We start from the raw sequence: 72089 nt of genomic DNA, 5'->3' as shown, positions 1-72089 counted from the left end.
CTCTTGTCCCATGAAAACATAGCCAGCTTAGATTTTACAATATTTTTCAATAGGTTCAAGGGGCAAATGTGTTCTGGGTAACACATTGCCAAGTGAGAGTGGCCATTCGTCAAACGATTGCTGACAGAGAAACTCAGTTTAAGGTAAAGTGGCCCCATGGTATATCATCATTCAGGCCGAGGTCATCTGATCGCAGTTTAAACACCCAACGTTGTTCTTTCTCATGTAGATTTTTTTCGCTGTTGGGATAGTTGTTGACATGTTCAAGAATGACCCAACTGAAGTCATTTGGTGTATGTTGTTGTTCCAAAAAATGCGTCGTCATTTTGGTATTATTATGTTTGCATCTGAAGTTACTGCGGTGTTCAACCATTCTCGTGCTCACTTTCCTTGTGGTCATTCCCACATAATGGAGATTACACACGCAAGTAATGAGGTATACTACCCCGGTAGTGTTGCAATTCGTGAAAGATCGCAGATTCCACGTCACGCCATTGTTGCAGGTAACAATTTTAGTTGCAGTGGTTAGGTGACATACGCTGCAGTTGCCACACGGGTAGTGTCCCTCTGGGAGTGGGTGTAGTAGGCGTACTGGACCAACCGTCTTTTTTAGATTAGGTCTGGTATGTACCAAATAGTTCTTTAGATTTTTCGCTTTTTTATGACTAAACATCGGTAGTTGCAAATTTAAACCTCCACTATTCAGGATTCGCCAATGTTTTTTAATGATCTTGGTCACCTGATCTGATGCGGTATTGAAAGTTGTGATGCAGATTTGTCGTTTATCTTTCTTGTCCGATATTTTTTCAGGTTTTATGTTCTAGCAGAGCATCACGGTTGTTGTTGGATGCTCGTTTTTGTGCTTTGGACACAAGATGTAGTGGGTAATGTCGTTGCACCAATTTTTTGGATAGATCTTGGGCTTGCCTTTTGTAATCTTCTCTCGTGGTGCAGTTGCGCCTTAGACGCAAGAATTGCCCGAAGGGTAGATTGTCTTTGAGGCTCCTCGGGTGGAAACTTTCATACACCAAGAGGCAGTTTCTTGCCGTGGGTTTGAAATGTGTAGTCGTGATCAGGCGGCCGTCGTGTGCTGATATGTTAAGATCAAGAAAAACCAACTTTGATCTACTCATGGTGAAGGTGAACTTTAAAAATGGATCTTGTTGGTTAAGCCAAAGGAAAAAACATTCAAAACCAGTCTCGTCGCCTTCCCAAATGAGGAGCACATCGTCGATGTATCTCTTCCATAACTTGATATTATTGATGTGTGGGTTGTTGTTATGGAGGATCTTGTGTCGTTCCAAATGATGTACATAGAGCCCTGCCAGGCTCGGCGCAAAGGTGCTTCCCATGCTCGTACCGTGGGTCTGTTTGAACAATGAGTCATTAAATTGGAAGAAATTTTCGGTTAGAGCTAGGCGACAGCATTCCAAAACCACGTATCTGGGTGTGTGGTACGCCCAATTGTTTTCAAAGAGTACTTCCTCAAGAATATCCAGTGTGTCCTTGTGTGGTAAACTGGTGTACAAGCTTTCCACATCAAGGCTGATTAAGATGCTGGTTGTGGGGTTGAAATCTAGATTTTGAATCAGACACAGAACAGCTTTAGTGTCTTGTAAATACGTGTCAGTCGCTTGGACTAAGGGTCTCAGAAAGGCGTCGGCAAATTTTGACAGAGGTTCCAAAATAGAACCAATCCCTGAAACTATGGGTCTGCCAGGTGGTTTGACCATAGACTTATGTATCTTAGGGATAGCGTAGAAATAGGGGGTGACTGGTTGCTTGTTTTCTAGAAAGTCTGCTTCTTTCTTACTTATCCAGTCATTGATAAGAGATTCTTCGACCAAGTTCGCAATCTCTATCCTCAGCCGTTCAGTTGGGTTAGTTGGTATAGCTAGATAGTTCCTTCTGTCGTCCAACAATCTGAGACACTCAGTTTGGTAATCCGATGTGTTTCGTAGGACTATAGCTCCCCCCTTATCGGCTGGTTTGATCGTGATAGTTTTGTCTTTGGAGAGTTGGTGAATCGCCTCTTGTTCAATTCTACTCGTATTATGAAAAACTCTTATAGATTTTGGGTCCAATTCCCTAATCTCCTTCATTACCGCTTTTTCAAATGCTAGTAACTCAATAGGGAGGGTATTAGGTGGTGGTGTGAAGTTTGATTTCTTGTGCAATCCTGTGTCCGTCTTAGATGTGAGGTCTTGTTCCTTGTCTTTGAAAAATACTTCCAACTTGATTCTGCGTATGAATTCTTTCAATTCGCAGATCAGTTTGAATTTATCCAACGTCGCTGTGGGTACAAACCCTAAGCCTTTCTCCAACACATTTTTCTGAATTGGTGTCAAGGATTGGTTGGATAGGTTGACTATCAGGCTGGGTTGTTGCTCGTTGAGGGCAAATTCGGTGGGCCCATGCTCCGTGTGTGACTCCTCACTGATTCCAGTGGCTGAGCCCATTGCACTTGCTGACCGCGTCTGTTTTTTCCTCTTGGGGGATTTTTTCCTCTTCCTAAAAAAGACTGATTAAGTTCTTGGTTCTGAGGTTCCCAATAGGGGTAGGGTTGTGGAGGATATGGTTGCTGAAAAGGTGGCGGTCCATAGAAAAATTGCGGGGGTGGAGGCCCATACGGTGGGGCGTTTTGGAACGGGGACCAGCCAAACCTTGCTCCACCTCTGTTCCTAGGACGCCCTCCTCTTGGTCGTCTGTTTCGGCTTGTGGAGATGTAATTACCACCAGGGTCTGAAAAATCAGAGCCTGTATCAGAGCCATCGCTATCCGTGTTGTAACCCGGGTTGCGGTTGGATGGAGTGTAGTCATCTCTGGTATAGGGGTACATTTTCTCTTGAGAAAAATTCTTTTGGTCTTTTTTTAGTTTGATATACTTGGCATCTTTCAATCCTATTTCAAATTCAGCCATGCTTTTGTTAAGTTCTTCCAATCGTTTTTTTAACTCAGCTGTAGTTTGATAGGTTTTTAGACGAATCTCAAGATCATGGATTCCAATTTTCATTTCTTCAGACAAACGAGTAGCTGTTTTGATAATTAGCACTAACCAATCCCTGGTGCAGTGCCATGATATTAGAGACCAGTCTTTCTTGAATAGTTTATCATTTTGAAAAATGAAAGGTTCATTTCTGACTATTAATCCACGCGGTGCGATGTTGGCTCTCACATACTCTGTCATCATGATCCCATGTATTAGTGTTTTTATCTGTTCACGTTTCAATTCTGTTAGTTCGTCCCAGCATTGGCTTGCTTCAGTGGTATCTCTGGTGTTAGTTCCTGCTAGAGGTAGCATAGACGCTATGATTCTGTCTACCTCTTCTTGTGAGTAAGTAAGGCCCGTAACTTTAGCCATGGTTGTGAAAAGTGTAAGTTTGGTGTGTAATGTTGGATGCCAGATTAAGATTCTGTAATAAAGGAACAGATTCCATCAGCTGCGTGCTGTAATTAACGTATATCAAAAAGAAGGGGGAAAGAGAGGTTTTATGACGGTTAGGTTCACCCTCCCATTGTATACATAACTAAATAAATAACCTGAATCTTCTGGTTATGGGAACCTAACCTAGGGGTGTCAGGAAAGCACTTGTTTCCCGAAAGAACACCCAAGTGAAAGAAAGGGACAGGGCAATTCCTTTCTTGAGTCCCCTCACTCACCAGGGTTTCCCCACGGTGACATGCTTCATCATTGGGGTCCTCTCAGTCCTCTACGGGCTGAGGCGTGCTGCGACTTGCGGATTTACGTAGGAGCACTGAACAAGACTATGTGTTGTGCAAGTGTTGGGGTGTGGAGTGGTTTAGAGTGAATTAAAATAATCAACTAGTGGGCCAAATAAATTTTATTCTTGCTCCTAGCTAATTGGTTAAAAAAGTGGGTGATATGCTAGAATAAACTACTTTAATGGGTAAGTGTACCTAGCATATGGTCGACTAGTTTCGAGCTTCCCTAGCTCTTCATCAGGACTACACTGGGACCAGCCCAGTGCAAGTACCACTCCTAGAAGACCTGATTTGGTGCAAAAATAAGTGAAAAAACATACAAACGCTGCGCATAATTAGCATGCGTTAATCAAAATACATACGTAATGTACGTCTAATGAAAATCTGTAGGATGAAAAACAGACGTTAAAGGAGAAGAGGCAGATTATGCTTATTGTCATAGGATAAAATGGTGGTTACACTATACACCAGTGTCGCAATGCTCAATATTCACGTATTCTTATTGTGCCACTGTGTAGCTCTCCAGACAGTACATCTTTCATGCTGGCGTCTAGCTATATCGTGAATAAAAGTGATCGTGAATGCACGAAGTGCACATTTAATAACACACACAAAAAACAAAAAACATGCGTCTGACAAAACAAATTACACACAAGACTAACAATAGTACGATAATACATACATTTTAAAAGGCAAAACTGTGCCTCATGATCGACTGAGGGGGGGTTGGACACTCGTACACCTAAAATAAAGGTACAAGCGATATAGTAAAAACTGGAGCGCCGTCCTGTTTGGAGACCTAGCGCGAGTAAAGAGAAATGCGATGGAAACCCATCTGAGTTAATGATGGACAAAGGGCTTCCCGCCGCTACGTGATTACTCACTTGTACTCTTCAAGCCACCCACCGGAAACACCTACTGGAGACCTGCCTCGCCGACCGCATACTGAGTGGTTGCGAGCCGGGTGCCGAGATATCTACCTGGTTGGGGATGTGAAAAGCAAGGAAGGACTCGCCGGTTGCGGTCCTCCTCCATAGCCGCCATCTTGGAGCAGGCACAAGTCTTTAATGCAAACGAAAAAATGGAGAGAGAGAACTCCATTGTTAGCAGTGAATTGAGAGTTAATATTCATCCGCTCCGTTTTGCACACAATAACGGACCAGGCTAAGGAGCCATTGAGCGTTGTGTCTCTTAATTCAGAGTGAAGAGAACGAAATAGTTCGGCCATCTTAGGTAGGGGAAAGAGTGACTGACAATCCCATACCTACTTTAAAATGAGTGTCAGTCCTAAATATTGCATTTAGAACGGGGAGAGAGTATCAGACAGTACCAAACTTACTTTTTAGTGGGTTTTCGTCCCAAAAGTTGTGTTTAGGTGAAAAACACCAAATGACCCATTGGTACTTCCATCAGTGGTTCTTATAAACCCAAATTATACGTGTAATTTGGATAAATGAAAGAGACTGTTGTCTACGTTACAGTAGTGATTGTAATGACATATGAAGAGGGCCCCAAATACTGGAGGGTAATTGCATTTCTCTTGTCCCATGAAAACATAGCCAGCTTAGATTTTACAATATTTTTCAATAGGTTCAAGGGGCAAATGTGTTCTGGGTAACACATTGCCAAGTGAGAGTGGCCATTCGTCAAACGATTGCTGACAGAGAAACTCAGTTTAAGGTAAAGTGGCCCCATGGTATATCATCATTCAGGCCGAGGTCATCTGATCGCAGTTTAAACACCCAACGTTGTTCTTTCTCATGTAGATTTTTTTTGCTGTTGGGATAGTTGTTGACATGTTCAAGAATGACCCAACTGAAGTCATTTGGTGTATGTTGTTGTTCCAAAAAATGCGTCGTCATTTTGGTATTATTATGTTTGCATCTGAAGTTACTGCGGTGTTCAACCATTCTCGTGCTCACTTTCCTTGTGGTCATTCCCACATAATGGAGATTACACACGCAAGTAATGAGGTATACTACCCCGGTAGTGTTGCAATTCGTGAAAGATCGCAGATTCCACGTCACGCCATTGTTGCAGGTAACAATTTTAGTTGCAGTGGTTAGGTGAAATACGCTGCAGTTGCCACACGGGTAGTGTCCCTCTGGGAGTGGGTGTAGTAGGCGTACTGGACCAACCGTCTTTGTTAGATTAGGTCTGGTATGTACCAAATAGTTCTTTAGATTTTTCGCTTTTTTATGACTAAACATCGGTAGTTGCAAATTTAAACCTCCACTATTCAGGATTCGCCAATGTTTTTTAATGATCTTGGTCACCTGATCTGATGCGGTATTGAAAGTTGTGATGCAGATTTGTCGTTTATCTTTCTTGTCCGATATTTTTTCAGGTTTAGGTTCTAGCAGAGCATCACGGTTGTTGTTGGATGCTCGTTTTTGTGCTTTGGACACAAGATGTAGTGGGTAATGTCGTTGCACCAATTTTTTGGATAGATCTTGGGCTTGCCTTTTGTAATCTTCTCTCGTGGTGCAGTTGCGCCTTAGACGCAAGAATTGCCCGAAGGGTAGATTGTCTTTGAGGCTCCTCGGGTGGAAACTTTCATACACCAAGAGGCAGTTTCTTGCCGTGGGTTTGAAATGTGTAGTTGTGATCAGGCGGCCGTCGTGTGCTGATATGTTAAGGTCAAGAAAAACCAACTTTGATCCACTCATGGTGAAGGTGAACTTTAAAAATGGATCTTGTTGGAACCTAACCGTTATAAAACCTCTCTTTCCCCCTTCTTTTTGATATACGTTAATTACAGCACGCAGCTGAGGGAATCTGTACCTTTATTACAGAATCTTAATCTGGCATCCAACATTACACACCAAACTTACACTTTTCACAACCATGGCTGAAGTTACGGGCCTTACTTACTCACAAGAAGAGGTAGACGGAATCATAGCGTCTATGCTACCTCTAGCAGGAACTAACACCAGAGATACCACCGAAGCAAGCCAATGCTGGGACGAACTAACAGAATTGAAATGTGAACAGATAAAAACACTAATACATGGGATCATGATGACAGAGTATGTGAGAGCCAACATCGCACCGCGTGGATTAATAGTCAGAAATGAACCTTTCATTTTTCAAAATGATAAACTATTCAAGAAAGACTGGTCTCTAATATCATGGCACTGCACCAGGGATTGGTTAGTGCTAATTATCAAAACAGCTACTCGTTTGTCTGAAGAAATGAAAATTGGAATCCATGATCTTGAGATTCGTCTAAAAACCTATCAAACTACAGCTGAGTTAAAAAAACGATTGGAAGAACTTAACAAAAGCATGGCTGAATTTGAAATTGGATTGAAAGATGCCAAGTATATCAAACTAAAAAAAGACCAAAAGAATTTTTCTCAAGAGAAAATGTACCCCTATACCAGAGATGACTACACTCCATCCAACCGCAACCCGGGTTACAACATGGATAGCGATGGCTCTGATACAGGCTCTGATTTTTCAGACCCTGGTGGTAATTACATCTCCACAAGCCGAAACAGACGACCAAGAGGAGGGCGTCCTAGGAACAGAGGTGGAGCAAGGTTTGGCTGGTCCCCGTTCCAAAACGCCCCACCGTATGGGCCTCCACCCCCGCAATTTTTCTATGGACCGCCACCTTTTCAGCAACCATATCCTCCACAACCCTACCCCTATTGGGAACCTCAGAACCAAGAACTTAATCAGTCTTTTTTAGGAAGAGGAAAAAATCCCCCAAGAGGAAAAAACAGACGCGGTCAGCAAGTGCAATGGGCTCAGCCACTGGAATCAGTGAGGAGTCACACACAGAGCATGGGCCCACCGAATTTGCCCTCAACGAGCAACAACCCAGCCTGATAGTCAACCTATCCAACCAATCCTTGACACCAATTCAGAAAAATGTGTTGGAGAAAGGCTTAGGGTTTGTACCCACAGCGACGTTGGATAAATTCAAACTGATCTGCGAATTGAAAGAATTCATACGCAGAATCAAGTTGGAAGTATTTTTCAAAGACAAGGAACAAGACCTCACATCTAAGACGGACACAGGATTGCACAAGAAATCAAACTTCACACCACCACCTAATACCCTCCCTATTGAGTTACTAGCATTTGAAAAAGCGGTAATGAAGGAGATTAGGGAATTGGACCCAAAATCTATAAGAGTTTTTCATAATACGAGTAGAATTGAACAAGAGGCGATTCACCAACTCTCCAAAGACAAAACTATCACGATCAAACCAGCCGATAAGGGGGGAGCTATAGTCCTACAAAACACATCGGATTACCAAACTGAGTGTCTCAGATTGTTGGACGACAGAAGGAACTATCTAGCTATACCAACTAACCCAACTGAACGGCTGAGGATAGAGATTGCGAACTTGGTCGAAGAATCTCTTATCAATGACTGGATAAGTAAGAAAGAAGCAGACTTTCTAGAAAACAAGCAACCAGTCATCCCCTATTTCTACACTATCCCTAAGATACATAAGTCTATGGTCAAACCACCTGGCAGACCCATAGTTTCAGGGATTGGTTCTATTTTGGAACCTCTGTCAAAATTTGCCGACGCCTTTCTGAGACCCTTAGTCCAAGCGACTGACACGTATTTACAAGACACTAAAGCTGTTCTGTGTCTGATTCAAAATCTAGATTTCAACCCCACAACCAGCATCTTAATCAGCCTTGATGTGGAAAGCTTGTACACCAGTTTACCACACAAGGACACACTGGATATTCTTGAGGAGGTACTCTTTGAAAACAATTGGGCTTACCACACACCCAGACACGTGGTTTTGGAATGCTGTCGCCTAGCTCTAACCGAAAATTTCTTCCAATTTAATGACTCATTGTTCAAACAGACCCACGGTACGATTATGGGAAGCACCTTTGCGCCGAGCCTGGCAGGGCTCTATGTACATCATTTGGAACGACACAAGATCCTCCATAACAACAACCCACACATCAATAATATCAAGTTATGGAAGAGATACATCGACAATGTGCTCCTTATTTGGGAAGGCGACGAGACTGGTTTTGAATGTTTTTTCCTTTGGCTTAACCAACAAGATCCATTTTTAAAGTTCACCTTCACCATGAGTAGATCAAAGTTGGTTTTTCTTGACCTTAATATATCAGCACACGACGGCCGCCTGATCATGACTACTTATTTCAAACCCACGGCAAGAAACTGCATCTTGGTGTATGAAAGTTTCCACCCGAGGAGCCTCAAAGACAATCTACCCTTCGGGCAATTCTTGCGTCTAAGGCGCAACTGCACCACGAGAGAAGATTACAAAAGGCAAGCCCAAGATCTATCAAAAAAATTGGTGCAACGACATTACCCACTACATCTTGTGTCCAAAGCACAAAAACGAGCATCCAACAACAACCGTGATGCTCTGCTAGAACATAAACCTGAAAAAATATCGGACAAGAAAGATAAACGACAAATCTGCATCACAACTTTCAATACCGCATCAGATCAGGTGACCAAGATCATTAAAAAACATTGGCGAATCCTGAATAGTGGAGGTTTAAATTTGCAACTACCGATGTTTAGTCATAAAAAAGCGAAAAATCTAAAGAACTATTTGGTACATACCAGACCTAATCTAACAAAGACGGTTGGTCCAGTACGCCTACTACACCCACTCCCAGAGGGACACTACCCGTGTGGCAACTGCAGCGTATGTCACCTAACCACTGCAACTAAAATTGTTACCTGCAACAATGGCGTGACGTGGAATCTGCGATCTTTCACGAATTGCAACACTACCGGGGTAGTATACCTCATTACTTGCGTGTGTAATCTCCATTATGTGGGAATGACCACAAGGAAAGTGAGCACGAGAATGGTTGAACACCGCAGTAACTTCAGATGCAAACATAATAATACCAAAATGACGACGCATTTTTTGGAACAACAACATACACCAAATGACTTCAGTTGGGTCATTCTTGAACATGTCAACAACTATCCCAACAGCGAAAAAAATCTACATGAGAAAGAACAACGTTGGGTGTTTAAACTGCGATCAGATGACCTCGGCCTGAATGATGATATACCATGGGGCCACTTTACCTTAAACTGAGTTTCTCTGTCATCAATCGTTTGACGAATGGCCACTCTCACTTGGCAATGTGTTACCCAGAACACATTCGCCCCTTGAACCTATTGAAAAATATTGTAAAATCTAAGCTGGCTATGTTTTCATGGGACAAGAGATATGCAATTACCCTCCAGTATTTGGGGCCCTCTTCATATGTCATTACAATCACTACTGTAACGTAGACAATAGTCTCTTTCATTTATCCAAATTACACGTATAATTTGGGTTTATAAGAACCACTGATGGAAGTACCAATGGGTCATTTGGTGTTTTTCACCTAAACACAACTTTTGGGACGAAAACCCACTAAAAAGTAAGTTTGGTACTGTCTGATACTCTCTCCCCGTTCTAAATGCAATATTTAGGACTGACACTCATTTTAAAGTAGGTATGGGATTGTCAGTCACTCTTTCCCCTACCTAAGATGGCCGAACTATTTCGTTCTCTTCACTCTGAATTAAGAGACACAACGCTCAATGGCTCCTTAGCCTGGTCCGTTATTGTGTGCAAAACGGAGCGGATGAATATTAACTCTCAATTCACTGCTAACAATGGAGTTCTCTCTCTCCATTTTTTCGTTTGCATTAAAGACTTGTGCCTGCTCCACGGCTGCGGGCGGCGGCCCTGCGACGTGTCAGCTGGGGGCTCGCTGGGACCCGCGTTAGATCCCCCCGGCCGGGGGCAAGAGGACGGACTGGACTACGGCGTGATGCACAACAGGCGCGGGCGTTGGTGAGTGGCGCGCCCGGCTGAATCCCCGGCTGGGGTCGCCGCCCTCCCTGCCCGCGCCGGATCCTTACTGCGGCGCGGTGCCGTCCCGCTCGTACCGGCCTGCGCGGACCCCCCCCCCGGCTGCTGCCCTACTGCTAGCCCACTGGGGGCGATTACACGACCGCCGGAGGGACAGATCGGAAGAGGTGCGAGGCCCGGAGAGACTGTTACCTGCTGCGCTGACCGCTGACCCTCCTGCGCTGGGGCCTTCGAGGTGGTGCCTACGCTGGGGCCCCGACTTGGATCCTCTTTGCCCCCATATACCGGACTCTCTTCTGCTGACGCTCCGCGCGGAGCTCATCCCATTCACTCACGGAGAGTCGCTATTGGCCGTGGAGGTGAGCGGTGTGCTTGTGGGGTCGCGGTTGGCCCCGGGGAGGGCGGCCGGTCCCCAGCGAGATCCTGCGTGGCAGGTGGAGGGGGTTGCACGAGGTGCTGGTGGTTGAGCCAGTGACCTGCTACACGATCTGGCCGATCTCCCTCTTCCCTAGGCTGCCGCTCCCCCCCTCCTTGGCCGCTTGCCCCCGGGGCCCACCCGGGCGTCCCCCCTGATCCCGCCGCGGGTGGCCTGGTGGCGCCGCCATGGGGAAGCCGGACAGCCGACAGCCTCGCCTTACTTTTGAGTCCAAAAAGCAGACCAGGCCGCAGACGGAGGCTACTGCGGCGGGGTCGGAGCCGGTGGAGGCCCCGCCGGGGGATGATGTCAAGTCCATCTTGCTGGACATGCGACAAAGTCTTGCGACCATAGTCGACAAAATGGATTCCATGCAATCCCGCATGGACTCGATCGTACATAAGGTGGACAGCCATGGCGAGCGCATCACGGAAACGGAGAGACGTATCTCAGACACCGAGGATCGCACAACGGAACTGTCCGCCGCTATGGCGCGCATGGACAAAATCCTCCATGTAATAGCAGCCAAAAACGAAGACTTGGAAGCGCGTAGTCGGAGGAACAATATCCGTATAATTGGCATACCAGAATCGACCCACACGGGCAAGATGGAGGACTATGTGGAGGGTCTCCTGCGCGAGGTGGTGGGCACGGACTCCCTATCCCCCCAGTTCATAGTGGAAAGGGCGCACAGATCTCTGGCCCTGAGGCCACCGCCGGGGGCTCCCCCTCGCCCTATTATAGCACGCCTGTTGAACTTCCGTGACCGAGATGTCGCGCTTCGGACGGCGAGGGAGAAGAAGAGCCTATCCTATGGCGGCAACGCCTTCACCATTTTTCCGGACTTCACCCCGGTGGTTCAGGAGGAGCGAAAGAAATTCGTCCAGGTCAAGCATAAACTACGCGCTGCACAAGTTGACTATGCGCTTCTTTACCCTGCCCGCCTGCGCATCACGCATCAAGGAAAACAAATCTTTTGCACTAAACCCCAACAGGTGGAGGAGTTTTTGAAACGACTCAAGAAACGTGACCAGGACTGCTCCTCACCGCTGGCATCAGACTGATGGGCCTGGAGTGTTGACCTGTCGATTTTGAGACTGAGGCCTGTCGGCTGGTAAGGCGGTGCGAATATCTACTATCAAGGGACTTGATATAGTGACCCATGGGCCCGGCTTTACTCACTGTGAGGGGCTGATAGCGGGGTGTAGAAACTCTTTTTCTTGCACTAGACTCTCAGGAAATTATCGCCTCGCTGGGCACCCTCTTTGATCATGGGGTGAGCCCGGCCCAAGGGCGGGAAACTCTCTCCTGGATCGAGGGGTTTATTGTGTATTCACCTAGACTGTCCTCCCAAGGGTATTACCCAATTGACTTTAAGTTTTCATGTTGCTCCACTGTGGCCTTTGCTATGGACGGAGTTCGTTAGGGGGGGGGGGGGGGGAGGGGGGCCGTCCAGATAGCATGTTTGGGATGCTGCTGTGGGAGGGGGGAGGGGGGGGGGGGCGTTGGGGATTTGTACTGTTTGTTAAGTTTGTATGGGATGTGGCGCTGTTGGCATGGTCTACTACATACGGGTCGGGGGGTGGCGTTTGTACTATATTGCTGGGTGTGAGTCTTTTGGTCTTCCATGAGTGATCCGCAAACACACAGGGTCTCTACTGGGCAGCTTAACTTTTTATCCTGGAATGTGAGGGGCTTGGGGGACCACAGGAAACGCAGGCACGTCCTAGCATACCTGGACAGGCATCACGTGGGTGTGGCCTTTCTTCAGGAGACGCACTTAGATCCCTCCAGGCCGGTGCTATTTGCCTCGCGCTGGGCGGTGCACCGTACCTTCTCCTCCTACTCCACCTACTCACGTGGGGTGGCCATCCTCATTAGGAAACATACCCCGTTTGTGCACATGGGCGAGCGTATAGACCGGGAGGGCAGGTATTGTATTGTTTGGGGGCGCATGGGCACGGATACGCTCACTTTAGCGTGCTATTATGGTCCTAACACTGATGATCCGTCTTGTCTTCAGGCGCTGTGGGGAGAGATTCTGCGTATCGGTTCCACCCACCTAGTGTGGGGGGGTGATTTTAACATAGCTGTTGACCCCGGGAGTGATAGGTCGAAACCGAACCCACACCACTACTCCCGCTCGCAAGCATATGTGCATGACCTTCTTACTGAGCGTCATCTATTAGACACGTGGCGCTCTAGGCACCCGGTGACAAGGGAGGGCACGCACTGGACTGCCGCGCACTCCACGTGGGCGAGACTGGACTATATCCTGGTTTCACCGGGGCTTGCCCCCGCGATAGGCTGGGTAAAACATCTCGCTCGCACGTACTCCGATCACGCCCCGGTCCTGCTGAACTTTGTCATGACTGACCTCGCCGGGTCTCCAATGGCGTGGAGATTGCAGCCCACTGCCCTGCTGGATGACGTCTTCAGATCAGAAATAGCGCAGGAAATTGAGAGCTTCTTCCAACGCAACGGTGGCACGGTGGATAGTGTTGCCGTGGTGTGGGAGGCCTTTAAAGTCACGATTAGAGGACTGTGCATCTCTAAGGGGGTGGGGGTCCTCAAGGTCTTACGTAGCACCCTTTGTAAACTTGAAACTGACTTGAAAGACTTGGAGAGTGCCCCCACGTTTCATACTGATGCTGGGGCTCAAGCCCGCTTTCGGGAACTGCTGCCAGAATATAAAGACACAGCGGACAGAGAGGTCCGATTCAGGGGGAAACACTTTCAAGCTCGTAGATACGGGGAGGGGGAGCGCCCGGGTAAATACCTCGCTTGGGCAATCCGACCGCCCCGCTTTAACAACCAAATCCTCGAGATTCAGGATGGATCGGGAGAGCTCCACAGAGACACCCGGTCTATTATGCAAACATTCGTCACTCATTATACTGACCTGTACTCCTCCGCTCACACGGCACCGCCGGAGCTGGCTCCCTATTTAGGGGAGACCACATTGGGATGGCTATCTGATAAGCAGAGGAAGTTCCTCATGGCACCGCTCGGGATTGACGAAATTCGTGAGGCCATCATGCAAATGGCCTCGGGGAAAGCCCCTGGCCTCGACGGGCTCCCGATCGAGTTTTATAAGTCATACATAGATATCCTTGCCCCGATCTTGAAAGAGGTGTTTGAGGAGGCCCACACGCTGGGAAAGCTCCCCCCTACCATGAGAGAGGCATTGATTACTTCCCTTCTGAAGCCGGGTAAACCGGCGGCCTCCCCTGACTCCTACCGGCCTCTGTCCCTCCTTAACTGTGACGTAAAGATCCTCTCTAAAACTCTGGCTAACCGGCTGTCGCTCCTTATGCAGGGGCTAGTACTCCCGGATCAGTCGGGTTTCATACCGGGCAGGGCGACGTCGCACAACCTGCGCACGCTATTCGCCACTCTGCAGAACGTTGACCCCAGCCTCCAGATGGTGGCCGTCTTTTTGGACGCGACGAAAGCGTTCGACTCCCTGGAGTGGGATTACCTTGTGGCGGTGCTGACTAGTATGGGTTTCCCCCTAGTTTTCCTGGGCTGGATAGCTATCCTTTACGGTGGCCCCCGTGCCAGGGTATTGATCAACGGTAGGACGTCGGAGCCCTTTGGAATCGCCCGGGGGACCAGGCAGGGGTGCCCCTTATCCCCTCTCTTGTTCGCACTGGCGGTGGAGCCCCTTGCTTCGCGGTTGCGACAGCGTCATCAACATAGGGCGCTGATCTGCGAGCAGAGGCAGCTTCTGCTGTCGCTCTATGCAGATGACATAACTTTGTATGTGCGAAACCCCCAAAACAACCTGAACCCGCTACTCAGGGAATTCATCACGTATGGGGAAATGTCAGGCGTGCGAATCAATTGGGCTAAGTCTCAGATCCTCCATTTGACGGATGGGTGTCGGAGGTTCTCACTTGACTATCCCATAGAATGGTGTGAGTCTGACGTAAAATATCTAGGCGTCAGGATATCTCGCGACAGGGACGAACTGATGCGCTCTAACTATGGTACGGCACTGACACAGGTCTCCTCCTGCGTAGACCGCTGGATAGCGCTCCCCCTCTCGATGGCTGGACGTGCTGCCTTGATTAAGATGGTGGTGCTCCCCCGACTTTTGTATCTGTTCATGAACATTCCCTTCCCTCCGGGTCGGCACTTTTTCAATCGACTGCGCTCGGAATTGATTCGGCTAGTTTGGGGCGGGAAGAGACCTCGGCTGAAGTGGGAGGTGATGACCTCCCCCTACTCCCAGGGGGGTTTGGACATACCGGACCTGGAGTTGTACTACTATTGTGCTCAAGCACACTATGCATATTACTGGTTCCACCCCATTGCATTTATGCCCCAACTCGCTGCGGAGGACTGGCTGGCGGCTCCCCTGCCTCTGCACGGTCTGCTGCATAGTACTCTCCCTTATAATACCTCGGACTATAATGCGTTGCAGGGAACGGTAAGGGCATGGCTGGAGATATCTAAGCGAGTTGCGAGCTCGTTCTTGTACTCGCCCCTTCTCCCCATTGCCTACCACCCGCAGCTGCCTCTCCTACAGGAAAGACTGTTTCAAGACTTGATCCACAAACTGGGGATTCAAAGGTGGGGTGATCTATTCTCGGCTGGGCGCTTTCGAGATCGGGAACACTTCTTTGATGGGTACGCGCCTACCCCCTTGGAGCTATTCACCTACATGCGACTGAGGCACGGCATGCGGTCCATATTACAGACATTCCCGGAGGAACCCGAAATCACTGACCCATTGCACAGAGTCTTACAGGCGTCCTCGCCCTCCCACCTGGTCTCCATACTATACCACACAATCCGATCTGACACTGCACTTGACGCCTCACGGGCTCGTGGGGAGTGGGAGCGGGAGTTGGGGCTAGAGCTGGGAGATGACAGGTGGTCATACTGTTGCATACAGACAGAGCAAATCTCTGCAAGCAGCAGACATCGTATCATACACTTTAAGTTCCTAAATCGTCTGTACTGCACACCGGTCACCAAACACAAATTCAAACTGCAAAACTCGGATAATTGCGAGAGATGTCATGCCCCACATGCGGACTTCCTGCACTTGTCCTGGGGTTGCCCCGCAATTCAGACCTACTGGACCCAAGTGTTCTCCGCTGTCTCACAGATGGTGGACTTACTCCTTGAGCCCGACCCGGTGCAGGCCCTATTGGGGTATACCAAACACATTCCGCGGGCAAGCCGCAGGTTTGTCACGGCGGCGCTGTTGTTGGCGAAGCGGAGGATAGCGTGCCGTTGGGGGCGGGGGAGGGCTCCGAAATTTAAGGAATGGCTTAAAGACCTTGTCTACTGCCAAGAACAGATCCTGGCATACTCCGACCTGCTCCCGGCTCGATCCCGCCCCGCCGATATATGGGGCCCACTACAATGTTACCTACTGCAATATCCAGAGGCCCTGACCGGGGATGCCCCTCCCCCGGCCCTTGATGGCGTTGCCTCTGCTGCTCATGATTTACAAACTACGCAAGGGATCGGTTGAGCTGTTGCGGTGCTGTGGGGGCGGGAGTTCTTCCACGATTGCCAGGCTGGGATGATCGGGTTGCATATCTGTTACACGTGTCTTAAGGATTGCAGTCATGCCCTGGGAGAGGTATACTGTATGGGGAAGGTCCGCTGAAGAACCCCTCAGGACTACACTGTTCGCTTTTCTTGTGTATGGCTCTGTTGCCGGTTTTTCCTGCCCAGGGTCCCTGTGCTAAGACTCATGATAATGTCTATTTTGCTGTTCCCGCCCCCCCCGGACATGCATTGGATATACTGATGTAATGATTCAGACCTTGAAATGCCACCGAAGTTTGATTATGATAACTGTGTGATTGTATTGTTTTGATGCAAAATCCAATAAATAAAGTTTAAAAAAAAAAAAAAAAAAAAAAAAAAAAAGACTTGTGCCTGCTCCAAGATGGCAGCTATGGAGGAGGACCGCAACCGGCGAGTCCTTCCTTGCTTTTCACATCCCCAACCAGGTAGATATCTCGGCACCCGGCTCGCAACCACTCAGTATGCGGTCGGCGAGGCAGGTCTCCAGTAGGTGTTTCCGGTGGGTGGCTTGAAGAGTACAAGTGAGTAATCACGTAGCGGCGGGAAGCTCTTTGTCCATCATTAACTCAGATGGGTTTCCATCGCATTTCTCTTTACTCGCGCTAGGTCTCCAAACAGGACGGCGCTCCAGTTTTTACTATATCGCTTGTACCTTTATTCTAGGTGTACGAGTGTCCAACCCCCCCTCAGTCGATCAGGAGGCACAGTTTTGCCTTTTAAAATGTATGTATTATCGTACTATTGTTAGTCTTGTGTGTAATTTGTTTTGTCAGACGCATGTTTTTTGTTTTTTGTGTGTGTTATTAAATGTGCACTTCGTGCATTCACGATCACTTTTATTCACGATATAGCTAGACGCCAGCATGAAAGATGTACTGTCTGGAGAGCTACACAGTGGCACAATAAGAATACGTGAATATTGAGCATTGCGACACTGGTGTATAGTGTAACCACCATTTTATCCTATGACAATAAGCATAATCTGCCTCTTCTCCTTTAACGTCTGTTTTTCATCCTACAGATTTTCATTAGACGTACATTACGTATGTATTTTGATTAACGCATGCTAATTATGCGCAGCGTTTGTATGTTTTTTCACTTATTTTTGCACCAAATCAGGTCTTCTAGGAGTGGTACTTGCACTGGGCTGGTCCCAGTGTAGTCCTGATGAAGAGCTAGGGAAGCTCGAAACTAGTCGACCATATGCTAGGTACACTTACCCATTAAAGTAGTTTATTCTAGCATATCACCCACTTTTTTAACCAATTAGCTAGGAGCAAGAATAAAATTTATTTGGCCCACTAGTTGATTATTTTAATTCACTCTAAACCACTCCACACCCCAACACTTGCACAACACATAGTCTTGTTCAGTGCTCCTACGTAAATCCGCAAGTCGCAGCACGCCTCAGCCCGTAGAGGACTGAGAGGACCCCAATGATAAAGCATGTCACCGTGGGGAAACCCTGGTGAGTGAGGGGACTCAAGAAAGGAATTGCCCTGTCCCTTTCTTTCACTTGGGTGTTCTTTCTGGAAACAAGTGCTTTCCTGACACCCCTAGGTTAGGTTCTCATAACCTGAAGATTCAGGCATGCCTTAATGACACAGTTGGCTCCTGGAGCGAAGGTTCCGGAGGCGTCCCCGCTGGAGGACAGGTTGCTGACGGAATATATGCCAAAGAAGGCTACTTCCTTCACGTACCGCAAGCTGGTCAACAATCTACCGGACCCTATGGGGATCCTGCGGGAGCGGTGGGCTGACGAGCTCGGCGATTTTGATGACCCAGAGTGGCGTGAGGCACTGGCCTCGCCGCGCGAGGCGGGTATACCCTCGAGGCTGCGACTGGTGCAGCTTCATATCTTGCATCGCTCCTACTACACCAGATGCTTACTACACAAGATGGGCAGGGCGCCACATCCCTTCTGCTTGCGGGGTTGTGGGGAGGAGGGATCTTTTTACCACACTATCTGGGACTGCCCAATCATTCAAGACTTTTGGAAACGAGTGCTGCGTACAATGTCACAGGCGTGTGGAATATCGCTGTTGCCGGAACCCAGACGCTGCTTGGTAAATGTGTGGGAGCCCAATGACCTCGATCGTCAGACGCAGGGCTGGGTGACGCTGGGCATCATGACGGCCAAAAGGAATATAGCCCAAAAATGGGGTGCAGAGGAGGTGCCACTGCTGTCCACGTGGCGCAGGGAAATGGACGCAGCCATGTTTGCAGAGCGTTCTGTATTCATTAGACGGGGATGCCCTCGCAAGTGGGCCAAGGTCTGGGGGGCATGGAACAAGTACAGGGGAGGAATATGCGATCCGCCGCCTCTTTCAGATGAGGACTCTAATAAATCCAAAAGAAGTAGTAGTCCACAGAAAGACTTTATTATCTTCAACCACCGACAGGACTTGCCAACAGGTCCGCTCTCCAGTGTCTCCTCAGTCAGAATGCCAGTCTGTCATGGAACCATCAGACTCACATTCTGTCACCAGGACAACCACTGACATAGCTCAGAACACAGAAATACAAGTAAATTACAACACATCCCCTTTACCAACAACCAAAAGAATTCAAGCCCCCAGAAAGCAAGATGCATGAACTAAGAAAGAAAAGCAATATACCTAGCATTGACACAAACAACTAAAATTCAAGAATACACAAGAAAACAAATAGCACTAATACAAAATATAATCTTTTAACTTTGAAGGCATGTGCCTTCGTCTATGCAACCTCCCAAAACCCTCATTTCCCTCTTCTGAAACACAACCATGAACACTGGCTGCACCCGGAACCGTGCCATCAGACTTAACCAACCTAGACATACTCCAAGTGCAGCCATTGTCCAAGGTCACAACATTTTTTTTAATTGTAATGATGACAAAAGGACCTGATAGATTAGACACCCCTTTGTGACAACGGTTCACTCTCTTCACCCAAACTTTGTCACCAACATTCCATACCCTCTTCTTCACGGACTTCTTGTCATCATAACGCACTTTGTATCGCTCCTGGTACTCAGAAAGCCTGGTTTTCCTCTCCTCCTCACATACACCCTTGCTCACCCATTTAGGCAGCCAAACCGGATTCAACTTAGAAACTGCCAACCTCCCCCTTAAAGCTTCAAAAGGAGATTTCTGAGAAATCGCATTGGGAACCGTTCGATGAGCCCACCAGGTTTCCCTCAACACATCACTCAAAGAAGCCTTGGAATCAAGCGCCCTTTGAACACAACTCTTGACAACCCTGTTCATCCTCTCCGTGAGACCATTGGCCTGTGGAGAATATAATGCAGTCTTCTGATGAACTATCCCAAGACCTTCAAGAAAAACTTGCATCTCTTGGGAGACGAACTGCACACCATTGTCTGTAACCAGAAACCTGGGTACCCCTTCAGAAATAAAAACATCCTTAAGAAACTCAACTATTGACTTGGAATTGACCGTGGCCATACACTTGGTAATTACCCATTTTGATGTGTAATCCACCAAAAGTACAACAAACCTCTCATGAGAAGGCATTAATTCCAACGGACCCATGATGTCCAACCCCAACTTAGTCCACACTGCATCTGGCACATCCACAGGTGAAAGGGGAACCTGATTGGTCACATGAGACTTGTCATTGATAGCACATAAATGACAATCTTTAACAACAGATTCCACCATTCGATCCATTCCTGGCCACCAGTACCTTTCCCTAACACGTGCTTTCGTGAGACTTCTCCCAAGATGTCCCTCATGGGCCAGATTAACCACTTTATCCCTGAGGACACCAGGCGGAACCAATCTATCTCCCCTCATCAATTTGCCTCCACAAAAGGATAAATCATCCCTTACACTCCAAAATTGTTCCACAACAGGATTAAGATCTTTGTAACTTGGCCAGCCTTTAGCTACAATCTCTTTCAGGGAAACAAATGCCTCATCTTCAACAGCACCAGCCAACCACTCTTCCTCTGAGAGCGGATCTTCCATCACCCAATTCACATTCTCAGACTCATCATTCAGTTCTTCACTACTCGCTGGCAACCTAGACAAACAATCAGCTGACTTGTTACTCATGCCAGAAATGTAGTGCACGCGAAAATTAAATTCCTGCAAACCTTCACTCCATCTCTTAAGCCTAGGAGTCAAATGGTCACTGTGATGACACGAGAAAATTTGAACCAGAGGGCGATGGTCAGATTTTACTTCAAAAGGAATTCCCCATAAATAAAACTTAAAATGATGTATGGCCCAAAACACACTCAACGCCTCCCTCTCAATACAAGAATAGTTAACCTCCGCATCTCTGAGAGCCCTGGAGGCAAAAGCCACAACCTTCTCTACACCATCCTCCACCTGCGAAAGTACTGCTCCCAGACCCTTGAGACTCGCATCAGTTGTAAGAATGGTTCTTAATTTCGCATCAAAATGACCCAATGTGGGCATCCTTCCAATTTCTGATTTAACTAACTCAAAAGCTCTTTCACACTCAGGTGTCCAGACAAAATGCACCCCTTTCTTTAGTAAAACTCTAATTGGTTCAACCACACTGGCAAACCCTCTCACAAATTTGGAGTAAAACTCCGCCATGCCCAGAAAAGACCTAACCTGCTCCTTATCCTGCGGGGCAGGGGCCATCACAATACTCTCTGCCAACTTGAGTTTGGGTTGTATACCCTCTCCAGAAATAACGTGTCCCAGATATGTCACAGATTTCAACCCTATACGACACTTGTCTCTTTTAAGAGTGAGCCCTCTTTCCCTCAACTTGCACAACACAGATCTCAAAACCCTTTCATGCTCACTCTCACACTTCCCATAAGCTAAAATATCGTCTTGGAAAAACAAGACATTAGAAAGATCTCCAAGTACCATCTTCATAATTCTTTGGAAACAAGCTGCGGCTGAAGCCAGCCCAAAAGGCATCCTCAAAAACTGGTAAGCCCCCAAAGGAGTAACAAAAGATGTTAGATGCCTGGAACTCTTGTGAAGTTTAACTTGATGATACGCGGAGGACAAGTCCAACACACTAAAAACCTTGGCCCCCTTTAACAAACTGATGCATTCAGAAATGTTAGGAAGGGGTTGTCGATCTACCCAGATCCACTCATTTAATCCGCGCAAGTCCACACACATTCTCACCGCTGTTCTCCCATCCTTGGGTGCCAAAACCACTGGGGCAAGCCACTCTGACGCCTCAATCTCCTCAATCACCTTCAAATCCAGCAATCTTTTAAGTTCCATCTTCAATGGTTCCATCATTAAATTTGGCACCCTACGTACCTTATGTACACAAGGCTTAGCTGAACTCTTCAAAATAATCCGATGTTCAAAACCATTTAAACAACCAAGATTATCCGAAAACACTTCCGGGAAGTCTTTGACATATTTCTCATTACTAACCTCATCATCAATCTTTGAAATTCTCCCATTCAACCTCTCACACAATTCATCCATCAACATTACTTGATCTCTCGGGTCACTGGCATTGGGATTTAAAATTGTACCCAAATCACGTTGATGCCTCCACCCCAGCAGATTGTCTCCCCTCACAGCAACATAAACTTTCCCCGTTATTACCCTCTGTCCACACGGGAACCACCATAACTAAAAGGAGCAATATCCGGAGGTTGTAACATCACGCTATCCAACCCAACCACTTCATCCCAAATTTTGTTCCCAATCAGTGTGAAAGGCGAGCCAGAGTCAGCCATGACCGTGAAGTTGTTGTCATCAACAGAAATGTCACAAAAAGGCATGGTGACCCTACCCGAATCCACCTTGTCTCCTACTTCTGAAATGTTGGATATAACTAAAGTACGAATCATATCAGAAGGACTTTCTACATTATGACTCTTCTTAGATGATTTGCAAACCCGGGCATAGTGCCCCTTGATACCACAGTTTAAACATATCGAGTCTCTGGCATAACAGTTAGGAAAACTTGAGGAATGTGATAAGCTTCCACATCTAAAACAGCGTACCCTCCTAATGTCATTGCTATTCTTCTCCCTATCAAAAACACGCTGTTGTCGAGGATCACACTCATTTTTTTGTTGGATGTCTTTGTCTTTACCACTAGCAACATGTGACTGTGTGTTCTTCATAGTATTTTTATTCCTCGATCCCAACGACACTTTAGCAATCCCCTCAGGGAAATCAGTCTCATCGTCACACTCTACCATGGAGTGGACACTTCCTTGACCTCTCTTCGTACTGTCATTATGAGCTAGGTTACCAGCATCTTTGTCTTTTCTAATTTCTTTCACCCAGGAGGAAGTGTTTTCAACACCTTCCACTATTGCGATTGCTTCAGTCAGTGAGGGATTTTTAGACAGTAACTTCCCTTGTACCCTTGAACTATTTGTGCACCGTACAAGTTGATCTCTTACCAAGGAGTCTGACAATTCGCCAAAGTCACAGGTGCGTGCTAATGTCTTTAAGGAAGCAATATAAGTTCCAACTCGTTCTGTAGGACCCTGAATCCTTGTGAAAAATCTATGACGTTCCAAAACCACATTTATGCGCGGTCCAAAATATCTCTCTAACATTGTCATGGACATTTCATAGACATCTGATGGTTCTCCATCTCCACTACCAATAGTTAGAGGATCCATGCTGTCGTAGGTGTTCCTGCCTTCAACACCTAAATTGTGTAATAATATAGCTTGTTTCCGTACAGCAGAGAATTTTTCTCCCCCAATTGCCACCAAATAGGAATCAAATAGGTTCCGCCACCTCTTCCAAGGAAGAAGGGGTTCACCCTTTTCAGATAAAAATGCTGGGGGTTGCACATGCTGGTGGAAGTGGCCATATTTCAATTAATGTCCAATTTAAATAAAATAACCAGAAAAACAACAAAAATCCAGGTAACTGTCTCACCTTAAAGTTTCCTCGCTATTACGATACCGGTATGTGAAGTGATTTGAAAATTCTGTTGAGAAAACGCAGGTTATGAAGAATTACCCAATCCAAAATGGCCGTCACGCTCACTGACGCGAGGTGTGAAAAATAGCCCAATCTAAGATGGCCGCCACGCTTGATGACGCTTCACCCCACGTAACGTGAGCGTCAATGTCACAACGTTAGAACTCAAGACTGAGTCGGAGAACGAAGGACGAGACGCGTGCGAAGAGGGGTTGCCATGGAGTCAGCAGCGCGCAGAGATGGCCTCGTGAGACGTTTAAAAGTAAGCAACGTTTGAAGGCAAGCAACGTTTACTTAACACTTTTCGAGTCCGAAGAAAAATCCATTTGTAATCCAAATTTCGCTGAAATTACATCGTAGTTGTGTAGGTCAGTAAGTCCAATGAGTAGCCAATAAATATTAAGATAATTCGTTAAATCCAAAGTTAGACCAAAACATTAATCCATCCAGCGTAGGTTCGCAGGGGAATCGGTGGTTGCGGCTTGTCCCCAATCAAGCAACTCGTCGCCAGTAATAAATCCAAAAGAAGTAGTAGTCCACAGAAAGACTTTATTATCTTCAACCACCGACAGGACTTGCCAACAGGTCCGCTCTCCAGTGTCTCCTCAGTCAGAATGCCAGTCTGTCATGGAACCATCAGACTCACATTCTGTCACCAGGACAACCACTGACATAGCTCAGAACACAGAAATACAAGTAAATTACAACAGACTCCTCTGACTCGGATGGTTAAGGGGACCTGCGGGATGGTGGGACGGTGGGGAGCCAGAGTCTTTCGAACTGCAATAGAAATTGGGTTGGTTGAGGGATTGTGCAATGGGGTGGTGCTCTATCTAGGGATATGTATACAAGGTTCGTTTCAATGTCCTATTGTTTTCACTGTTTTACAAAACAATAAAATTCTTTAAAAAATAAAAAATAAAAAAAAAACATTGATAGAAATGCAGAAATTTGAGGTGAGCAAATTCATAGTGTCGCTGGTGTTTTAGGGTGCTCTATACAGGAACTGCTCTCCATCTATACTTGGAAACAGCCCAGAGTTCTCTGCTTCTTTTTAGCATAGTTTATGTGGCACTCTATGCCTGAGTGGGTATTGTTTTGACTTATACTATGTGCTCCCTTGTGTCCGGACAAAGCTAAACCTCTCTGAAGAGCTATAATGATAGTTAAACATGTGTCAGGGTTGCTGTTATTAATTCCAGATTGGCTCGGATTCTATTTTACTAATCCAAAGCTGTAATACTGTGACTGGTTTGTAAAAGGCTTTTGTCATTTTATAGTTCGGTGTGAATGGCACTGTGCTAATCCTTTATTTAAAGACTTTTCTGTTGAACTGACAAAAGACTTTGGCCCTTTCTATCTCTTCGTGAATGGCAATGTGCTATTCCTATGCTTAAAAACTTTGATGCAGTCATCATCATCAAAACCACTTTATTTGATTATTTAAAATCATAAAAGTATACAGTACATGATTAAACAGTTTAAAAACGTTCCAACAGTTTCATAGTTAAAAAAATAATTTATCTCGGTGGCTCAAATTTGTAAAATCTAATTAATTTCCTCCAATATGGCTGCCTGTCTATTCCTCCTTGACCTAATGGATGCAACGAGGAAGCTGGCAACACCAAACATGGTTACAGGGGATTCCATTAATTGTAAAAAACAATAGTGCAGGTTTAATTTGTATGAAAGCTTTCTCTCTCAAAATAGGGAAAATAAACCTTTTCCTAGCTTCAAGTTACAGGGGACAGAAAAACATAAAATGCATTGTATCTTGGAGAGAAAAATCATCACATTTACAAGGGGCCACATCTTCCGGCCTAGACCAACCCTGTGGGACACTTAATACTAGATGAATCTGGTTGAAACGGAATTTAGTCAATAGCCATCTATGATAGAAATTCGTAACTGTTGACAAATATGGGTGCATAGCCAAAGATAGAATAAACAAGAAGTGAGCCGTTACTGTAGATTTGCTTAGCTCCTGGGATTCTCGCTCAACCTCGCAGTGCTTAATATAATTAGTTTTAACCCACATTAGATCAGCTTTACATAGGCCTTCGGGATTGGTGAAAAACTCTGGGCGTCCAATTTTCTTAGATATCAATTTAATATAGGACAGCCACTGAATTTCCTTCATATTATCTAATTTAATACTATCTTTCAGGATACTATGATTCAGCGTAAGATCCGGATTCAACCAGGTTCTGATCCATAACAGAATTGGGGCTATTTTTATGATGTCAGAGATATATCCTATCCCCAATTCAAGATGGACTGAGTGTGTCGCAGTAGATAGAGGGAGGCCAAGAAGGGCACGTAAGAATTTATTTTCTTCTGTTTGTATGGGATCAGGTTTAATATACCCCCAAATTGCAGCCCCGTACCTAGCTATTGAGACAGTTTTAGCTTGGTATATATTTAGAATAGCCTCACAGGGTTTCCCTCCCAGCCTTTTCACAAAACCCAATATTGCAGCCGAGGAGCTACGTACCGCATTCACCTTGGTAGATAGTTGAGGTACCCAGGTTCCTTTATCGTCGAAAACGACTCCCAAATAGGTGAACACTTTCACTCTAGTAATAACTTCTCCACTGCAATAAAAGGTTTTGAGGTGATTCTTTCCCATACCCAATGCCATAATATGGGATTTACCATTGTTAACCACAAGGTCCAAAGATTTCATAAAGTCCCCAAAAGAATTCAATAATCTTTGAAGCCCGAGCAGAGTCCGGGCCAATAAAACTGTATCATCCGCATAGAGAAGTACAGGTATAGGAGTACCATCTATCCGTGGGATGTCAAGAGAAGCAGTTAACAAATTATCTTCTAGGGAGTTTATGTACAATGTAAATAACATAGGAGCTAGGATACAGCCCTGGCGTACCCCTCTACCAGATTTAAAACTAGCAGTACATTTCCCCTCCTGAGTCATCCTTATTGAGGCTTTCAGATCTTTATGTAATTCCGCCAAAAAGTACACAAGGGACCTTTCCAGACCCAATTCCAGTAGCATAGACCATAGCTTAGACCTGTTGACCAGGTCAAAAGCCGTGGAAAGGTCCATAAAACCTAGAAAAATCGAGCCCCCTATAGCTTTTGTATATTTTGCGACAATTAAGTGTAAATTAAGGTATTGATCCTCTGTACCCCTCCCTGATCTAAAACCATACTGGGCATTGGAAATTATACCTTTCTCTGTAGCCCAGTTTGATATCCTGGCTAAAATAACCTTTCCTAGGATTTTGATCGAGGAATCCAACAGGGATATGGGCCTGTAACATCTAGGGTCTCCCCTTTGGCCCTTCTTAAACACAGGGATTATAATCGATTGGGACCACGACTTCGGAAAAGCTGTTATGGCCGCAGAGTTAAAAACATTTAACAATATTTTAGCCCAGTACTTAGGGTTAGCCTTATACATATCAGAAGGCACCCCGTCTGGGCCTGGCGCCTTGCGCCCGGCCATACCCTCAATAGCTTTCTCCACCTCTTCAATAGTAAAATTGATAGGGGGGAAAGAAGGATTGGAAATTGGTACCACAAAGGATTCCAGCTCAAGGTTACTCCCATAGATTTTTTCAAAGTGGCCTAACCAGTCCTCCTCAGAGATGTTCAGTTCTAGCGCAGAGTTCTGGGAGCCAGATAGCAGGGGGGAATTAATAATTTCCCAAAATTTAGAGCTGTCTTTCAGTGTGGCTTCATCCATTAGGGCTACCCATGCATCTTGTTTAATTTCCCTTTTCCGTGCCTGAATTGCTTGCGAATACTCTTTCCTTAGCTGTGTGACTAGCCCTTTATTTCTAGGATTTTCATTAAGGGCTTTTTTAAGTAAATTATGGGCTGAGGAACAATTATGATTAAACCAGCCACAGGCAGGTTTACTTTTATCAACACTGCCTTTCGTAGTAAGATCATTAGCCACTTGAGACCAAATAGCTTCAAAAGACGTTATTACATCCCTGCCACAAGAAGGCGGATCAGCGCATATGTTTAAATGTAGGCCAACCTTTGAAGTGATTGAATTAAAAAAATCTTCAGGGATTACCTTACTCCAGTTTAATCTCCTCCCCTGGTCTTTGACTTTCACGTTGACTAAAGCAAGTGTCAAAGCTGGTTTATCCATAAGGGAGAAGTCATTAGCTAATATCATTGACACCGGGTTATGATCACTAAAACAGGAACGTAAAGCATTATAAAAAATCATGTGCCTTAAAAGCCCTGCAGATAAAAATATGTAATCTATTATGGATTCACAATCCCTAGCAACATACGTGGGGACACGAATATTCTTGTCAGGGAACCCTACTTCATAAAGTTCATTATTAGACAAGAGGGTCTCCAGAGCTTCCCCCTTAGAGCTATGTTCAAAATGTTGAGGGGTTGTGAATTGTGGGCATTCCTTATCTCTATAGTGCCAATTTAGATTACATAAATGCACATTAAAATCACCCATCAGGGTATAATAACAAAAAGTGGATTGATTTTCCTTATAGGATTCTAAAAATGTTGACAGCCAATGAATATGCTCATTAGGGGACTCCTCTTGCTGTGATTTATAACAGTTAACTAAAATAAACTTGGTATTGTTTGTCAGGCATACTTCCAATATAAGGCAATTATGGGAGGTACATGCAACCTTATTAACTCTTCCTATAATATTTACTGAGATCAAAAACATGAGACCACCCCTGTCTCTTCCCGCTATAGAGCTCTGAGCAGGAACAAAATAGGAAGTAAAACCATCAAGCCAGAAGTCACAGTCCTTATCCCAGGTCTCTTGAAGGGCTATAATGTCATATTGTTTTAAAAAATTTAGCCAGCCACTATCGTTCTTTTTTGACAGTAAGCCCGCAATATTCCAATTTAACAATTTTACCATTTCCCCTGAATCAATTACAACGTTATCAAAATTGGGTTGAAGATTTCCATGTTTCAGTATTGGTTCTGCAATTTCTTGGAAACCCGAAGCAGCCGGACTAACACTTCCCTGTATCTCAGGGACCTCACGTCAATCACAGGCCTCCATGCCCGAAAGTGCCCCAAATCTATTATGGGTGGTGATGTTAGATCCAAACCCACAATAATTATCAGCATTAAACACTGGGGGGACTACAGGGGTCTGGGGCTCCCTGAAGATAAATGGTCTAGGTCTCACGCGGTTCGGGGATCTAATTAAGTGCGTATAAAAATAACCCAGCGGGCGCGCACAAACACTGTTAGCATCGCCCACCAAAGAAGCTGCACGTAGCAAGACTGTATTAACATGTTGGAGGTATTTAAAGTTAACTATAATGCAATCCCCACTACAGATTTTTCGAGATGGGCCGACCCACTTCGTCCTTCTAGTGGATAAGATTTAATCAGCGAGGTTTGTCGGGAAGCCACATCTCCTATTGAGCCATGACACTGTTTTATTTTTTAAAGACTCATGTGATTCCTCACGAGGCTGAGCATGCTGATTTTCTAAGGGGGGCACATTTGTCAAGACAACCACATATGGCGCGCAATCTTGGGGAAGATTAGTAAAACCAATATTTATTCCCTGTCTAAGGGTTGATGTACCCCCTTGACCCATGGAAGATTGCTTAAATAAACCATTAAATGGTATAGGGTCAGAGGGGACAAGTTCCGGTATAACGGGACACTGAGTGGGTCGCTGAGAAGAATCACATGTTGAACCCTGGGAGACAACAGCAGAACCCGTGGCTAATGCCTTAGCTCTTTCACTTGCGGACAAAAGATTATCTAAGAGGTCTCCAAGCCTCTTAACTTCCGAGTTAGCCGTATTCATTTGAAGCATTAGAGATTGGGTATACTCGGCTAACTTAGCCTCAAATTCAGCCTCTAAGGTACATACTAGTAATGCAAATTGATCTGGTGATAAGTTAATACAAGCTGAGCTGTTACCTTCCTGCAAAACTGTTCCATGAGCAGTACTATTTGGAGCTTGGTGCAGAGCTTCCACTCTTTTTTTAGTATGCTTTCCCCCCCTTTTGCTAAGTTGTTTCCTACAGGCTCTCACAGGTCTAGGGCTAGGGGAAGCTTCCTCTAAATCAATAGTGGATGTATCCGGAGGATGCTCCAAGGGCTCTGGGTGAACCTGAGCTTCAACCGTTGTGACCGCCTGGATGCTCATGCCAGTGGTATCCTCTATTGAACTACCAACCGCGGAATTGGAGGTAATGTCAGAAGGGACAGGAAGGCCCCCTTTGCCAAGTGAGGCTCTCCGGTCATTATTAATTTTATTAACCACTTTTACCAGGTAGTTGTCAATTAGACCAGCTCCAGCTGCGGATTTATCATGTTTACCAATAGGCAGATGTCCTGACCTTGAGAAGTACCAAGCTATAAAAATTATAATTATTCCAAGACAAAGACGAGCAAGGTCCACAATATGGGAGTGTCTCACGTGAACAATAGTTGGGAAGTATACGCTCCTCCGGATCGCTGAACCAAGGTCTGTGGCCCAGCCCGGCCTCCTTCGGCCTCTGACGGCCACAGACGGCCCGCCCTCTGCCCGGGCTCAGCGACGCGGAGGGAGCTGCAGATTATGAAGCGCCTCCAGGCGCGCAGGCAGCCGGAAGGGGGCGTGGCGGTGAGGGATCACCAGAGCTGTAGTCTCCCCCAACAGCGGCCTGCGGTGTCGTTTAGGCGGCGGGGGAGACGAACAGCGTGGGTGCCCCGTCCAAAGTTCGCTGCTCAGGAGCCCAGTAGAGTGTTTGGCCGGTAAGAGCTGGGGCAAATCAGGTGCAAATCAGGCAGACACCCCCCGCTCCACCGAGGGAGCTGCAGATTAAGAAGCGCCTCCGGGCGCGCAGGCAGCCGGTAGGCGGCGTGGCGGTGAGGGATCACGGGAGCTGTAGTCTCCCCCAACAGCGGCCTGCGGTGTCGTTTAGGTGGCGGGGGAGACGAACAGCGTGGGTGCCCCGTCCAAAGTTCGCTGCTCAGGAGCCCAGTAGAGTGTTTGGCCGGTAAGAGCTGGGGCAAATCAGGTGCAAATCAGGCAGACACCCAGTCATTTGAGGTGAGCAAATTCAGAGTGGCTTGGGTGGTCTACGATGCTCTCTACAGTACCCACTTTGGGAACTACCCAGCATTCTCTGCTTCTGTTTTGCATATATTTATATGCATATCTATCTATGTATAGGTAGTTATAGTTAGGACCAACGTTTATAAAGGAAAAGCGCTTTTTGTTTTGCCAATAACTTTGGCGCCGCTTCGCGAATCTTCACAAATTTTTCAAAAAACTTCTCCTTTTAGATTCAACTGCTGTGTTGAAGGTTTCTGGTTATCTGTCATGCGGGGGTCACAAAATGCGTTTTTACCATGTTATGGGGGTTTTTCATGTTATGGGGGACTACAGCCTGGACCGCTGAACGGGATTACACCAAATTTGGCAAAAAGCTAGATGTTGGTGCCTGAAAGCATGCTTTTTGTAATTGGTTTATATCTGATCTGTAGTTTCAGAGATATTTAAATTTAAATAATATAGATATCTGGGGATGCTAGTCTTTGCAGTGGACTCGAGGATCCTACTGAAACTTGATTGGCTGCCAACACTTCAACCAGGAAGTGTTGGTGAGTCCCATAAACAAAGTAAAAAATAAAGGAAAGGGGACAGAGTAGGTATATATGGTGAAGGGGTCAAAAGTATTTTTTAAATTGATTTTTGCAGCGAATTCACAGGTAGACCAATGAATCCGCATGACTTTTTAATGAAGCTCCTGGGTGGGCCAAATCCCGGGGGCAGTGATTATTAATTATGCAGGGGTGCCCACGCAGCACACCCGTACCCTGGGGACTACCACTTCCCTAGGGCAAACAATAATATGATGCGGGGGCCCACAGGGGGTGTGTGACTGCCTGTATGGATGAGTGAGTGGGTGAGTCAGTGGCTGTATGGGTTAGTGAGTGCATGTGTGAGGGGTTGTAAGGGTAAGTGAGTGTGTTTATGGCTGTGTGGTTGAGTTAGTGGATGTGTCAGTGGTATATGGGTGAGTAACTTGGTATGTGAAAGGCAGTATAGGTGAGTGATGGGTTATATGAGTCACTGTATGGGTGAGTGAGTGAATGTGAGAGTGGCTGCATGGGTGAGTCTATACATTTGTCAATGACTGCATAGGGGAGTGAGTACGTGTTAGCATTTGCATGAGTGAGTGGGTGTGTATGTTTCTGTATGGGTGAGTGGCTGTGTGATTGACGAGGTGTGGTTGTAGCTCTGTGAGTGACTGACTCAGTGTGTGAGTGACTGTATGGGTGTATGAGTGGATATGTCAGTGGCTCTATTAGTGAGTGAGTGTGTATATGAGTGGCTGTATGGTCAGTGAGTGGATGTGTGTGTAGATCTATTAATCAGTGAGTGGGCGTATAAGTACTAGTATGGGCCTGGCAATGGTTGTGTGGGAGTGGGTGTATGAAATTTTCAATGGGGATGTGGGTAGGTATGTCCATGATTCTGTGGATGATGTAATCAGTGATGTCATCAGTGATATCATTTGAGATGTCATCAATGATGTCACTGACCATGTCATGAGTGATGTAATATACGAGGTCATAAGCAGTGCATTGCAGGGGTGTGAGTTATAGTTAGCTCAACTAACAATAACTTCTGAATTTCACTGGTTTTGTACGAGTGAAATGTCAGCCTAACTACAACCTTTGTTTTTTTGCATTGAATTTCCATGTTTTTTAAATTCCATTTCCTAACTATAATTTCCCTGTAACCTTTGTTTTTTTCAGTGAATGTTAAAAGTTTTTTAAATGCTAATTCCTAACTATAACGTCTCTGTAACCTTTGTTTTTTTCAGTGAATATATATATATATGTATATATATATATATATATATATATAAATATATATGTATGTATATATATATATATATGTAGGTATATATATATATATATGTACATATATATATTCACTGAAAAAACCATGGGTTATATAAAACATATTTACATTTTATAGAAACACATATTCACTGGATGATGTTATCAGTGATGTCATTTGAGATGTCATCAGTGATGTCATCAGTGATGTCTCTGACCATGTCATGAATGATGTAATATGTGACGTCATCAGCATTGCATTGCGGGGGCGCGAGTTATAGTTAGCTCAACTAACTATAACAGGGGAATTTCTATGGTTTTCTATGACTCAAATGTCCAACTAACAATAACATCCCTGAAACCTGTGGATTTTTTAGTGAATTTCAAAGGTTTTTAAATGCTAATTTCTAACTATAACGTGCCTGAAACCTATGGTGTTTTCAGTGAATTTCAAAGGTTTTTTAAATGCTAATTTCTAACTATAATGTGCCTGAAACCTATGTTTTTTTCAGTGAATTGCTAAGGTTTTTTAAATGCTAATTTCTAACTATAATGTGCCTGAAACCTATGTTTTTTTCAGTGAATTTCAAAGGTTTTTTAAATGCTGATTTCTAATTATAATGTTCTTTAAACCTATCTTTTTTTCTGTGTTTTTTAATTATCATCCCATTCTCAACTTGGTGAAAACTGCAAATCTCACCACTCTTCCATCGATACCTTACGCCAACAAAATCGCCACAAACGAGAGCCACAACTAACCCTAATGAAATGCAAAGTAGGCGTTCCCGTGCAAAAAAAACATGAAAACACCACTTCCCCATATTTTCAACGGCCATCCAACTCTGCAATGCGATCCAAAAAGCAGGCAATAAGCCGAGTTAGTAGTAACAAATTAACGTCAACCTTTAACTGGTGTAAGGAGGTCGGCTAGCTACTCCGTGAATTGGACCCAACTCACAGTCACATCTAAAGACCCACACGTGATAGACTTACTGATCATGCAGCTCCGACACCCAACAAGGCCACAACACCCAGCACCACCACCACCAGAACTTCCCCCCGCACCACCCCCCCACTACCACCGAGGCAGCGCAAAAAAGGACAATGGACCTTCCCAAAACACCATGCCCCTCAGCCACACAGTAGCTGAATGTTGGGAGATGTGGCAACCAACTATATATGAAGGAGGCAAGTCACCCATCAACAATAAAGCACACAATGCCAAGTGTAACGCTGATGTGCTGCACAAACCTCACTATGCAAAGCACAAACCTCTCCTTGTGGAGATATACTATTGATACTTGTAGTGTAGTGCACAGTGGACGCAACCATGTTACCTCAGGCAGTGGGGAAGATCTCGGTCATGTAGCTGTGTTGTCCCCCCCTGGAAGGGGAAGTGGAGTGGGCTGCTCCAACGTACGCCACTCCAGCGTAGGAGTATGAATAAATAGGCCAGGCCCTAGGCGTGGTTCACTTGTGGGAAGACCAACGAGTCTGTCACAGCGGCAGCCCTCACCCTGGCACGTGGCTGCCGCCATAACCGCGGGCCTCCTCGACACAGGCCCCCTGCGAACCCAGGGGGCACAGCACCGCAGACTTATGTCTGTACCGACTACTGCCTTCGATCTACACTGCGGACAGCAGCGCTCACAATTCAGATGCAGTGGCATTTGCAGATGTCGTAGTCCAGTCTGCAAGACACGTTGCTCCCAGTGCGGCCCGCCCAGACCACGCATCATCGCAGGGTGGGCACACACAGCGTGCTTCAGGTGCTACTAACTCACTGCACTATAAGTCATCGCCACGTGGCCTCATCAAGGCAGAATTCATTAGACAAAACACATTGCTCCCAGTGCGGCCCGACGGAACCACGTATCATTGCAGGGTGCACACATGCTGAGTACTCCAGGTGCCACTAACTGTGCAGCTCAACTCAACACCACGTGGATGTGCGCTCCTCCTGACCGCTGCCTCCGCCCTACACTGGGGTTACACGGTTCACAATTCAAGATTAGTCGCGACGCAAATTGTGTAAGAGACTATAAATGCTCCCAATCTGTGCAGCTCAAGTCAATGTCACCTGCCTGTGGGTCTTTGCTGCCTCAGACCTACACTGTGGAAGACCGGCGACACGTGGTGCCAACTAACCCTGTTCAACACAAGCCGATCCCACATGTGTATCTGTGTCCTGAGTCCTGAATGGCAGCGATCACAGCACCAGGCTCCCTTTGATCAGTGAGTGGTATTTCCATATGGAAGGCCGGCGACACGTGGTGCCACTGAACCTGCACTATGCAGGCCGGTGGGGCCACCAACGTATGCACGTGGTTGTGGGCCCTTGCTCACCGCTACCTCTGGCCTACACTGTGGAAGACCGGCGACAAATGGTGCCACTAACCATCTTCAACAGAAGCCGATCCCACATGTGGAACTGTGTCCTGAGTCCTGAATGGCAGTGACCCCAACTCCATGAGACAACCACAGCACCAGACTCCCTTCGATCAGTGAGGCATATTTCCATATGCAACGGCAGTGACACGTGGTGTCACTATCCCTGTTCAACACAAGCCGAACAATTCCACTTGTGGAACTGTGTCCTGAGTCCTGAATGGCAGTGACCTCCAACTCCGTGAAACAACCACAGCACCAGACTCCCTTCGATCAGTGAGGCATATTTCCATATGCAACGGCGGCGACATGTGGTGCCAATAACTCTGTTCAACACAAGCCGAACAATCCCACATGTGGAATTGTGTCCTGAGTCCTGAATGGCAGTGACCCCAAGTACATGGCAGCGAGCACAGCAGCATGCTCCCTCTGATTAGTTAGGCATATTTCCATATGCAAGGCCGGTGACACGTGGTGCCACTAACCCTGTTCAACACAAGCCGATCCCACATGTGTAACTGTGTCCTGAGTCCTGAATGGCAGTGACCCCAAGTCCGTGGCACCGACCACAGCACCACACTCCCTTCGATCAGTAAGGCATATTCCGATATGCAAGGCTGGCGACACGTAGTCCCACTAACCCTCTTTAACACAAGCCAATCCCACATGTGTAACTGTGACCTGAGTCCTGAATAGCAGTCACCCCAAGGCCGTGGCAGTGACCACAGCACCACACTCCCTTTGATCAGTGAGGGGTATTTCCATATGCAACTACAGACTCCATTAGGCAAGTAACTATCACAGTATTACACCCTACATATTATCCTTTTAGTATCCTTGCTTCAAGACTTTTTTTTATATATCAGTTATAGCTTTACTACAATGACCAAATTAATCTTCAATACAAACTAACATGGAATAGCAGTCTACACTGCAGGCAGTACAGCTCGTAATTCCAATTTTAAATGCTAATTTCTAACAACAAGATTGTGCTCAGAAAATCCAACACTTCGTCAGTGTATTCTATACTTATTTCATCTTTTTATCATACGCTTACACTGCACTCAGTAGGGCTCACAATAAAAATTATTTCTTCATTCATTAACTACAGAGTCCACTAGGCAAGTAACTATTACAGGCCTCAAATCTACATAATATCCTTTTAGTATCCTTTCTTCTTGAATTTTTTTTATATCAGTTATAGCTTTAGTACAATCGCCAAATTCATTTTCAAGTACAAACGAGCACTCAGCAGTCTAGACTGCGGGCAGCAGACCTCGCAATTTGAATTTTGGACACGTGGTGCCAACTAACACTGTCCAACACAAGCTGATCCCACATGTGTAACTGTATCCTGAGCCCTGAATGGCAGTGACCCCATGTCCATGGCACCGACCACAGCACCAGACTCCCTTCGATCAGTGATGCATATTTCGATATGCAAGGCCGGCGACACATAGTCCCACTAACCTTCTTTAACACAAGCTGATCCTACATGTGTAATTGTGTCCTGAGTCCTGAATGGCAGTGACCCAAGTCCGTGGCAGCGACCACAGCAGCATATTCTCTTTGATCAGTTAGACATATTTCTATATGCAAAGCCGGCGACACGTAGTTCCACTAACCCGCTTTAACACAAGCCGATCCCACATGTGTAACTGTGTCCTGAGTCCTGAATAGCAGTCACCCCAAGTCCATGGCAGCGACCACAGCACCAGACTCCCTCTGATCAGTGAGGCATATTTCCATATGCAAGGCCGGCGACACGTGGTGCCACTAACCCTCTTTAACACAAGCCGATCCCACATGTGTAACTGTGTCCTGAGTCCTGAACGTCAGTGACCTGAAGTTCGTGACACCAACCGCAGCACCACACTCCCTTTGATTAGTGAGGGGTATTTGCATATGGAAGGCCGGCGACATGTGGTGCCACTGAACCTGCACTACGCAGGCCGGTGAGGCCACCAACGTATGCACGTGAATGTGGGCCCTTGCTCACCACTACCTCTGGCCTACACTACGATCAGCAGGCCTCACAATTCAGATAGAGCCCTGATTCCACATGACACAGTACAGTAGCCAAGACACATTGCTCCCAGTGCGGCCCGTCCACACCAAGTATCATCACAGGCTCATACAGTCTCAATGCTTCTGGTGCCACTAACCCTCTTTAACACAAGCCGATCCCACATGTGTAACTGTGTCCTGAATGGCAGTGACCCCAAGTTTGTGGCAACGACCACAGCACCACACTCCCTTCGATCAGTAAGGCATATTTCGATATGCAAGGCCGGCGACACGTAGTCTCACTAACCCTCTTTAACACAAGCCGATCCCACATGTGTAACTGTGTCCTGAGTCCTGAATGGCAGTGACCCCAACTTCATGGCAGGTACCACAGCACCAGACTCCCTTCAGTCTTATTTGTTGTTCTTTTCTTTAAATAATTTTTTTTATATGTAAATCTATACATGACTAAGATTCTTCTTTGTCCAACCGCACAGGGACACTTCCAGGCCCAAGAAGGTTGTTGGGGGTATGATGGTAATGTGGGAAGAGGGTGCATTACCTGCTGATGTGGGGAGAGGCAGCGTCAAAGCGGTATCTATCACAGAAAGAAGTCCGATATGTTTTCACAAATGCCTAGGACAAATGCCAGCTGACGGGCTGAATCATAAAATGGATTTTCAATGTTTATGTAGTGTGAGTTATGAACAGGTCGCACCCAGGCTCACAGAGGGACAGCTGCGGCCCGTCTGCATGACTCACAGACGCAGTACTACGAGCCGTCCGCATCATTATAGCTATCCCTGCCCTGTTCCGTCGTACGCCACGCCACGCCACTCCGATTACATTCCAACATTGGCCTTACATAGTTGCTTGACGCAGGCGTACTCGCTGTTAGTGTGCAGGTCAGTGGTCTAGTACTCAACATCTCACGGCCACTCCCTGAGGGCAGGTTTGCACACACATCACACCCATCTGGCACATGCGTCACAGGCCATGTGACCACGCAAATATAATAGATCGACAACGTCACATCCTTTATTGCCGGTGCTGACTAGATGGTGGACACTCCACGTGTCTCAACCATAAAGAGGCTTTGAAAAGTTGCGCAGAAGGTTAGGCGCACCCTGATCTGTATAGCCGTCAGGGGCCTACCACCCCCTTGACGCGGACTTCAGATGCACAGGGTTAGTGCCACCTCAAGCTCATATGGCCATCAGGGGCCTACCACCATGTGGCACGGACTTGAGTTCCACAGGCTTAGCGGCTCCAAAAGCTGATGTGGTCTCTGCCATTTATGACTCAGGACTCAGTGACATGTGTGAGATCTGCCGGGCCGCGGAGAAGCTGATGTGGTCTCCGTCATTGATGACTCAGGACGCAGCGACATGTGTGAGATTTGCCGGGGCGTGGAGAAGATGATGTGGTCTCCGCCATTCATGACTCAGGACTCAGCGACATCTGTGAGATCCGTGGAGAAGCTGATGTGGTCTCCACCATTCATGACCAAGGACTCAGCGACATATCTGGGATGCGCAGAGTTTTGACGGGCACGTGGAGTGCCCACTGCTGCAAACTCTGGTGGTACCAGGTAATTATTTGCTCATGGATGCGCAGGGGCGGCAGTGTCTGTCTGTCTGTCTCTCTCTCTCTCTCTCTCTCTCTCTGTCTCTCTTCCTTCTTTTCCGTCTATCTCTCTAACTCTCTCTCTCTTCCTTCTATCTCTATAACTCTCTCTCTTCCTTCTCCCTTTCTCAATCCCTTTCTTTCCTTCCCTCTCTTTTTCTCTCTGGCTTTTTTTTCCTTCTCTGTTTCTCTGTGTCTCTCTCCTTTGATATGCCCATTACACACGTCCTTATTTTTTGCTTTATTTTCCAGGCTCTGTTGTCGGCATCCATGGTCCCCACAGGAGTGTTCCGCCTTGTTATTTTGTATTAGTTTTGATTGTTTATTAGTTTATCGTTCATATATATGTTAATAAAAAAAATAAAGTTTGAAAATAGTTTATCGTTTACATATTTATGTTTATAAAAAATAAAGTTTGGAAAAAAACATTAATAACGTTTTTGGTTGTTCTTAACTGCTGTGTGACTCTTTCATGTTCTTATTACTGTTATTTGATGGAGTCCACCATGGTGTTACATTTTGGCGCACTTATCGTGGGAATACTGGTGATATCTGCAGTTTGCACCAACTTCTGAATAGTGTTTTAGATTTATCTCAACTTTACTTCCATTAAAGTGCTGATAATGAAATGCAGACTAGCCGTTCCCGTGCAAAAGACACGAGATGCACCTTTCCGATTTATTCTAAATACTAAAATCCTGTATTGAATTGCACTGAGGTAGTGGCTGCACTTACAGTGTACACACAAAATCAATTAAGAAATCTCATTGTATTTATATTGATCGGGAATAGTGCGTCAGGTGCTGGATCTTGACGAGATACACTGCTCAGTTCGTATATTGTTCTGTACACGAAAAAAATCACATCACAACTTTCACACCAACTGCAATGCGAAACAAATTCTGGCGATAAGCCACGTTAGCACCAGGGATTTTACACCTGCTTTCTGCTGGTGTTAAGCAGGACGACTACCTGCACCATGAAAGGGAACACAGCCAAGAGCCACACCAGAACACCCATAGGTTCCATAGAGTCAATGAGCATGATACAGGGATACCCTTGAGGGCCACAAGACTCATCGCAACAACTCCAGGACCACCAATGCCCCCCAAACCCGCATCTGAGAAAGTGTGTCCCTGTGGTCATTGTCTTACCATGATAGGCACGAGCCCTGCAACATCACAGTGTGCTGTAACCTCAGCGTTGGCAGTGAGCCTGGACATGTAGCTATGCATGCATCCTCCTGCATGTACAACCGGCGTGTGCTGGTCTGGGGTACACAGGTCAGTGCAGGGGGTGCCTATCCGGCAAGGGGAACGGGGTGTCTTGGACATGTCCGTGTACAGGAAGTACGATAAGTGTGTCTCTGTGTTCTGGTGTGGCCTGCCACAACGGCCTCAGCAGTCGATGTCGTAAAGTGGCATGCACCACCTCCAAACAGCACTGTGATGGTGTAGTTGGAATGTAGCAGGACATGCGTGAATAGGCATTACAATGGTGTGCAGTATCAGTGCACGAGATACAACAGTGCATCGTAAAAAAGTGTGGGGGCTCGTGGGAGGGAGGAGCAACTGTTTGGCAACGTAACACACAGTGAACTCGCCCATGTGCCACGTGCTGGGCCTCTCATCCATGATGACCACGGTCGCACACAACCGACAACACCAACAATTGACCTTTGTACACATCCTGTATGAATGCAGCGTGGTTTTCACTTCTATGCTCGTTCAGTGGTGTGATGCTGGCGGGTTGCGTGACTTGTGCTGCTTGTTGGTGTGTTTCATTTTGGCCATTGTTTGTCTATACTTGTGCTGTACTTAATTGTGCATGAATGCCATTCTGCCCATCTCCCCCCGTCCCCCCACTCCCTGCTTCTTCCTCTTCCTGGTGCTGTTGTGTCTATAATTTTGTTGCTCCACACATAAATACATGTAAAGAACAAATTAGAATAGTTACTTGATTCTTTTAGGTTTCAAAACTTCTCTCTATTGGTTTCTTTTTAATTTTCCATATAAACCGTTTTCTTAATATTCAACAACATATAGAAGTCAGAAGTGCAACGTATTCTATCAACACACTTTCTAGAACATTCTACAACATGTGCAGGTTAAAAGTTCATCAATTTTTTTAAACTTAACGATATTTTTTTGCAACATTTTCGCGAACATTTAACGGCACATGCAGGTTAAAAGTTCACAATCATTTTAAGTTCGAACAGTGCCTTCCAAATGCAAGTTGCAGGTGCGGTTGAGTTGAGTAAATTTTATCCTATGATATGTACTCCACGTTGAAACTGCTTTTTCTTAACCAATCACAAAGATGCTTTTCCACAAAACGAATGTGCACCCTACTTTCAAAAAAGAATGCTTTTCGTCTACCAATCACGTATCGGTTTGTATGGCAAAAAAAGTAGTTCCCCATCTTTAAACATATCTCTTATTCTACCAAGGAACTGCATGAGCTACAGACATCTTTCCACACCTTCCAGCCATACCTTCAAAATGCTAGTATGGATCGTAGGACACAGCTATATTTTCTGGTGCAAGAGGTATGCAGAACACAGACGTATTGACTTAGAACTAGGTTTACAAAATGTGGACATTAAATGGTTTGCACAGAGAAGATTGAAGTGGCACCAATTGCTACCTTTGGTTAAAACCTCTTTGCATCTTCCACACCCTGACCTCATGATTGTGCATTGTGGTGGAAATGACCTAGGCACATTAACTGGGGTAGGTTTGAAAATGCTTCTGAAGGACACATTTGGACACCTCAGCTCAGCGCCATGTGACTCTGGGCAATAGCTCACTAAATAGCTCATATAATTTCCACACCGGCCTCAAGGGCCTTCAGACCCATAGGGGTGAGTAGTTTGCGCTTTACAAATACCATATTGATTTGATACGCACAAATTTACCTTCACACTCCCTGTATAACACCCCCTAAGCACCATCCACAAGTTACAATGTTCGAAACAAAAGTTCCTCTGAGTAGGTATAACTACATGCTGACACTACTTGACAGATGTGGCACAGCGGCCAGAGCACATGACTTCACAGCATATGACACACAGTTTGGACTCACGCTTTCATCCCGACTCTGGTAGCACTTCATCTTAGCACCATGAGACTCTAGACAATACCTCACATATTTTCCGAACCCCAGGACTTTCAAACCAGTAGGAGTCAGTAGTTCATCCTAGTAGGTATAAACACATGCTGAAACTACTTTCACAGCTGTGCTGCAGCGGCCAGGGCACATGACTTCACACCATAAGACACACAGTTTAGGCTCACGCTTTCATCCCCGACTCCCGCAGCAGCTCACCTTAGCAGCATCAGACTCTACGCAATACCTCACTTAATTTCCATACCCAGCACTTTCAGACCGATAGGTATGAGTAGTTCGCTTCGCACCCCCTCTATAGCACACCCTAAACACCCCACAGAGGTTACAGTGCTCCTACCCTCCTCTTTCCTACTTTTTTCGCCCTTTTTTCCCTTACTCGCTTCGACAGAATCACAAAATGGCAGCCAACACTTCCTAGTTGCAACCGCTCACAGTGCTCCCAACCAATAAGCAGCAACGCCTCAGCCAATCAGATGGCAGAATTCCCAAATATCGATATCTGTAAATTTCGATATGTCTCAAAAACTACAGAACGGATTCACATCAAATAAAAAAAAGCGTGCTTTCTAGACCAAGACCCTTCTCCCTGCCAATTTTGAGGTAATTCTGTTCACCCGTTCGACCTGTAGCCATGTCTAAAGTTTCCTATGAAAATTAACATGGAGAAAACACGTTTTGGGACCCCTTTTTTCTAATCCCCCCCTTGACGAATCACCCCCAAACTTTCAACATAGGAGCTGATATGAACAAAGAATTAGTTTGGAAGATTTCATGAAGATTCATCAAATGACGCCAAAGTTATAAGCAAAACAAAAAATGCTCTTCCTATGGAAACTTGGTCCTAACTATAACTACGTACTGGCGACCGCCAGTAGGTAATATATATATATATATACATCTCCGGCTCCACTGTCTCAACAACAGTAAGGACCAGCACTCACGTTGGTGTAAATTCAAATTGGGATTTATTAACGTGCACTCAAAATATGAAACAGATGCGTTTCAGCAAAAGCCTTCGTCAGTGTCGACGGGTGCCTTCAAAGCAAACAAACATATTGTATCATTAACAAAACTAAAGAAGGACAATATATTCATATGTTTAAGTGCCATCTTGGAGTGTGTAAGTAGTTCATGCAATTTATAAACAAGTATATAATTTCGGCTTGTTTTCGTCCTCTTATAACAATTAAAATTCATTGTTAAATAAATTACATTTCCACATAATCATTTCATATATATGTGTTACAAGGGAGCAATTGATCACAACCTTGTTTTATCCCACACTCGATTTTATAATGTCTTTTTGGTTGTTTTCATTAACCTAATAGTGGATCACAGTAGGAATTTCATTTCATTTCTTATCGACCAGCCCGTATCAAATCAAAGGGTGGCATGCCTTATTACCAATGATTAATCAATCCATTATTGTGCCCATAATGGGCGAACAAGACTATTCTCCGATGGCATGTTAACCCGCTTAATACTGCCCTGGATGGGCTTAGATGAGTGATTGCAGAACACTTCTCCTCCTGTTGTTTATTCCTTAAACTGGGTAAAGGCTGTAGCAACGGTCTATCTTGGACACGTTTCAGCCTTTGTCAAAAATTAAATCGCAATTTTTTCACTATATTTATAGTCACATGGTAATGCACGGCCATGTGCATAGAGAAAATACTCCAAGTGTAACAAAGTCATTATCTATGCCTTATTTAAAATGATATATCAAAAATATATATTATCTACACAAGTAATACAATAAATCAAAAGCTTTCTGGTAACAAATTCCAAAACATTTGCCAATTCCTTTCAATTTTTCAATATATCCAATACTGAAACATTCTTTACAATTCAGCCCTAGTGGGCTCTTTTTAGAGTCTCATAGTCCATGTTATTTTTGACTAGAAGTAATACAAAAATATAGCAAGATCTAGTAGAATAATTATAAATGATAAACTGCAAATACAAAATAAAGCTACTTGCTGAACAATATAGCCTCAGTGGACTTTTGTCTGTTGTTGTTCTAGATCATCTTCTCAGTCTAATCTGATTTGTTACCTATTCACTACCCTGCAATAAAGAGCACATAAAATATTTTGATCAGAGAATGATGTCAGTTAAGAAATGACTCTTTCTGCTGCTTGTAGATGGATGTCAAACACTTCCAAATTCTATAGCATCGTCTCATTCATCCACCCTCATGCAATCCAATTCCAGCAGCACACACCCCTTTATTATAAGTGCACATACATTTCCTCATCAAGATGTTTATGTTTATATGCTTATATAGCGCTCGATTGCCGTAGCGTCTTGGCGCTGAGGTATGTGAACAGGAGCAGTGTGCTATGTTGACAAGGAGTCTATGCGGAGGTGAACAGCCATGTTTTCAGGCTCTTCCTGAAAGACTGCAGGTTGGATTAAAGCTTCATGGACAAAGGCAATTTGTTCCAGAGCTTAGCTGCACAATGTGATATTGCCCTCCCCCCCCCCATCTTGCCCGTCTGGTCTTTGCGATCTTGATAAGGCCCATGCTGACAGATCTAAGAGCACATGAGGGGATGTATGGTGGGAACAGTTTTTGAATGCCCTCTGCGCCTCTGCCATATATTGCCTTGTGCACGAGGCTTAAAGACTTAAATTCCACACGCTGTTTAGTGGGAAGCCAGTGGAGTGACTTGATACCTGCGGAGGTTGACTGTCCTCTGGGTATGGCCAGGAGTAATCTCGCTGTGGCATTCTGTAAGGATTGCAGTTTTCTAATTTGGAATTTGTCAATGCCCAAGAATAGGGCATTGCAGTAGACCAAATTGGATAGAAATAGTGCTACCATCACCGTCTTTTGCAGCTCTTGAGAAATGTATGGGAACATTTTTCTCAAGGTTTTTAATAAAAAGAAACAGGATGAGGTAAGACTGTTTACTTGGGCACCAAAATTCAGTTTGTCGTCGAAGATAATCCCTAAGTTCTTGACCCTATTTACCGGGCATGGGCATTCTCTGGCGTCAGTAGGCCATCAAGTCTTGTTCCACAGGGGCTCGCCCGGGACGAATTCCATCACCTCTGAAAAATTGAGGCCTGTCGGTTCCTTGCTATCAAATGGCAATATGTACCTAGATTCCATAATCCTCAGCTTTTTCTCTCTATTCCCTTCTCACTCATCTAATTTGACACCCTCAATTACACTATATTTCAGATCTGTTTCATCACCTTTGTGTTCCTCATGATAGTGTCTAGCCACTGAGTAGCTGCTATCATTGTTTTTTATTGCTCGTAGATGTTGTAATATTATTTTATGCACTTGGAGGGTGGTACTACCAACATCAATCTTTTCACAAACAACCTCAAAATGTATGCCACAAACTCACTTTTACATGTATAGTGGCCCTTTACTGTGTGTATACTCCTGTTTATGACTAGTTTTTTCAAATGTTCTCCATTTGTGCAAGCCTTGCATTTATTGCACCAAAATAAACCATCTTTGGGTTGTAACCATGTCCCCCGTTCTACCCTCACATCACTCCGAACCAACTTATCTCTCATTGAGTGTGCTCTTTTAAAGATGATTGAAGGTTTCTTCCGTATGTCTTGTCCTTTCACTGGGTTGCTTTTTAGAAAATGCCAGTGTTTCTGTAATACACGCCTCAACCTCTGATGTGAGCTGTGTTATGTTGTGATAAAGCGATGTTCTACTTTATCTTTATTTGCCTTCTGTTTTCTTTTGAAGAGTAATCTTTCCCTTTGTACTCTCTCAATTCTATTGCCTGTTGCAGTAAGAGTTTTAGAACTGTAGCCTCATTCCCTCAAGCTCATGGTCATTTCTTCCTTAGCCTGTCTAAAGTCACCTTCTGTATTGCATATTCTTCTCGCTCTCAAAACCTCCTCATATGGGATGCCCTTGATGAGGGGGGAAGAGTGAAAGCTTTGGGCATCAGTGTACTATTGCCTCCACTGGGTTTTCTTTATACTTAAGTTACTAGTTTATGTTCCACCACTTCCAATTTAACATCCAGAAATTCAGCTGTAGTGGCACTGATGAGGCTGGTCAATTTAAGATTCAAATTATTCGAGTTTATGTGTGTTACAAACATCTCGGTATTAGTACTGTGACTTTACCATATTATGAAAATATCGTCTATGAATCTAAGCCATAGCGATATGTTCCTGTTTCATATTTTTAGTGGATGGTTATTCAAGACTTGTTCTTCCCACCAGCCCATGTGTAGGTTTGCAAAACTAGGGCCAAAGCAAATACCCATCGCTGTACCCCATTGCTGTTCATACGTGTGTCTGAAGTACCAACTCATAATTTCTAGTAACATATGATTACGTTTGTAAAATCTTACATGTCTCTCTTTAAAGCAATATTCTTTTGCTCTCAATCCATCCTTGTGGTTTATGTTAGTGTACAGGGATTGTACATCTAAAGTCATGTGTAACATGCCAAACTTCCCATTGTATATCCTGGATATGTTTAAAAAATGTGTTGTATCTTTGATATATGATTGTAACCTTTCCACAAAGGGTCTAAAGAATGTACCCATGTATTTAGACACATTTTCAAAGAGACTGTCCTGTGCTGCAATTATGGGTATACCCAGGGATTTTATTAGCATCTTTATGTATTTTAGGTATTAGATAAAAGACCGGAAGTTTAGGTTCTTGGACCTTGAGGAAACTGCATTCTTCACTACTGACAAGTCCTTCACTCCGCCACCCTAGTAAAACTTTGCTGAAACTCTGCTCAATTTCTCTATGGTGTGATGAGCTTACTTTCTTATATCATGATTTATCCCTCAGCTGGTTGTACGCCTCTGGCATGTACTCTTTTCTTGACCATAGAACTATGTTGCCCCCTGTGTCTGAACTTCTCACTACTACTTCAGGGTTCTTGGACAGTTTGTCTATTGTTGTCTTATAGCTATGATCTGTGTTGTATACATTCTTTTTACTTGTGTTCCTCGTTTGTCTCAATTTGGTGGCTACTCTGTCTTCAAATTTGTCCAGATCATCATTCACAGTATATATATATTTATTTCAGGCCAAAAGATAACACTGACTTTGAGAGAGCATCAGCATTTCTTGCTTCATCAAATGGCCAGCATATGTACACTGTGGATAAAGAGAAATGCTATGATACAGGGCTGCAACTCTCACAAGCTGTGCTGTCAAATTCTTCACCAGCCAGGTATGTCACAAGCACGTATCCTAAATGTTGCTTACGCCAACATGTTGGACCACAGAATTGCAAGCACTGGGGAAACATCCTTATCTGTACTCTCACCAAGGAATACATCAATGGTGTTTAAATCTATGATGCAATTGCCCCACTTTTGTTCAACTTAATTTATATATTTCAGGATCCTTGTCACACTTTCCACTGTCAACCTCTGCAGCCTTAAATGAAATGGTGTATAGGGTTTGGTCACATGGACCAAATGTCTGTGGAACTCCATTAGGGAAATTAATTAGTTTTATTGATAATTGTCAAATCAACATTTAATGTAATAATTTCATCAGTGTTCATGAATTAACCGTGAAATTTTCCATTAAATGTGCTTGTGGTAGGTCAAATAAACTATATTATGCAGTCAGGTGTTTTGACAACATTGGGAAAAAAAGTTAGTGTGGAAGGGCCCTGGGAGTTTGTTTACCAAAATATTGAATCAAAAATATTGTGCGTCATAAATATTGTGTCTAGGATATTGTGATGTCTAAAATATTGTGGTACTTAATATCATACATAGGTAAGAATATATTTTTTATGCATTTAATATGTTTTTTTTAATACAATTCCATATAATATTGCTTTATTTAATATAATTGTATACAATTTAGTTTTTTAATTAGTTCGATAAATATGTGTTATTGTAGTATTATGTTATTAATAGTATCTTAGTATTAATATATACTTTATTGTAATATATTTTGTAAGTTTTTAAACAAGATGTTTTTTTTAAAATGTCATTACAAATTATTAATTTATTGGGGGTTGAGGGCTTTATAGGGGATTTGGTGGGTAGTTTTTTAATGTAAATTATTGCTCTTAATGTATAATCATTTTTTAAGTAATGTAATTTTTTGATTGATAAACATGTAAATACATTAACTTTTCTTTATATCTTATTTGTTGATTTTTGAATGATTGGAAATTAGTTCATTTAAATAATTGTGTGGGTTTAGATTTAATAACTGGCATTATTTTAGATGTTTAATTTTATAATGGAGTTAGTATTGCTATTTCATTCCTTTTTAAATTATTGTTATTATTATTTACATTTTTGGTTAGTGTTTGTTTTTTAGGGTAGTAAATAGGGAAGTGTTTTAACTAAAACTATTATTTTAATTTGTAATATATGATGTATAGTTTATAAATTTAATTTTGTTTGCTATATATTTAATGACCAAATGTATTATGGTAAATATATATCTATATACAGATATATACACATATTTTTTTTAAATTTCAGAGAAGTAAAAGTAAATCTGACCTTTTTAAACTCCAACACTTCCACTACTATTTCTTAGATTGGAGTTGGAATGGTAAATATAACCCCTCCAAAGTGTAGCACTTTTCTTACTTTTGCTTAGAGTTGGAAATAGTAAGTCTGATCCCTCTAAAGCCCAACACGTTCCCTACTTTTGCAAATGTTGGTGTAGGAATAGTAAATCTGACCCCACCAAAGTGTGACACTTTACCTACTTTTGCTGAGATAGAGTTGGGAACAGTACATTTGACCACCTCCAAAGTCAAACACTTTCTGTACTGTTGCTTACGTTGGGGTGTGGATAGTAAATCTGACCCCTCCAAAGCACAACACTTTCCCTACTGCAGCTCAAATTGAAATGGGTATAGTAAATCTGACCTATCCTAAGTTCACCACATTCCTTACTGTTGCTTAAGTTGAAGTGGGAATAGTATTCCTGACATCCCCTCCTAAGTCCAATGCTTCCCTTTCAGTTGTTTATGGTGTATTTAGTTTAGTCAAATTTACCCGTCCGAAGTGCAACACTGACCCTCCAATGTTCAGCACTTTCTTTACTGTTGCTTATAATAGAGTGGGAATAGTAAATGAGGCCCCTCAATACTCTTAACACTTTCACAACTTTTGCTTACATTGGAAAGGCAATAGTTAATCTAACCCCTCAAAAAGCCAGCACATTCCATACTTTTAGACAAAGATCAATAACAGTGGAACCTTCTGAAGAGCAGCACCTAACCTAGTATCATTCTCTCAGTACTTTCCCTCTCAGTTTTAATAGGGATTCGTTTGCACACTGAATAGCACCCACTGCCACAGTGCCTATTCCCTCGGGAATCCAACAGTATAAAATCAAAGCACAGGTGCACCACAAGAGAAGAGTACAGTTCACAATCATGAAAATGTCTCCAAAGATGCAGATTCTTCAAAATTATTTTATTTTATTCCATTTTCATAGTATGTAGACAAGATAGACGTCGATTCTTGGAAGACAACAAACAGAACAGCCGATGCGTTTCGTCCTGATACAGGACTTCTTCAGGACTTTTAATTGCAAAATAGACATACATATATAAATACACTCAACAACACAGCAGTATGTGACAGTTATGAGACCAAAGTCTAGTCCTCATACAAGTTACAAATAACAAACAATAATATACTAATTTTCATAGACATTAAAAATGACATACCAAGAGGTACAAAACTTTTAAGTAATTTTCTTTAAGCATTCAGACGCTTATATATTTAAGTATTTTTCTATTTTCACCTGGATTATTAATCCGGCCAAAATTATATTTTAATTTTTAATATTTAATAATTTTGTATCCATATTTATATTTTGGAAAATACATTAACTGTATTGGGCAATAAAGGGTGTAAGGATCCATTAGGACTGAGCACAAAGTCCAACTAAAAATACACATTAAAAAAGTTGAGGAAAAGATATTCTTGTGATGTATAATATGTGTAAATTTTCCCTGTATGTACCCAACATGATTGGTGACTAATAAACTATCTTATCAAAAAGAATGTCCTAAATGCATGGGGTTTATTCTACATTACTGGCATCTTTTTGATCTACAGTTCCTTTTCCTCTGTTTTCGATTCTGTCCTAGAAGTTAGCAAGTAGAGGAATATCATTTCCTCAACTTTCTTAATGTGTATTTTTAGTTTGACTTTGTGCTCAGTCCTAATGGATCCTTACACCCTTTATTGCCCAATACAGTTCATGTATTTTCCTAAATACAAATATGGATACAAAATTATCAAATATTAAAAATTAAAAATATAATTTTGGCCGGATTAATAATCCAGGTGAAAATCGAAAAATACTTAAATATCTAAGCGTCTGAATGCTTAAAGAAAATTACTTAAAAGTTTTGTACCTTGTGGTATGTCATTTTTAATGTCTATGAAAATTAGTATATAATTGTTTGTTATTTGTAACTTGTATGAGGACTAGACTTTGGTCTCATAACCGTCACATACTGGAGTGTTGTCCTTGTGTTGTTGAGTGTATTTATATATGTATGTCTATTTTGCAATTAACAGCCCTGAAGAAGTCCTGTATCAGAATGGAATGGAAGTCTATCTTGTCTACATACTATGAAAATGGAATAAAAGAAAATAACTTTGAAGAATCTGCGTCTTTGGAGACATTTTCATGATTGTGAACTGTACTCTTCTCTTGTGGTGCACCTGTGCTTTGATTTTATACATTCCCTACTTTTGCTTATGTTCACCGTGGGAACAGCAAATCTGATCCCTTGAAAGTCAAACACTTTCCGTATTTTTGCTCATGTTGGCGTGGGAATAGTAACTCTGACCCTTCCAAAGTCCAACACAATCCCTAATCTTGCTCAAGTTGGATTGGGAATAGTAACTCTAACCCCTTCAAAGTACATCACATCCCCTACTAATTGCTTATGAATGATTGTTAACATTTATTTTATTTGGTTATTGTTTGTTAAACATTTTTATATTATTTCTGAAATAATTATTTTTCATTTGTATTTTAGTTTACACTTTTTAGAATATTCTTTTTTAATGTCATCTTTTATAAATACAAATATATATTTATATATACATTTCCTATTTTTTCCCGTTATTAGTGACATTTTAATGTAATGCAGTATGTAATATTTTAATAATATTCATACTGTTAATGGTAATTTCTAACTGAATTTAAATATAAAGCTGCATATACTAAATTCAATATACTCACCAATTTTTAGATGATATTCTAGTCCACTATATTTTTGCATGGATTTATTTGTAGTTTATTTACCAGGGGCCCGATTCACAGAATTAACTTAAGACAAAATCCTAAACTTACTACTTCTGGTATTCACAGAATGCACTTACTACTTTTGGTATTCACAGAATGCCCTTACTACTTTTGGTATTCACAGAATGGATTTACGACTACTAACTTTACGTCCGCACTCGGGCCGGAAATTCCGGCCCGGAGGCGGAGCTTCCGGCCCGGAGGAGGAGATTTCGGCCATGTCTAAATCTCCGCCACCGGCCGGAGTCCCCACCTCCAGGCCAGAAGCTTCGCCTCTGGGCCGGAAGCTCTGCCCTCGGGCCAGAAGCTCCGCCTCCGGGCCGGAATTTCCAGCCCGAGTGCGGACGTAAAGTTAGTAGTCGTAAATCCATTCTGTGAATACCAAAAGTAGTAAGTGCATTCTGTGAATACCAAAAGTAGTAAGTTTAGGATTTTGTCTTAAGTTAATTCTGTGAATCGGGCCCTAAGTATGTAAACACGATATCTTGGTTCCAGATGTTTTTGTTGGTGATATTTATATATCACAATTTTTTACCATCTGGGAGAGGAATGTTGCTTTTGTTGCACTTTACAATTAATTATGTCTTTATTAAAACCAGTAAGTACTAAGGACCTGATTAAGAGTGCAGTGGTCTTACGACTGCCACACTTGCAGTGGTGCCCCAGTGGTGGTCCACCTGTCCGACTGGATGACGACTCTCTGAGTCATTGCAACAGTAGACCGTCGGCTTTGCCAGGTAACCGCTGTTTCCTGGCATTGGTGCGGCGGTGGGGCAATGCAATATCCTGAGCGGGTCTGGCACAGTCCTGTCCAGCATATTACTTGTTTCCCCACTGCCAGCCTTTTCATGGGCATGAGTCCGCCATTAAAAGGCTGGCGGTGGGAGATGCATTCAGGGCGGCACAACATGTGCAACCTGTGCCCCCCGTCTGCTTACACCCCCAGCTCCAACACGGCATGGACTTCACCATCCATGCCGTGCTGGAATATTTTTTCTGTTCCCATTGCGGTGCCTCTTTCAGGCACTGACATTGGAAAGGCAAAAGGACCATCCACTTGCCCGAGCTGAACTCATAATCAGGCATGCGGTCTTTGCATGGCCTTGGCGCAGCAGTGCTGGTAAAGAGTCGGTGCAACTGCGCCAAAGTCATAATCAGGCCATTAGATATCAGTTTATGTCCTTCTGTCAAAGGGATAAACGCTATGAGGACGTTTTTCACAAATTATTTAATTGATTTAAATGTTGATTTAGGAATCAACGCCTAAAGCCAAATATCGTAAATTTTGCAGGGCTCTAAAAACCACGGGGCATATTAACAACGAATAGCGATAAACATCGCTAAGCGCGTTTTGCGATGTTTATCTTATCGCCGGCTATCGATAGATTTCATCGCCGTGATAGCACTGTATCATCAACGCTTATCACAACGGCGATAAAAAATCCAGCGATAGCTGGCGATAAGATAAACATCGCTAAACGCGCTTATCCGGAGATGAATTATCGGCAATAAGAGTAGAGCTCGCTGAAACTGAAGTGTGGTTTCAACTTTATAATCCACCTCCCATATGACATAATGCTAAGTCTGCTTTTTTGCAGACGTTAGAATCGGCGATAATGGGGGCTTAGCGTGAGTTTAAACATCACTTTGCGGGTCCGCTGCCGGCTTGTTAACATGGCGAAGCCGTGTTCGCGCGTATTTCAATGCTGTTTCCCTCAGGAACGCCTACCTTGCATCTAATTAGCAATGCGAGGCCAGGCGTTAGGAAAACTGCTGCTAACATGCGCTAATGCATGTTAGCAGCGCATTGTAAATATCGCGAATGCGCCGGAAAAGCAGCGATATGTCTGTTGTTAATATGCCCCCACTTGTTTACATGGGCTTCGCCTGGAACCATTGAGTATGCGAGTTGGAGTATAGACTGAATTAGTTTGCTAGCGCCAGGACATCCTCGGGTAATTGCGCGCTCTATAAAACGAATAAATAAATAAATAAGATCAAGAATACAACACCTTTGTTTTACTAATAGTGTGTTTCAGATATTTGTTTCAGGAGATGGCAGTTAGCACTGGTTCAATGGCGAACATGGGCACTGCAAGGGTACAGTCCTGCGGCAAAATTGACCGAGAGCATGTAGAATTCAGGGAATTATGTTATTTTGTCAAAAATATAAAAGAAAGCATCCTTACATGGCCCATTACTTCTTCATCATTTCTTCACATCAACATCCATCAAGAGTCAAGGGTTTGTAAATGGGCTGGAGAAAGTCTGTTATAACATAAACAATAGGAACATGTTGGTAAATCACTGCGAACTGCAACATTGGTGATTTACTGCCGTGATGGCAACAAGCATATGTCGCATGCTCTGACCATTATCAACATGATCCAAAAGACAATGTCTAATATTCACCTGTTTTCACGACCACCTATCGATTCTGGAGGAAAATACAGTGTTACGATCTAAAACGACAACACTGCCATCTACTGGCATACTGGGCAAAGCAAACCTGAGCGGTTTCTTAAAGATCATTTTTCATTCTTCAGAAACTGAGCACTCGGGAAACGTGTCCTAGAAACGCAAGGTTCAGGGCGCCTCGACCTTTCTTACAGCTCCTGTTCACCGCCTAATATTTCTGGAAACCAGGCACTTTAAAACTGCAATAATTAAAATATAATGTCAAATCCACTAGCCTTCTCAGAAATAGATAACTGCACCCACAGTAAATGTAAGGAATATTAAACAGTGCTTAATTTGTAAAAGAAAACCTGCCTACCAGAAAGTTTTTTTCAGGAACCCGTAGCCAGCGCTGCTAAATGTTGGGCTTGTGAATACAAGGTCCGTCTAGTATTAGGTACATGTTCATATCCTCTTTATCCACCGTGCTCAACTTCATGCTTCTTTATTTCACTCATGCAGATTCACTGGCCTGACCCCAATAGGGCTCATTGACTACAATCATGTACATTACTTGCCTATTATGATCTTGTTTATCGAATTGGAGGACTAGACCTTGTATTGCTCTCTTACCTCAACTTAGAGCTACCACATCCCGTACCGTTCTCAATTGTGTTGTTGTTTTACTTGTTTCTTCCTTCTTGACCATATATAAAGCGCTCTGAAACCCTCAAAGGTCATGCTCGCACTATATAAAACCTTATCATTAAATATCTTTTCATCCCTGCTTTTTCTCTCTTTCACTGTTTTCCTGCCTTTGTCTTCCTTCCCCCTGCTGTCTCCCTTTTTCTGCCTTTTTCGGAGTCAAAGTCTAATAATGAAAAAACAAGTTCAGGGTCCCAAAATTAAATGCTTCTGGGCAACACCTGCAACCATCCGTTCAAATTAAGCACTGGGACTTAAATTTACTAATATCTAGTGCTAAGCTGTTTTGCTGCTTTTCGTCAAAGCGAGAGAAACAAATGTGCCTTATCTAATAAAATCTGCATTTTTTCTCTCCCCCAGCACTGGCACACGTTTGGCTGCCATGTGCCAATGTACACACCCATGTGCCATAGTGTAAGGGTATGTGCATTCCCTAAAGCATGGGTTTTGTACTGTAAAGGGTCCTGTCTCTTTAATACTTTTCCCACTTTGAATATTTGCTGTACAATGCAGCACACATGCTAAATTGGAAAAATACAGAGAAATTAAAATATTTCTTCTCATTTTGCCTGCCTAGAGGAGGCATAAAGTTTTGGCAACAATCCTTGTCTACAAATGTTAGTAGATAGAGTTAAAACCTATGGTAAGTTGCATAGGAATGCTCATGCACCCCCATGGAATACTCACTTGATGCAAAACAGCACAAAGCAGTGCATATTGCAACTTTGCATTACCATGGGATACATTCTAATACAAATACTGGTTTACATTGGATCGTATATGCCACGCTAACCCTCTGCGCTGGGTTTAGTGATGCAAACCCAGCGCAAAGCATAAGCAAATCTGGGTCTGGATCTATAGAAAATTGTGTTTGGCTCTAAAACAGTGCATCACGATTCATAAAATTTGCAATACTCCAAAAAGTTGGTTTAAATGTGTAAAATAGGGGCGGGGGTGGCGGGGTGAATAAAGTGCCTTTATACTCTTCATTTACCAGAGGTTTGGAGGAAGGAGGCTTATCATATGGAAAAAAATATATTTTAAGGTGGGGAGAACAGAATGAAGCATTGGCAGAACTATTAGTTTCATATCTATATGGCCAATCTACTGCTTTGCCAATCCTTTTTTTAGTGCAGATAACACGACTGGCAATTTTGCAATGTCTTTTATATTATGAATGAATGAAATAAGCTTTATTTCGATAAAACATATCTTAAAAAGCACATACAAGTGTGACATACAGAACAAAATTTGTGAGACCGAAAGACAGGCCATGTGAGTACAATGTCGTCATGCTTCCCAGAATGAACAAGAAGTTAAAAATACATGTAAACATTATAAATAGGACAATTTAAAAAGAGAGTATAAACAAACAAAAAAACGATCAGCCTACTTAATTAAGGGCTACAAGGGCTTTAGTTCTTATGAGCCAAGACCACCTCAGAAATTTCGATAGAGCGCAGACGTGCAGAGATCGCGCGTCTGATTTCAGGATGCGCAAAGCTATGAGATGGTCGCGTGTACCCAGGGTTCTACATAGGGGTTTAAGCCAATAAGATCTTGGGATTTTGTATTTGGGGCATGCAAATAAAACATGTACAATTGACTTAACTTTGGTCTCGCAAAAAGGGCAAAATGGTGATGTCTGGGAAGGTGGTTTCCAGCGTGCGGTCAGCTCGCGGACCGGAAGAGTACCAACCCTAAACTTGAAATAAAGGGCTCGGTCGTACGACTTTTGGACAATGTCAAGATAAGGCTCATAACACACTTCGTCTTTGAGCATAAGAAACTCAATAGTTCTACTGCCACCTTGGGAGCTAGAGTTCCTTTTTGCAATCACCCAGCTCCAGTATAATTTCTTTAACTCTGCTTTCGGGGGTGAAGTTCTATTTACCCATGCATCTTTAAGGCCGAGGTCAGAAAGCAGGGCCTTTACGTCTTTCAGCCATTTGATTTTATGCCAAGAAGGCATAGACAGTATTTCGGATAGGCCTTCCGCATACTTGGCTAGCTCAGGAGTCCGCCAAAGCCGGGCCCAAAGGAGTAAGGGGCGTACTTTTGCCAAGTCTTTCATTGCATGGCACCCTAGATCCATTAGTAGGGGCACTATAGGAGTGCTCTGTGGAAGTGCCATCAGTTCCTTATAGAAACTAGAATCGGACTTGGCAAGCTCGTCTATATTATTTAAGCCCCATAGTTCGGCACCGTAGAGCTTTATATATATCCAGGGCTGGAGCTATTGGCCTAGACGTAGAAGAACGATGTTCCCTAAGGAGGGCACCAGTAACCCTCTTATGGGTTAGAAGCATCTTTTGTAAGTGGGATGACCAGCGCATAGTGTCTGTAATACGAATGCCCAGATAGTCGAATTCTTTTACCCTTTCAAGGGTAACCGCATTCAAGACTGGGGGCCGCCCTATTTTTCTAGGTGGGTTCAGAATTAGGTATTTTGTTTTAGTAGCGTTTATGATAAGGCCTCTAGCACTACAGAAGGTTTGAAAACTATCAAGAAGAATTTGTAAACCCATGGGTGATTTGGACAACAGAAGAGTGTCATCAGCAAACAGGAGAGTTGGAATGCGTTCGCCCGCCAGGGATGGTGAATCAGAAGGAACTTTTTTCAGATGGTCCACTACACCGTTCACATAAAGTGGAAAAAGGGTAGGGGCAAGAACGCATCCCTGGCGGACGCCCCTGTTCACTGGGATTCTCTCTGTTTTCTGGCCCTGAGGGCCCCAGCGCACTTGAGCATAATTTCCCTCCTGAAGTTTTATTAATAGAGCCAGCAAATAAGAAGGAATATGCATGTTGGCCAGGACACGCCACAAGGTATCACGGGGAACGAGCTCGAATGCTGTTTTGAGGTCTATAAAAGCAAGATACAGGCTGCCCTTTCCAAGAAGGACAACCTTCCAATAGATGAGAAACAGTCTAAAGACCTGTTCTATGGTGCCTATCCCGACCCTAAAGCCTGCTTGATAGTCTGAGAGGATATTATTGTCATTCGCCCAGGATAAGATCCTCTCCAAAATCACTTTCCCGGTCACCTTCTGGGATGAGTCGATCAGACTAATTGGGCGATAGTTAGCTGGATCGTCTCTAGCGCCCCTTTTGAAAATGGGAACGACCTCGGCCCCCTTCCAGTATTCGGGGACCGGGGCACCATTGTTGATGGCATTGATTAGGGTAGAGAGGAGCTTCCCCCATCTAGATGGATCTAATTTAAGAACGTCACCAGGAATGCCATCCGGGCCAGCTGCCTTCAGGGGGACAATGGACTTGATAGCATAGAGCACTTCCCTATCAGTGAAGGGGTCAATGCTCAGTGCGTCCATAGAGGAGGGCACCCCTTCAGAAGGGGACATCCCCACATCTTCGGGCCGAGAAGAATAAAGTTTGAGAAAATGCTCAAACCAGGCCGTGCTAGTAATATTACATGTTAAGAGTTCGTGGGCTGGTCTGTTTTTAGATCTAATTGTATCCCAGAAGGAGCCAGGGTCACGTTTGAGGGAAGCCTCCCTTAATGCCTGCCAGTACTGTTCTTCCCAAGACTTTTTGGCATTAGAGACAGTGATCCTATAGTCCTTCCTAGCCATCTGGATCTTGGGTATAATCCTGGTTTTAAGAGCCGCAATTAGGGCAGATTTCTTCTTCCTGCAATTTTGCGTGTACCAACCGTCCATAGGAGTACGTTTGGCCTCACCTCTCGGTGGGCCACCTTTGCTATGTACTCGAAATAGGTTTCCCAGCTTATTAATAGTGTCTTGGAAGACAAATGAAGCCTTATCACAAGCAGTCTCATGGGTGCTTGGTGAGGCCAGCTCAACTTGTGCTGCATGCAGTATTGACCTTATCAAATCGACTTTCTCATCATCCAACCTCACTTTACGCCATTTAAGGCGCCTCTCGCAATTAGCAGGACATACCTCATGGGTTTGCATAGGGCTGGCTACTGAAGGGAGCAGAGACCCATATGCTTCCTCCCATAGCGATTTAATACTGAGGGATAGCTGATTGTGGTCGCTATCGTATGAGGGGATTATTTCCATATCCACCTCATATGCCCAGAGATTAAGATCGAGGAGTATATAATCGATCCGAGATGTGTGGTTTATCCTATTATAGGTATGTGTGCCTTGGAGATCAGAAGGTGTTCTACCATTTGCCGCCCTTAATCCAAACTCTAGAGTCATAGTGTTCATAAATACAACTGATTTGGTCCATCTCTTGATAGGGGGCAATGATAGTATTGGGATGCCTCTTTTGGTGTCGTCCTCAAGAAGATCAGGAAGATCTAGTGAGGCAAGGGGCTCAAAGGAGCAATTAAAGTCTCCTGCTACCAAAATGTGGGATGCATGGTGACACTTACGTAATTCACCCTCAAGGAGTGTAAGTGCAGGTGACCGGGCACCACCATTAAGACCCCTGGCACAGACATTAAGAATATCAAGAGACTTCCTTCCCTGGGTTCCCTTTAGAGTGAGCCTTAAGATGTCAGGAGAAACAATGTGGGCCTGCCTAATAGTGCACCCAAAGGAAATACTGACCCAAATCAGGAGACCACCCGAGGGGCGTCCTCTTCCTGTCGAGGGTAAAGTGGCCGGTACAAAGAAGGTAGTGTAACCAACCATGTGGTAGGGCACTATGCTCCAGGTCTCCTGGAAAATACAGATGCTATAGGGCACTATTAGAGAGTTCCAATATGGGAGATCTAATTTGCTGGCGAGGCCAGCAACATTCCAACTTAGAACCCTAAAAGAAGAAACGTCAATAGCTACATCTCGTGTTATGGAAGGAATAGGAGAATTAGGAATAGCCTGTGGCAAGCTGTGTAAGGAGGGCGGCAAAGAGTAGTTACTATCCTGATGAATTGGGATAGGCTGTGGACTATGCTGCTGAATGTTTTGGGGGGAATCCCCGGCTAGATCAATAAGCACATTAACATCTTCAGTATTTTGGACTCCTGCAAAGAGGTGAGTGCCGTCCCCAGCAAAAGTTCCATGTCAATAAGAATCATAGCGACCATAGGGTTCACAATATCTATTTGGAACAGATGGAAAATGGGCATTTTCGCTGGGGATCCAATCTCCCTTAAAATGCCCATCATGAGGCAAGTGGAGAAGGGAATGTGAGTGATGGAAATACACAGAGTCTGAATAGAATTGGCTTAAATCTGCACATCCTATGCCATTGATATTAAAACCTGATTGTCCATGGTTACAGATTAGCTTGGTTACACGGGGATCCCTAAAGTTTACAATGACACAATCGCCAGACATTTTCTTTGGTCTGTTACCCACCCAGGAAACCCTTCTAACATGAAGAACGTGACCATCCAGATGTCTAGGGAGTGGCCTATTAGGGTTCAGCCAGTGTGTTGTTTTGTTTTTTAACTCGGTGAAAGATTCTGGCTTGCCAGCTTTAAGGTGTGGGACTCCTGTTAAAACGGCAACAAATGGTAGGCACTCCGGTGGAAGATTGATATGGGGTAAATTTTGTTCAGGATAGGTAGCAACGTCGTTCAATTGGGCTTGCACGGGGTCTTTACTAGGTGATTTAGAAGAGTTCTGTGCGGGTTTTACCCCGCGTCCCGATGCTTCAAGGGTTATGGGACTATCAATCGGACCAGAGACCGTTTTTTTATTTGTGGATAGGGTGCCCAGGTTGGATTTGGATGCTGGGGGCTTGGTACCGGAGGAAATAGCTCCATTCTTTGGTCCTGGACATGAGGCAGCATTTAGATGTGATGGAACGGCTTGGGGGGTAGGGTCATTGTGGATAATTTGAGGGGGGTCAACAATAGCACGATTATCCTGGCCCATCTTTGAATATAACTTGATCAGGGATTTGAGAGAAAAGAAGTTGTCCAGAGAGGCCTGCTCAAATTTCTCAAGCCTCTCGGACAATGCTCTTACTCTTTCCATCAAGGGAAGTATGAGGGATTTGATGAGTAGCTCGAGTTGACCAACAAGAGAAACTTGGGATTCTAGATCTTCTTGTGATTCAGGATGTGAGGAGGGCTGCTCTACAGAATTTTTGGGAACCAAATTGGTGGAATGTACAGAGGATAATCTAGTCCTCTGTTGGTGAAGTTTGGGAGGGGCTATACAACCTGCTTTCTTGTCAAGGTTATTGCGCGATTTACTTTTGCATTTCTTGGGTGCTTTTGTATGGTCCTCGTTATTGCCGCTACCCACTCTTTTTCTTTTACTTGGAGCGGATTTTGGGCCTGCTATAGTAGATGGCTCGGGGGGGACAAAAATTTCAGGAGAGGGAGTTATATTGTTAATAGATTTAGGGGCGACTAGAGGAGTGACCAAAAGGGGAGAGTATGATAAGTCAAGCTGTGTTTGGGGGCCATAGTCTGTAGAACTAGCAGGAATTGCATCCGCACTAGTCAGCATGTGTTGTGTGTTCCCCATTATAATTCCATCTAGTTGAATATTATCTGGGACAGGGGAAACAGCTGATGCAATTTTGCCCATTGAGGAGCGTTTGTCTTTAAGCATGTCGCGAGAAAGTCGGCGTTCTGTGATGGCAATTTCTTTTTCAAGCACAGAACAAGCACGTATTATGAAATGATCTAAAGTGCCACTCACTGACGCCCCGCCTGACGCACCTCCCTTACCCGAACGCGTAGACATTGCCATTAAAAGAATATATACATGCAAATCACAACGTGTGATGTAACAAACAATATGCTACACGTATGATACACCAGGTCAGTCAGAATGGAAAGCCAAGAGTCACGTTACCGGGAGTGGCAGAGTCGCAGGGCCAAGAGGGGTGGCCCGGCCCGACCTCCTTTGGCCTCTGACGGCCACAGACGGTCCCGCCCTTGTCCTGGGCTTTACCCGGCGCCACCTGCGCTCGATTCCGCGGCGCGGAGAATGTCCTCGAGATTTAAACGCCTCCTGGCGCGAAATCAGTGCTGGCGGTGGCGGCTTCCTGCCGCAAAGGCTCGTGGGGCTTGTGGTCCCTCCCTCACTGCGGCCGCGCTGGTGGGAAAGAATGCGGCGGCGAGGAGAGACCTTCAGCAATGCCCGGAGCCCAGAGCAACAGTAGGAGGTATTGGCGAGGTAGGGTCCAAACAATTAGTGATTCTGCAGAGCGCCCGCTCGGCCGAGAATGTCTTCGAGATTTAAACGCCTCCTGGCGCGAAATCAGTGCTGGCGGTGGCGGCTTCCTGCCGCAAAGGCTCGTGGGGCTTGTGGTCCCTCCCTCACTGCGGCCGCGCTGGTGGGAAAGAATGCGGCGGCGGGGAGAGACCTTCAGCAATGCCCGGAGCCCAGAGCAACAGTAGGAGGTATTGGCGAGGTAGGGTCCAAACAATTAGTGATTCTGCAGAGCACCCATTCTGAGGGGTATATTCTCAAGAATGTGTGATAACCATCGCAAAAGTTACTTAACCTACAACCTACAACATCGCAGTCCATCGTGGGAATTTTACGCCGTGGTAACCAGGTATTCACAACACAGCGGTACCATGTGATAGCCACCAGTTAACGCGTCAACTGACCACAATAAAATCAACGACACGCCACAAAAATACGAAACGTGAACGCAAAAAAAGCTGCAATGAGGCCAATTGCAATACAAAAATCAGCGAAAACCAGCTACAGGCCGGCAATTCACACGCGTCAAGCAGGAACAATCACCATAAAAGTAGAAAAAAAACAGACAAACAAATGCCAAGCACAATGGATGTTGCCGTAGCAAGTACAGAGGAGAACCAGAACCCCACAAGCCCCCCGGAGGACCTGCCTAGGACCTCGGGGTCAGGGAAGGCCAAGGAGAAGAGTAGGAAGAAGCACTTCAGTCCGCAGGAAAACGGGATCCTGATAACGGAGGTGGTCAAACACCATCAACTACTGTTCGTCACCTCCACTGTGTCATTGGCAACAAAAAATGGACTATGGCAGTCCATCATGGACAAGGTGAATGCAGTCGGAGTGCGGAAGAGGACAATGGAAGAGGTCAAGAGGTTCTGGAATGACGTCCAGCGCAAAACAAAGCTGAAACTTGCCAACAACCGGAAGGCAGCAATGCAGACTGGAGGAAATGGTGTCCACAGTCATCAATGGGGAGACAGACACTGCTCAACAGGACCGAACACAACAGGGAGAGTAGCGACCAGGGACTGGGGGGACAGGGGGAGATGGGCACAGTGGCACACATGCACAATTGAGCTGAGAACATCTGCGGACAAACCGTGCCCCGGACCTCAACTCCCACCAAGAGAACAATGTACCCAAGGAGGCTAGCACTGCACAAGCACAGAAGTCAAAGGCACACCGCATGAAAGGGATAAGGGGCAGCAAAACAGGGGGCCACCCCCCCAATGCAGCACACACACATAACATGCAGAACACATCAACACTGACAACAAAGTGGCACAAACTGCAACACATCCACAACAGAACACAGGACACAACTGGCGCCCACTGGGTGTAGACACTGGCTAATCACAAGTGGCATTGCAGATAATTGTGGTTAGACAATGCACAAGTTCAAACACACATCCGTGATGTTGTCGAAATGTCCACTGTCATGCAGCAAATAGGCAGCCCCTCCAAAACAGCCATGATGTACACAGTTATGCAGTCTGTATGTGAACATGTACAATCCGACAACACACATGTGAACACATTGTCAAACTGCATCTCCCCTTCACATTGCAGAGGGACAGTCAACACCTCCTACAGAGCAGTCCGAACCTCTCTTCTCTGATGATGAAGAGGACCACCAGAGCTTCCACTCCGACACCCTCCAAGAGTTCATTAACAGTCTCCGCAGCCCATGTCCAGGAGCAGGGTGGGCCAGCTGCAATGGGGACACCCCACCCTCTACACAGACCACACAGCAGGCAGCACCCACCACCACGGCTGCCTCCCAGGACCCCCACGAGGAAACACATGACCTTCCAACACCGTGTGTTGGGATGTCAGGAGCAGCTGGCTGAACAGGTGCTGGTGGGCTTCGACCGCATGGCAGACAAACTAGATGCCATACGTGGGTGTCTAAGTCCCATAAGGGACCACTCACAGTCCCTAATGGACACCCATAGTCCGCTCCATGCACTCCAATGAACCATGGCTGACATTGCAAGAGTCCTGACTCAGAGACAAGAACGGATGTCTAGTCAGAGTGGCTCCAGCGAGCTCGCCCGGGAGTTGGGACTCATGCAGAGGCTCATGGAGAACATGGAGTGGGCCAATGCTGAAAGACCGGCTGCCATGGCTGCACACCAGCGAGAGGTAGCTGGGTTCCACAATGACCTCAAAACCATCCTCATGGCATTGCTGCCACCAGGCCTGGCGCTGATGCATGCTGCTGTTACCACTACATCCACATCTCCGCCGCCTGAAGTGTCAGTGTCACACAGTGCGGCCGACATTCCACCTCCGGCCCCTGAGGTGTCACTGCCACACAGTGCTGTAGAAAGGCCAGCACCATCCACACGTGAGGCACATGAGACAGCAGAGGACAAAGATGCGGATGAAACTGCCTTACTGGTACAGAGGAAACTGTAGAATTCATCTCCACCACATGGCCGGTTTCAGCTTGGTTCTGCCCTCTGCATCATCACCTTCCACAGTCCCCCGATACACTCTGTGACACTCACCTTGGACCTCGCAATGGACTGCCATTTTCTGTATGATCCCCAATGACACAGCTATCAGACAGCGGACTGAACTCTTCCTCTTCCTTTGGACTTGTCATTCCGTGAAGGACTCTGGCTGGCCCTCCACTGGCCAACATTTTAAAGTGGGGTTTGCATGGCCCTGTACCGCTCCAGATGCAACACTCCACTGAATGCGCATTAAACATTCCGAATCACACAGATGTGTCATGTCTATTGTCTTTCAAGTGTGGTAGTATGGATGAATGTAGGGTCAGTGATTTTCTCTTAAGTCCATGTGGCTCATGTCGCTGGACTTGGGTCACAGGGTGACACATTGCCGAATCTTGTCCGGGTGGCACTGATGCAACAACAGCGACACACACATTTGTTACTTACGTGTCCAGCCCCATACAGAACAATGCCGAGAGCCCCGGGGTCATTGTTCAAACCCTTATGCTGGACTGGCATGCCACAGCCACTCCATCACAGCTGGTGTACACCCACACAACACCCATCCAGCACACGCATCACAGCACATGCGACTCTGCCAATAAAAAGGGACAGGCGCACGTGCTCGACGCCATTTCCAACCTCTCTCGGGGTGTATCGTGTGGTGTGCATGTAGGCATGCGGGCCCAGGGGCCTGCAACATCACATTCCGCAGGCCCCTAGGTGACATGATGGCGTCCGCACCACGATACCCAATCATAGAGGGTCCATGACTTGAGGGGACAGACTTGGTGGCACCAGATACACTGCAGCCGGCGCAGGCACACCGCCAAAGGACTGTGACTTTCAGTGCACTGAGGTAGGGACACTGTAAGTGCTGAGCGGGTGTGCAGCCTGCAATGATGCCCTGACCCGGCGGTCCGGACTGCTCAGGTTTTGTGTGCCCTGCTGGACTGCAGTGTAGGCCTGAACCAGCGAACAGCGGGGGCCTACCGCTATGTGGCGTGGCCTCGCGGGTCACAGAGTTAGTGGCAACTCAAGGGCTGAGCGGGTGTGCAGCCTGTGATGAGGCCACGTGCACTGGTATGTCCTCTGCCATGGAGAAATCACGACCCAGCACTAAACGTGAGACCTGGTGGCCTGTGGAGCGGGGCTGCATGATGTGGAGGGTGCCATGTCCACGGGCCTGGGCTTGTGGTTGCAGCGACATGTGGTGTGCCCTCATTGCCACACGCCAAGAGCGGAAGGTTAGCAGTGAGGCCTGGGTGCGCAGGGGCAGGCATGCACCGCTGGGCGGTGGGAGGGGCTGGGGTGCAGCTGCCTGGGTGTGCAGGGGCAGGCAGGTACAGCTGGGCAGTGGGAGTGGCTGGGGTGCAGCTGCCTGGGTGTGCAGGAGTCTGCATGCACCGCTGGGAGGCGGGAGGGGCTGGGGTGCAGCTGCCTGGGTGCGCAGAGAAGGACAGGCGATGATGTTGTGTGCAATTGTATGTACTGTGCCATTCATGTATCTGGACCCTGTTACAGATGACGGGTCTGTCTCAGATGTGGGACCTGGGGATCAGCGAACATACCGGCACGTTGTTGGAGACACACGGTGGCAGCAGGTGAGCAGTGTGGCCTGGGCGCGCAGTGTCGGAACTCTCTCCATGTCCTCTCTTTTTTTCTCGATCTCACTCTCCCCCTCTCTGTCCATCTATCTCTTTCTCCCCCTCTCTGTCCGTCTATCTCACTCTCCCCCTCTCCGTTCGTCTATCTCTCTCTCCCCCTCTCTATCCGTCTATTTCTCTCTCTCCCTCTCTGTCCATCTATCTCTCTCTCTCTCTCTTTATCTCTCTCTCCTTCGCTCTCTCTCTGTCCCTTGATGTGCGCAGGACACACCTTCTCATCATGGATTTTGTCTTGCAGGCAGTGACCTACGGAATGTCCCGAGGGGAGCCGCCATGTGTCTTCATTTCTGTTCTGTGTTTATTTTAATACATTTTCATTTGTTGCTTAGAAGGTGAATGTGTGATGCTCATTTTTGTGACGACACATGCATGTCACCAGATGTGACTGCGCGACATCATGCAGATTATTTGGTACATGATTCAGTGTAGTTGATGTGGCATGTCGGGGGGTGCTGGGGAGGGGTGGTCCTGGGGGTGGTGGCGGTGTGTTGTGGCCCTCTTGTGTGTCCGGCACGCATGTTCAGTGGCTCCATGGCGTCTGTTTTTCTTCAGGTGTGGCTCTGAGCTGGGCTCCCTTTTCTGTTGCAGGCTGTCGTCCGACTTTGCACCAGGTCAGAGCAGGTGTTGATTTTTTGCCGCTAACGCGTCTTATTGCATGTTTTGTAGTCTTTTCGCCGATCTGGCTGGTCGTGGAGAAAGTTGTGGAGTGGTGTTGTCGCGGATTTTTGCACGGGAACGCCTACTCTGCATCTCATTAGCGATATTTGCCGGGGTCATCTGTGGTAATGTTTTTTGCGGCTGCTATCGCAGGTAAAAACTGGTGCTATGGGCTGTTAGCACCAGCTTGTGAATGGGGTGATAATTTTTTCGTGAGTTTAGCTATGCTAAAGTGCCGTTAACTTGGCAATAGCTCCTTGAGAATATGGCCCTAAGTTTGCTGCTGGTCTCTGTGCCTGCATTGTGATATTTTGCGTGCATGCACTATGACCCATGTGCATGTGAATGTTGTATCCCATGAATACAAATGCAATCTGATGTACGCATGCAGCTGCATACGCATGGCAAGCATTTTTTATTTACCATTCTGATTTGGTTACTGCCATGTTAAAATTTGGGGATTAAGAGGAAATAAAGTGTGTATAAGCAGAAATAAAGTTAGCAAAAAAAAACAGTAAATCTTTGTAGCTAACAAACCCTTATGACATGAAAACATATAATAAATACAAATAAAAATCATTTAAAATGGGAAACAGATTAGGAAGTTAGACAGAGAGGGGGCTCTGGAGCATCACAAAGTAGGAAGGAAGTGGTAGTAAAAAGAAATGGTACTGGGAAAATACAGAAACAGCAGGCTGGAGAGCAAGGATATCATGTAATGTGCAGAGAAAGGATTAGAGGTGGGCAAGCCACTGAAAGCTCGAGCCAGTTTCCGACCTGAAGCCTGGCAATGGCTCAGCTCGAGGTCCAGTTGGATCCTCAAGCCGATAATGAACCAAGCTTTCATGTGGCTTCTGCCTTTCTCCCTAGTTCCCTCTTTCTACTCGCTACAGTCAGAGCTGCAGCCTGTGGACCTCAGGAAGCAGGTTTGATTCTCGGCATCGGCTCAACATCCCGTGATTCTGGCCAAAAATCACATAATCTCCCAACCCCTATAAACAATGCAAGTGACCCTGTGTAATGTAACTGCTGCTAATTGTAAAGCTCTCCAATACCTTAGGGTCGAGTTTGCCTAATATTATAAGAACTGCAGAAAAACACACTAAAAGGTAAAAAAAGCCTTAACATAAGGAAAGACAAATAAATACCCATTTACAGGCTGATTTGTACAAAGTGAAACCAGAAAACCTGGATAAATCGTAGCTTTACAGTAAAAATGTTGTAATGTTAGGCAAATATTTTATTATTACGTGTGAAAGCACTTTCAAATATGTGAGTTCACACTACCAGTTGTAGCAAACTATCACTTTTAGTAAGTATTTTTCAGTGCAGTGCTACAATGCTCCCATTTAATGTCAAAGCTTCCACATGTTAAAGGAATACAACTTTTTGAGCTTCGAAGAGACTATCAAATATTATGTGATGTTTGTTGTATGTCTTGCATACCAAATAATTTCAAGGCTCGGCTCGTGCACGGGCTCTAAGGAGTGGTGGCTCCTCCACTATGGCGGAGGAGCATTGCCCCACTGCTTTTGAGCAGTGCAAAGTAAAGGAAATATAAAATGATAATAACTTTAAAATATTATCATTTTATGTTTACTTTGAGGGTGGACAGGGCTGCTCTGCTCTCGGAGAGTGATTTGCCCACTCTTAAGTGCACAATGATTGTTTGGTAGGCCCTCTAAAGCCGCCCAAACCAGCAATGCGCACTTTCACCATTCTCCATGCAGGCTGCATTACAGGCTGTGTGGAGAAAATGCGCAGGGCCCCATTCCCTGGTTGAGCGTTGAACCTGGATGCTCAAAACCAATTACAACTCTGCATTGCAGCTTTGTGATTAGTCAGGGATCTTGGGTGGTTAGCAATCACAACGCTGCATTGCAGCGTTGCTATTGGTCAGTGTGGCCTGCTTCCTGTTCCTCGAGTTCCACGAGGAGAGAAGGAGCAAAGACAAGGGACCGGCGGGAAGCTAAGGTAATTTTTTAAAACTTTTAAAAAAATAATATGAGCACCATGCATGACCCCGCCCCCTGCCTGACCTCGCCACCCCCCTGTGCCCGCCTCACCACCCGCGAGTTATGCCAGCCAGCACTGGCTCTAAGATCCGATCTAAACCCTTGGCTCGGCTCTGACTCAGCTCTCCCTTTTAATTTGTTTCCTCACCTACCTGTAGATAGGACACTATTTATCCCATAAGAACACTATCGGACACAAACGCTACAAACACAAGACACCTGAAATAGACAACAAAAAGCCATTTAATCGTGAGTTAGGGGTCTACCAAAAGCCCACTCCAAGCATATATGTATGCATTGAAAACCAGAGGTCTACAGACAGCTGTATATGTCCGTAGATGAGAACTAAAAAGTGAAGGTGTATTTGCACCTTAGAGATAAGAAGCAGATTTTCCATAGGAAGAAAATTCACTGCATTAGGGTTAAGTGTATTTACATTTGGGTATGTAATATAGGAACAAAGCTAGGAGGAGCAGATTCATGTATGCGACCTAAATGTTTACCCACTATCCTGGGTTAACCTTGTCAGTGCACACTGGCTGGAGGCGGAGAAGACGATAACATCCCTCATCTATCCAGACCGACAGTACATGCACGAAAACCGCAGAAATGCTTCCCTGTAATCACTTCAATTCAAAGGAATGCTTAATATTTATCAGCCGGATGATGAATAGATATAGAAGACATCCTTTGAATAGAGCTGATGACGGCGGAGCCAGACCTGGTTCTCATTATAGTGCCTGATATGTGCAGTCCACAAATCCTTTTACAAGGGCCTTTAAAAGATCTTAACCATCTTATGAGCGAGCCAGAGTCCCATGGTTGATGTAAGAGGGATTTTAAAAGGTGCCCTTTAGCTGTCGGATGGTGTTTCCATGTTTAGTATCAGGTACACTTGAAAATATCTCTAGATTGCAAGTATTTAATTAAGGACAGATGCCCCAATCATGAGAGGTGTGCCTGCATGCCAAACATGTCTGCACAAGCATATAGTTCAAATTGTATTTTATAAATAGGAAACCCCAGGGGGCTGTAAGAGGAGAGACACTGGAATGTCTGAGCAAAAAGTGAGCAGGTTTTCAGGCCTTGCTTAGTGGTGTCTCACAGATGATTGTCGAAGTAGTTCTGACACTTTCAAGCCCATCTAAATTAGGCTTGAATAACCCAGAGATAAGTGTTGTAGAAGGTGTGGGTAAGCGTAAGACACCAAACTATGGGCAAATTAGGGGTAGAAAGGAGAGGCAGACAAGGATAAACATTTGATTGCAAACGATAAATTAAGAATTCCTGGAATTTTCTACTCATATGTGTGCAAATATAGAGAATGCAGAACAGGAATATACCAGGGCCCAGATTTACTGTGTATCTGCTTAAGTACTCCTGCCATGCAAGGTGGTACTAACAGCAGTGTCAATCAGCTTCATACGGAAAATATATTTTCTGCCAAATAGTTGACACAATCTCAAGGATAAATATCTGTATGTCTCCTAGTCCCATACACAAGATAATGATTGCATGCAAAGCAAGAGCTCCTAAAACAGCACAGCCTGGCTTTTTATGAAATCCTAGGATTAAATGAAACCAGCCGCAAACAATGGGCAAGTGAAATATCATGTGGTATTCTTATGTGTAAAATGTAGTTTCCACAATATTCCAAATTTTACGCCATCTTGAAGAAACTTGTGATGGGGGTTGTACCGCAAGAAAAAACGTTAAGCAAAACTACACTGTTTCAACTTGGCACAATCAGGGGCAGAGCTTCAAGGGGTGTTTGGGGGGCGAGACTCCCCCAAAAAAGGCATTCTTGGCTTGGTAGTTGGGACTGGGCTCACTAAGTAGGGTCTGCCATGTCTGAGCTGGAATATCTCGCTGTGCACCAAGAATAAAAGACAAACAGTGGCCTTTGAAGTAAAAGAGGAGAGAGAGAGAAGGAAACAGAGATATACATCTGCTGGCTGAATTTCAAAATGTGAAACTAGCTAAACAGGAATCAATTACGGCTTCCCTGCTTGCCCAAATTGTGTGATGCTAGGCAAACATTTTATCTCACAGAGACTCTTCTTTCTTTATTATCACATATGAGAGCATTTTTAAATACTTGAGTTCAGGAAGCATGCTCTATGAGCACTTATCCTGTTTGATTTGATAGACTATAATGTTGCTCTATGTATAAGAATCTATGTCATGTTCAGGGTTTACATGGTTATTGACTTGCCTCTTAGTTCACTAATGGTATTGTTATTGAGTCGGGGGTGGGGGAGGTGAGCCATTAATGCTTCTAAGTTCATGTTTAAAAATGATCACTTTTAAATGCCTGTCTATGCAGTGATATAATCTGAGGTACTAAGGTTAAATGCTTCCGCATGTTAAAGAAATACACTTTTTTGAATTTTGAAGAGACTGTATCATGTTCTTGCATTATGTGTGTTGCATGATATATATGTTAAACAATTTCATGGCTTGGCTCGGGCTTGGACTCTTGGAACCAAGTCAGCCCCTTACTTCGCCTCTGGTCCAGGTTGCGCTATTATTTAGCGGGTGCGCCCACCTCTATTTTCAACTTGGGCTTATTAAATGGAGCTGTCAGTCACTTGATACAATTATTTGTAAATGGCAATAACTTGAAACATGAAGCTCTGACCACATGCACTGATTGGAGAACTCTACCATCAAGACTCCTTGTAGCAGAGACAAACAAGAGAGGGGCATATTTACAAGCTGGCGATAAAAAATTATCGGCGCTTTTGCGGCCGTTTTCGGCCGAAAAGCGGCGATAATTTTATCGCCTCATTAGCAAGGCCACGCTAGCGCGTGAAACCTTGCTTTAGCGTCGTGAGTCCTAACGCCCAGCTTTGCATCTCTAATGAGATGCAAAGTGGGCGTTCCTGACCTAACATGACAGGAGAAATGTCGCTAAGCGACATTTCTCCTATAATCAAGCCCCACGCTATGAAGCATAGCGGCAGGAAAAGTAGCGATAACCCCTGTGTTGCTAATAGTACGCTATCTCAGTGATAAAAATCCACGTTACCGGCGATAATTATCCTCACGCTAAGAGCGCTGAGTGATAATTATCGCCGGTTGTTGCTGATATGCCCCAGAGTGTGCAGTGAAAATTCATTTAAAAAAAAGTTATCCCAAGGCAGGGACTCCAAGTCATTGTGTTGTATGTGACCATAGTCATGAGTTCCCAAAGTGAACTACCATGTCCTAGTGGGACAGGTAGGGGCGTAGCTTTTGGTGGGGGGGGGTTGTTTGATTGTGACACCCTCCAGAAACATTCTTGACTTGGGGATGGGTCTGGGGGCCCTGAGTTATGTTTGCTATTTCTGTGTCCAGTTTTCTTGTTCTCATTCGGCTAAGAGCTTTAACCTTTTTTTGGAAAAGATACCTAAATGGATATATTGACAGGTTTATCAAAAATAGTAAACTTGCACCCATAGAAGTACTTGTTGAATGGGTGAGAAATTACTAATTTTTTGGAATTCAAAAGCATTGGCAACAGTAGGCTTAGGAAGTTGCTCCAGTTTCAGGTTTACAGTCATGCTACTGGCAATCAAACACCCAAAAGGTGCTTGTGAATAGATCAACTAGTGGCAATTGCTCAGGGTAGCATTCTAACCCATCGTTTTTCACCCACTGTGCCACTACAGACGGAGGCCCACCTAATGCAAATCAGTACTGACACTTTTCCTCATGGAAACAGTTCATCCCACACCTTGATAATTTCACTCCTCCCCCTTGCAGACCACTTCTTTTTTAGTTGGGAAATTTTAGATTGACACCCCCAAACCACAACGCTAGGTGGCACATTAAAAAGGCATTTTTTTTAATGAGCCGGTCTGATGATATTATTTGTACCAAACACATTGAAAATATTGCGCTGCACATTTTTCTTTTTTTCATGTAACACAGCACTGCAGATTTCCACTCCCTGTCCTGTAGCACCTAAGAACAGGTTTATTAGTGTCTTCAGTGCACAAGCACAGTAGGGTGAGAAGAAAGCTTATTAAATGAGCTCGAGGACCTACATTAATTTCACACACAGGTGTACTATACGTATTATCTAATTTAAACTTATTTATGGGAATGTGGGCCCTGAACATTTTGAACTTTAAGAGAGCAGTGAACCAAAATAATGAATGAGAAAGTGAATTGGTTTTGTTTAGAAAATCAAATGATTTCACATCACCTTGAGCTTTTTATTAAGTGGATAGTGGTATTGGAACCATTTTAGCAGGGCAGTGCTGATGTTCATGTAATGATTTTACACAGCAAAATATCAACGATTTATCCCTTGACTCCTATCAGGCAGGGGATGTGCTGGAACTCCAAGCATCCTTTGTTCAAGGAGAATTGTGGAAAGTAAAAAAATATACAAAACAGG

Source organism: Triturus cristatus, chromosome 6 (genome assembly GCF_964204655.1).
Source record: "Triturus cristatus chromosome 6, aTriCri1.1, whole genome shotgun sequence".
Taxonomy (NCBI): Eukaryota; Metazoa; Chordata; class Amphibia; order Caudata; family Salamandridae; genus Triturus; species Triturus cristatus.
The sequence above is the reverse complement of the archived record's forward strand: the minus strand, read 5'-3'. Positions refer to the sequence as shown.